This window comes from Oncorhynchus nerka, linkage group LG6 (assembly GCF_034236695.1).
Source record: "Oncorhynchus nerka isolate Pitt River linkage group LG6, Oner_Uvic_2.0, whole genome shotgun sequence".
NCBI classification, from domain to species: domain Eukaryota; kingdom Metazoa; phylum Chordata; class Actinopteri; order Salmoniformes; family Salmonidae; genus Oncorhynchus; species Oncorhynchus nerka.
Window position 1 is genome coordinate 58,362,574 of NC_088401.1, and position 58,442 is coordinate 58,421,015.

The following is a 58,442-nucleotide window of genomic DNA, read 5'->3' on the forward strand; positions in this document are numbered from 1 at the left end:
CCCTCGTATATTCAGGTTGAGAAAAAACGCATGGGTTTGTATAGCATTATGGAGCGCGCAACCAATGGATCTATTCAAATATTCAGCCTACTATCACCAATATTGAATATTTTATCTAAATATTTGTTCAATTATACATCAGGCATTTCATTCCTGGTTATACATTCAACATAGAAGTTACAGATACATACAACATAGAAGTTTTGAAATTTCCCAATCAATTATCCCCTATAGAGCTCTGTCTCTCTCCAACTAACTACCAACAATTTTAATGGAAACGGTTACAACAACATTACAATTTTAATGGAAACAGTTGCAAATACATGTGACCTCTGTTTTCCTGACCTCTCTGACCTCTATCAGACTGACCTCTACAATTTCTCCCCCAGAGGTTTAAGAATAAAATTTTACTTACTGAATGCAAACTTATCTCGAACCTCTATCAGACTGGCCTCAATTGATCTCTATCAGACTGGTCGTCACGGGACAAAATGACAATTTATCCCCTCGGCGCCAGGTTTAATGAACAAAATTTAATTTATTCCCTTACTGATCTCTCATCAATGATCTCTATCACCTCGGCCGTCGCCGGTTTGATACCACATATGTTCACTTCACTGTTCTTCAACTTGTCAATAGATTATAAATTTATACAATAATTCATACTCACTCTGTAATACTGATCAAAATTTGGACAGACTATACGACAATATGCAAAGTTTGATTTAACAGGTTTTGCTTACCTTGTTTATGGTGCACCTTGAGATCAGTTTCCCGAGTTGAGCAGAATTGTTGTCCTCCCCCGAAAGTCTTCACCCGTCCTCCGTGAATCGTCCTTTCACCAACTCGCCCTCTCACACCCAAATCAACTCACTTCGACTGGATCGTTAGTAAACCATCCTCTGCTACCAAGATTCTGTTGATAATGGGATATGTAGAAGGGTGAGTCGGTCAAGGATCGATTCAGACAAAGTGGTAAATTGTATGACAAGCGACAGTTTATTCAGAGTAAAGATATCTGGTACAACGTATACGGGCTCATTCATTTGGTCTCACAAAAGTACCATCAGAAAAAGCCCCGATAACAGATTGTAAGCATGTTAAGTACAGTACAAAAAGTGGGTTGAGTCTGAAAGTCTCTGGCTTTTGATTGGCCACAGTTGAGGTGTTGTCTTCTTGGATTGGTCCTGTTGAGCCGTCCGTCGTTCCTCCGGGTCTCGTCCTCAGTCACACAATGTTCGGCTAGAAAGGAGATTAGGTGTGTGCGCTGTCCTCAGTCACACAATGTTCGGCTAGAAAGGAGATTAGGTGTGTGCGCTGGTTCCTGTCTCTTCCTCCCAATGTGTGGGTGTATGTCTTAGCTGTGTGTCCTCGGCAGTTAGTGTGTGCTGTGTGTGTGGGTGTGGGAGCTATCCTGTATGGGACCTAACATGTTTTACTGTGAAAATACGTTGTCTCAGTTATAGCAAATGTAATAGCAGTAGGCTGGTCACCTGCATAAGAAATAGCACTTCCTTACACACCCGTCATATTCAACGGGTGTTGCGCGTTCGTAAATTCATGTTATTCTGCAATCTGGTACTCTCAGATGAGAGCACTCTGAAATAGGAGTAGATAGCCAGAGAAAATTTACTAATGCACCCTATATCTCTTGCACATCTGCCTACTAACAAGCTGGCGCCGTTATGCCAGCTGTAGCTCGTCACATAGAAACAGCAGCTTCACAGCAGCTTGATTTCAGTGTTAAAGAGCACAGAATAACTGAATTGTTGCACGCGCAACACCTGTTGAATATGACCGTGTCAGTAAATGTTGGCAAAAATTGTTGCCAGCAGCACAGTTACAGTCACTAATGCTCTATATAACCTGGGAGTGTGGTGCCAGGAAAATAACCTCTCACTCAACGTCAACAAAACAAAGGAGATGATAGTGGACTTCAGGAAACAGCAGAGGGAGCACCCCCCTATCCACATCGATAGGACTGCAGTGGAGAAGGTAGAAAGCTTCAAGTTCCTCTGCATACACATCACTGACAAGCTCAAATGGTCCACCCACACAGACCATGTGGTGAAGAAGGTGCAACACTGCCTCTTCAACCCCAGGAGGCTGAAGAAATGTGGCTTGGCACCTAAAACCCTCACAAACTTTTACAGATGCACAACTGAGAGCATCCTGTCAGGCTGTATCACCGACTGGTACGGCAACTGCACCGCCCACAATGGCAGGGATCTCCAGAGGGTGGTGTGGTCTTCCCAACAGATCACCGGTGGCAAACTACCTGTCCTCCAGGACACCTACAGCACTCGATGTCACAGGAAGGCCAAAAAGATCATCAAGGACAACAACCACCCGAGCCACTGCCTGTATCATCCAGAAGGTGAGGTCAGCAGCGAAGCTGGGACAGAGACCGAGAAAACAATCTATCTCAAGGCCATTCTACTTTTAAATAGCCATCACTACCACATTACAGGCTGCTGTCCTATATACATAGAATGGAAATCACTGGCCACTTTAATAATGGAACACTAGCCATTTTAATAATGTTTACATATTTTGCATTACTTATCTCATATGCATATACTGTATTCTCTCCTATTCTACTGTATATTAGTCTATGCCACTCTGACATTGCTCATCTAAATATGTATATGTTCTTAATTCCATTACTTTATATTTGTGTGTATTGATGTGAAATTGTTAGATATTACGTGTTAGATATTACTGCACGGTTAGAGCTAGAAACACAACCATTTCGCTACACCCGCAATAACATTGCTAAACACGTGTATGTGACAAATAAAACTTTGATTTGAAAACAGTTTAACCAACTCTTCTTGGGCGATTAAAATGTTCAGTGAGGTGTTCTCTCATTTGTGTCTGTAAGTAGCCAGCAAGCTAGACAACTTTAGCCAGTTAGCCTGGGTGCTTGATTGCCGTTGTGAGGTCAGAACTCTCGGATCAATCCCAATTCTCCGCAGAGCGTCCAGTGTGCTCTGAAAATACGAACAGACATTTTAACAGCGCACTGAATTTACGCCCTCTGACACACTGGAGACAATTTACGAACGCGCCCGAAATCGCCTCAATTGGGATGAACCTCATCATAGCTAGACAACAAGCCGAACAGGAGATAGCTACGGCAGGGGGTTCACAAAAACACCAGACGAACACCTAGCTAATGGGAATAGTACTGCTCTTGGTGACAGCCTTTCGTGTGTCTTTGTCACCCTGTGCCTTTCTGATAAAGGACAGTGCGACCAAGAGATGTCTGCGCCGGGTTTTACGAGCCTGAAAACCTCTCTCGGTCACAGCTTGAATTCAACGCCGAATGGTGGAGCAGCACCCCCCTATCAGAATGGTAAAACAGGCCGTGGAAATTAAACTAGCCAGTGGTTGAAATAACTAGATAACTAATGTGGCTGTGTGAAAGCCCTGTTGCTTGGATATTTGTTGCGTTTGGTAATTAGCTTAGCTAGCTAACGTTAGTTGCGTAAATTATGACGTTTTACTAAAACCGACAATTCCGTTTTTAAAAGAGAAATCGAGAATTTCTACCTAGCTAACGTTAGCTAGTATCAATTCAAGTTTGCCACACTAGCCAGCTATCTTAAACAAGCAAGTTTATTTGTGCTAATATTTGTTATGTTCACAAATTGATTTGGTATTCTTTGTCTATTTCACTAATGCAGCCAGGATCCACCACGGGGTCCATTGTGGGAGGAATCTTTGGCTAGTTAGCTACTGTAGCTAGATGGCTTACTTGGGCATTTTAAACCTGTCACTAGCTAGTAACGTTAGGGCGTCATCATTACACCGGCAGCTGGCCAGTCAGATCTAAAGTATTTTACTCTTGGGTTGCTGCTTAGATGACTTTGACATGTTTGATAATTTCTATAGAATATTTATTATGTAACGTTAGCTAGTAATATATATGTAGGTAATACTTTTGATAATAGTTGATCACACTATTTATGATAATTACATATCCTCCTTGTCAATAATCGGCATCAATGTTTAATTTACCCCAAACCCCTTTGTTCTAACATCAACTCTTATTCTCTTCAGGTCCAGGGGGCAGACTTACCCATCCACATATCCTTTGACGGGGTACTATGGAGCCGGGCCTCAACAGCAGGGCAACCCAACCATTCCAGGCCAGTGTGCCCCTGCCCCCCCAAAAGCTCAAATCACGAACAATGATCACAGTGCTTACTGCCACCAGCAGCCGCTGCAGCCCACTGCTGCACCTACTGTAGCCCCCTCTGTATACGGAGCAACCCAAGGCTCCCACCCTCCCTCTCTGCCCTATGGCACCCCCACCACTCTTCCCACCTCCGCTACCCCTCCAAACCCCCACCATACACCTTCATTCCAACAACCAGCCCCATATGCACAGCCTGGGGCCTACTATGGACAGCAGCAGTACCCTACCTCCCAAACGCAACACCACCCCCAGCAGCCAAACTTGGTTTTGGCACCCCCCACCAGCCCAGGTGCTCCCCTGTATCCCATTGTCTCGTACCCCTCTGTTCCGGGAAGCAGCCAGTACGGTACATTGCGTTCCTCCCAGGCTCCCACCGGCCCAGCAGCTGTTCCCAACCTGATGGGCGCTCCCCTCCACCAGTACGCCCCAGGAAATGACACCAGTCACCCAGCATCTACTGCAGCGGTTCCCCCTGGGTATAGCATGGCTCCACCCGGCCAACCAGCCACAGTCAACGGCCAGGGTAATGCAGGTACAGTCAACTCCTTAGCACTGTTGAGAATGTCCGTACAGAATACATTTTGAGACACTTGTCAATCCACTTTTCTTGTCAATTTGTGTATTTGATATATTTGCCTCTGCCTTAATTGGTTTCTTCTCCCCGGTCCAAGACCCAGTCCTCCAGCACTATGACCAAAGTCACCAGGCAGCCATGACACATGACCACTACAGAGGAGGAGTCAAACACAACACTGGGGGTGCTGACAGGGACATGCCACCTTTAGGAATCCCATCCACTTCAGTTAATTCCTCCCCAGGGCATCAGCAAGGTAAATGGAGAGGCTTTTAACCTATTGAATTAGCCTGGATCTCTCTATAGTATCTGTATAGGTCATCTGCATTGACGTCATCAATGGCAGGCCCATGTCGGCCATTTTAATGCAAGTTTTATAGGATCCTGCATCGTTACATTTGTGTGGTTCTCCGTCCTCACCTTGATTTAAATGATTGATGAAGGCATCTGTTTTTCATCTTCATACTCTTTTTCTAGGCCTAGTCTAAATAAGTGAATTGAAGAGGGGCATTTCCATCGAAAATAACCGATGAGCACCAACTTAAATTAATAGGTGCATAACAAATTGTGTGTCAAATGAAAGTTAAGAGTATGTTTTGCAGAAGTGAAGGCATAGATTCATTTTTTTCTTAATTGGGCATAAGCAAAGGCTTTGATTTCTGGATAAAAATATGTAAAATGTATCAGAAATGCATCAAAACACACTAATATTGATGTAAACACCCCTGCTAACTTACCGTAATTTCCTGACTATAAGCCGCTACTTTATTCCCACACTTTGAACCTCGCGGTTTATACAATGACGCGGCTAATTTATGGATTTTTCCCGCTTTCACAAGATTCATGCCTCCAAAAAACTGAGCACCGTCACATGATGTGACGTAAATCGAGCGCGCTCAAATTTCCCATCATTCTGATTATGGTAGTAATTTTGTCACCCTCATCATGGCAAAGACACAGAGAAATGCATATGATGCAGCTTTCAAGTTGAAGGCGATAAATCTGGCTGTTGGAAAAGGAAATAGAGCTGCTGCATGGGAGCTTGGCCTTAATGAGTCGATGATAAGACGTTGGAAACCGCAGCGTGAGGAACTGACTCAGTGCAGAAAGACAACAAAAGCTTTCAGAGGGAAGAAAAGCAGATGGCCCAAAGTATTTGCAGCCACTCGACATCAGTGTAAATCGTGCATTTAAGGTGGCGCTCCTTGTTCAGTGGGAGGCTTGGATGACAAGTGGGGAGAAATCCTTCACTAAAACGGGCCGCAGGCGAAGAGCATCTTATGGTCAAGTCTGCCAGTGGATCCTGACAGCGTGGAGCATTGTCAAAAAATCCACTATCAACGGGTTTCGAAAGGCTGGACTGCTGCGTGTTGAAGGGGCAGCATGAGCTCAGCGGGGTATTTGCCTCCGGATGAAAGTGACGAGAGCGACAATGAAAACGATCCAACATCGGATGAAGCAATTCTGAGGCTATTCAACTCCGACACCGAAGGAGATGACTTCAGTGGTTTCAGTGCACAGGAGGAGGAAGATAGTGACCAATGACTTTCTTGGTAGGCTACTGTTTTAATTTTTGTTACAAGCCGTGTTTCGTTTAAAGGCGGTGTAAAGTTCATTTGTTTCAATGTACCGGTAGGCATCTGCGGCTTATAGACATGTGCGGCTTATTTATGTACAAAATACATATTTTTAATAATTCAGTGGGTGCGGTTTATATTCAGGTGCGCTTAATAGTCCAGCAATTACGGTAATATCAGAAATTATTTGAAAGGCATGAGCTCCAATTTTTTATTTTGCACAGGCTATACACGCTCCAATAGTCTCTCATTCACAATTTGACAAGCACTTGATAATTCATCGAATTTCACGGCGGCATCCCCTTTGTGTCCGTAATGCACCCTAAACAATCCATGCCTTTTGCAGGCCGGAGTGCTACGTTGTGCCCTTGTCCCTGAGTGTGCTGCGCAATCCGAAGCGCCTCTCACTCACATGGCTCTCCGTCACTTGATCAGGTCTTTCTCACAGGCTACAAGTGAAGACAGACACATCACACGTCCTTATCCAATTCCGAGGTGCTTATTGAAGATATTGGAAGAACTGTCCACATTTACTTTTCGTCAACCAACAAGATGAGTAGGCCTAACAAACAGTAAAAGCACTAGCCTATGTCAATCTACTATCCCCCATAGTACAAAGTTAACCTATTCTGTGCGAGAGAGAAATATTCCAAACATAGTCTGGGACAGTTGTGGGATGTGATAGATCCCAAACTAATACATCCACTAGCATCCCCAAACTTTTTTTTAATGCATTATGGCTAACGCAACAGATCAGAACGTTTAGCTTAAAATGTTTATAAACTATTTGGCTATTTCTCCACATTATAAGCACAGAAATGTGCACATAGTAGTAGGCTATAGATGCAAATGTTCCAATAGTGGAATACACTGTTATCAAAAGTGACCGCAAATGCAATTTATTATAAAGGTGCATTTTTATGGTGGAAATGATCTTCCCCAAACTTGAAAGTCAACGCGCTGATTATATATGCCAGTTAAGCTCAACATCCTTTGTAAAGTGGATTAATGTGTATAACTTGAAGAAGTTCTTTGGCCACTTTGTTGTGATCCAAACCTTATTAAAACACATAGGCCTATGGGCTAGGCTACATGAGATGTGCGACTGTGATTAGAAAAAGTAGCATGACGGGCATCATTCACAACTGATAAGTGACAGGCTATTATTATCAGACTATTCTTGATTTTAATATTGTCTTTACATTTACTAAATAATGTGTGAAATTTGTTTTGATTTAGATTGGACCATTATCATGCACCTGTGTCAATTATCATGCACGTGGGCAGCGGGAAAAATGCATACCTAATACACATGCACTTAAATAGCGAATGGAAGACCCTTTTCCCCGTGGATTATTTTCATGCCAACCAGATTGGCTATACTGCTGTTGTAAATATAAGCAATGTGCTTAATATTCGGAAAGTTGAGAATTTAACATAGTAGGTCTAGCCTATAGAACGCTGATGGATCCTCGTCTTTTTATTAGCGGCCATCACTCCGTTTTCTCCCGCAATTGCATAGCCTATATAAATGTTGCGCAACATGAGCTCATGGGCTCTCATTAAGTGTTTGATTAGATTTTCGAATATATTTGCATTGGCTTCAGAGTGATTAGTGACAATAGAGTGCTGAGTACCAGACAGTTAGCAAGTTTGGTAGGCTACTAATGACCATCAGCAGCATCAGAGCTTGGAAAAGCCTAATTAGCGACTAAACAGTCATGTGGAATTTGACTGCTTTATGACTCGTGACTAGAGGTCGACCGATTAATCGGACGGGCCGATTTCAAACAACCTATTTGGCCGTTTAAAAAAAATATATATATATTTTATTTTTTACAGACCTTTATTTAACTAGGCAAGTCAGTTAAGAACACATTCTTATTTTCAATGACGGCCTAGGAATGGTGGGTTAACTGCCTCGTTCAGGGGCAGAATGACAGATTTTCACCTTGTCAGCTTGGGGGATCCAATCTTGCAACCATACAGTTAACTAGTCCAAAGCAATAACGACCCACCTCTCTCGTTGCACTCCACAAGGAGACTGCCTGTTACGCAAATGCAGTAAGCCAAGGTAAGTTGCTAGCTAGCATTAAACTTATCTTATAAAAAACAATCAATCAATCATAATCACTAGTTAACTACACGTGGTTGATGATATTACTAGTTTATCTAGCGTGTCCTGCGTTGCATATAATCTGACTGAGCATACAAGCATACAAGTATCTGACTGAGCGGTGGTAGGCAGTAGCAGGCTCGTAAGCATTCATTCAAACAGCACTTTTGTGCGTTTTGCCAGCAGCTCTTCATTGTACTTCAAGCATTGCGCTGTTTATGACTTCAAGCCTATCAACTCCCGAGATGAGGCTGGTGTAACCAATGTGAAATGGCTAGCTAGTTAGCGGGGTGCGCACTAATAGCGTTTCAAACGTCACTCGCTCTGAGACTTGGAGTGGTTGTTCCCCTTGCTCTGCATGGGTAACGCTGCTTCGAGGGTGGCTGCCTTTGTGTTCCTGGTTCGAGCCCAGGGAGGAGCGAGGAGAGGGACAGAAGCTATACTGTTACACTGGCAATACATTTACATTTACATTTAAGTCATTTAGCAGACGCTCTTATCCAGAGCGACTTACAAATTGGTGCATTCACCTTATGACATCCAGTGGAACAGTAGTGCATCTAAATCTTTTAAGGGGGGGTGAGAGGGATTACTTTATCCTATCCTAGGTATTCCTTAAAGAGGTGGGGTTTCAGGTGTCTCGGGAAGGTGGTGATTGACTCCGCTGTCCTGGCGTCGTGAGGGAGTTTGTTCCACCATTGGGGGCCAGAGCAGCGAACAGTTTTGACTGGGCTGAGCGGGAACTGTATTTCCTCAGTGGTAGGGAGGCGAGCAGGCCAGAGGTGGATGAACGCAGTGCCCTTGTTTGGGTGTAGGGCCTGATCAGAGCCTGGAGGTACTGAGGTGCCGTTCCCCTCACAGCTCCGTGAGGCAAGCACCATGGTCTTGTAGCGGATGCGAGCTTCAACTGGAAGCCAGTGGAGAGAGCGGAGGAGCGGGGTGACGTGAGAGAACTTGGGAAGGTTGAACACCAGACGGGCTGCGGCGTTCTGGATGAGTTGTAGGGGTTTAATGGCACAGGCAGGGAGCCCAGCCAACATCGAGTTGCAGTAATCCAGACGGGAGAGGACAAGTGCCTGGATTAGGACCTGCGCCGCTTCCTGTGTGAGGCAGGGTCGTACTCTGCGGATGTTGTAGAGCATGAACCTACAGGAACGGGCCACCGCCTTGATGTTAGTTGAGAACGACAGGGTGTTGTCCAGGATCACGCCAAGGTTCTTAGCGCTCTGGGAGGAGGACACAATGGAGTTGTCAACCGTGATGGCGAGATCATGGAACGGGCAGTCCTTCCCCGGGAGGAAGAGCAGCTCCGTCTTGCCGAGGTTCAGCTTGAGGTGGTGATCCGTCATCCACACTGATATGTCTGCCAGACATGCAGAGATGCGATTCGCCACCTGGTCATCAGAAGGGGGAAAGGAGAAGACTAAATTGCCTATAAGAACATCCAATAGTCAAAGGTTAAATAAATACAAATGGTATAGAGGGAAATAGTCCTATAATTCCTATAATAACTACAACCTAAAACTTCTTACCTGGGAATATTGAAGACTCATGTTAAAAGGAACCACCAGCTTTCATATGTTCTCATGATCTGAGCAAGGAACTTTAAACGTTAGCTTTCTTACATGGTACATATTGCACTTTTACTTTCTTCTCAAACTTTGTTTTTGCATTATTTAAACCAAATTGAACATGTTTCATTATTTATTTGAGGCTAAATTTATTTTATTGATGTATTATATTAAGTTAAAATAAGTCTTCATTCAGTATTGTTGTAATTGTCATTATTACAAATACATTTTTAAAAATCGTCCGATTAATCGGTATCAGCTTTTTTGGTACTCCAATAATCGGTACCGGCGTTGAAAAATCATAATCGGTCGACCTCTACTCGTGACCGGTGGTAATATGGTGACCGCAACAGTCCTAGGTCCAACTCATCCCAAACTGTCTCAGTTGGGTCAAATCAAATACAATTTTATTGGTCACATACACATGGTTAGCAGATGTTAATGCGAGTGTAGCGAAGTGCTTGTGCTTCTAGTTCTGACTGTGCAGCAATATCTAACAAGTAATCTAACAATTCCACAACAACTACCTAATACACAAGTGTAAAGGAATGAATAAGAATATGTACATATCTAATATTTGGATGAGCGATGGCTGAATGGCATAGCCAACATGTAGTAGATGGTATAGAGTACAGTATATACATATGAGATGAGTAATTTAGGGTATGTAAACATTATAAAGTGGCATTGTTTGAAGTGACTATTGATACATTTATTACATCCAAATTTTAATTATTAAAGTGGGTAGAGATTTGAGTCAGTATGTTGGCAGTAGCAACTCAATGTTAGTGATGGCTGTTTAACAGTCTGATGGCCTTGAAATAGAAGCTGTTTTTCAGTCTCTCGGTCCCAGCTTTGATGCACCTGTACTGATCTCGCCTTTCGGATGATAGCGGGGTGAACAGGCAGTGGCTCGGTGGTTGTTGTCCTTGATGATCTTTTTGGCCTTCCTGTGACATTGGGTGGTGTAGGTGTCCTGGAGGGCAGGTAGTTTGCCCCCGGTGATGTGTTGTGCAGACCTCACTGCCTTCTGGAGAGCCTTACGGTTGTGGGCAGAGAAGTTGCCGTACCAGGCGGTGTTAGAGCTCTCGATTGTGCGTCTGTTAAAGTTTGAGTGTTTTTGGTGACGAGCCACATTTCTTCAGCCTCCTGAGGTTGAAGAGGTGCTGTTGCACCTTCTTCACCACGCTGTCTGTGTGGGTGGACCATTTCAGTTTGTCTGTGATGTGTACGCCGAGGAACTTAAAACTAACTACCCTCTCCACTACTGTTCCGTCGATGTGGATAGGGGGGTGTTCCCTCTGCTGTTTCCTGAAGTCCACGATCATCTCCTTTGTTTAGTTGACTTTGAGTGTGAGGTTATTTTCCTGATACCACCCTCCGAGGACCCTCACCTCCTCCCTGTAGGCCGTCTCGTCGGTGTTGGTAATCAAGCCTAACACTGTAGTGCCGTCTGCAAACTTGATGATTGAGTTGGAGGGGTGCATGGCCACGCAGTCATGGGTGAACAAGGAGTACAGGAGAGGGCTGAGAGCGCACCCTTGTGGGGCCCCAGTGTTGAGGATCAGCGGGGTGGAGATGTTGTTTCCTACCCTCTCCACCTGGGGGCAGCCCGTCAGAAAGTCCAGGACCCAGTTGCACAGGGCGGGGTTGAGACCCAGGGTCTCGAGCTTAATGGCTAGTTTGGAGGTTACTGTGGTGGTAAATTCTGAGCTTTAGCGATGAACAGTATTCTTACATAGGTATTCCTCTTGTCTAGATGGGTTAGGGCAGTGTGATTGCGTTTGCGTCGTCTGTGGACCTATTGGGGCGGTAATTAAATTGGAGTAGGTCTAGGGTGTCAGGTAGGGTGGAGGTGATATGGTCCTTGACTAGTCTCTCAAAGCACTTCGTGATGACGGAAGTGATTGCTACGGGGCGATAGTCATTTAGCTCAGTTACCTTAGCGTTCTTGGGAACAGGAACAATGGTGGCCCTCTTGAAGCATGTGGGAACAGCAGACTGGGATAGGGATTGATTGAATATGTCCATGAACACACCAGCCATCTGGTCTGCACATGCTCTGAGGACGTGGCTAGAGATGCTGTCTGGCCCGGCAGTCTTGCGAGGGTTAGCATGTTTAAATTTTTTACTCACGTTGGCTGCGGTGAAGGAGAGCCCGCAGGTTTTGGTAGCGGGCCGTGTCAGTAGCCTAGTGGTTAGAGCGTTGGACTAGTAACCGAAAGGTTGCAAGTTCGAATCCCTGAGCCGACAAGGTACAAATCTGTCGTTCTGCCCCTGAACAGGCAGTTAACCCACTGTTCCTAGGCCGTCATTGAAAATAAGAATTTTTCTTAACTGAGTTGCCTAGTAAAATAAAGGTTAAAAAAGCAAGTTGAGGTCGGGTGATTGTGGAGGCCAGGTCATCTGATGCAGTACCATCACTCTCCTTCAGCCCTTACATAACCTGGAGTTGTTTTGGGTCATTGTCCTGTTGAAAAACAAATGATAGTCCCACTAAGCGCAAACCAGATGGGATGGCATATCGCTGCAGAATGCTGCTGTAGCCATGCTGGTTAAGAGTGCCTTGAATTATAAATAAATCAGTGTCAGCAGCAAAGCACCATCACACCTCCTCCATGCTTCACGGTGGGAACCACACATGCAGAGGTCATCCGTTCACCAACTCTGCATCTCACAAAGACACAGCGGTTGGAACCAAAAATCAAAGAACAGATTTCCACCGGTCTAATGTCCATTGCTCGTGTTTCTTGGCCCAAGCAAGCCTTTTCTTATCGGTGTCCTTTAGTAATGGTTTCTTTGCAGCAATTCGACCATGAAGGACTGAGTCATGCAGTCTCCACTGAACACTTGATGTTGAGATGTGTCTGTTACTTGAACTCTGTGAAGCATTTATCTGTTCTGCAATTTCTGAGGCTCTTAACTAATAATTAACTTATCCTCTTCAGCAGAGGTAACTCTGGGACTTCCTTTCCTGTGGTGGTCCTCATGAGAGCTAGTTTCATCATAGCGCTTGATGGTTTTTGCGACTGGACTTGAAGAAGCATTCAAAGTTCGTGAAATGTTCCATATTGACGGAACTTCATGTCTTAAATTAATGATGGACTGTTTCTCTTTGCTTATTTGAGCTGTTCTTGCCATAATATGGACTTTGTCTTTTACCAAATATGGCTATCTTCTGTATTCCAACCCTACCTTGTCACAACACAACTGATTGGCTCAAACGCATTAAGATGGAAAGAAATTCCACAAATGAACTTTTAACAAGGCACACCTGTTAATTGAAATGCATTCCAGGTGACTACCTCATGAAGCTGGTTGAGAGAATGCCAGTAGTGTTCAAAGCTGTCATCAAGGCAAAGGGTGGCTACTTTGAAAAATATAAAATATATTTTGATTTGTTTAACACTTTTGGTTACTACATGATTTCATATGTGTTATTTCATCAGTATTATTCTACAATGTAGTCAGTAGTAAAAAATAAATAAAAAGCCTTGAATCAGTAGGTGTGTCCAAACTTTTGACAGGTACTGTATGTTTCACAAATTTGGATAGTGCAATACATACAGTAGAGTACAGTATATCGTACTGTAATCTGCTGTGCTGCGCAGTGCTGAAACCTGAGGAGAATGACATTCATATCCATAATTATACGTTTTTGTAAAGTACAGATCAAGTACACATGATGGAATTTTGTTACCGTAATTCTGTTACCGGGCGTAAACCTTCAGTTACTGTAGTTTAATACCACCCCATTCTTTCTGCAGACGTGTTTGAATCTTAATTCGGAGCAAATATTTTTTTGAAAATAGTGGAAAATAAGTTTTTACATGGTCGCATTAAAACCTGTGGGAGATTTTACAGTTATTCTGCACAGTTCTTCCACTAAACTAGTTTTGGTAAAATGTTCAGTGGAAATTGTTAAAAGTTGTCTTTGTGTATATAGTTTGTTCAACTTTGAAATAAATGTTGATTTTTTTTTTTAAATTCTATAGTGAACGTGCCTACACTGGTATTGTGTGCTCAAGCCAACAGCTGGCAGATAGTGTTGGTATAGCCTACATGATGAGATTATTCTGGACAAAATAGCCATTTATCAAATGGCAGCCAAGCATCGATCATTATGTCACCAGAATAAGACCCTCAATATTTATTGAAAAGGAACATCAAGCCTGTCACAGTGCACTTTCACCACCCTGTGAAGTTCATAATTTTTTTAATCTGTAGCCTATTAAACTGCATGTTTTCCAGAGTTGTGTTGTCCTCCCACTACCACATGTCATCGCGGGACTCCAAGTTTAAATCTGATATGATGGTTGTATCAATATTTGTTCATAAGCGCTTCCATCACCATTTCTTGCATGATTAATTTTACTGACACAAAAAGATCCCGTCTTGTGTTTTGTCGACGTTTGGAAAGTTTACTGCCAAATTTGCTGTTTCCATCAGGCCTGTCGTGACACTTTTTTTAACTTGTACTTTACTCGCATAAAAAGTTTGTATGAAAACCTGGTTTGTGTGGTAGAAGCTAGTGAGTAGGGATGTTTTTGCAGGAGAATCGCAACCATCCTCAACAACGTGCCCACCACATAGACACAGATTTCCTGGACTCAGTCCTTTGGTTCTGTCCTCGCCCCCTCCTCCCCCCCACATAGTTGATGGTTGTTCTGTTTTGTACCCTCTCCCACCCCCCCACAGGCATGCACTACGGATATTTAGCCAATAGTGGCACTAGCTCTGCCAACACCGCCGCCAACGTTGCCCCCTCGTCATCCAGCTCTGATGAGGAGGAGGAGGAGGAGGATGAGGAAGCAGGTCTGCTTATAGCTTTTATTCCCAACCCAACTCCAATAACCATCAACTAACCTGACCCTCACATCAACCCATGCAGCACTTACTTTCCTTTCAACCCCAGGCACTTTGCATTCATACTCATGTCTCAAAGCCACCTCCGCCCATCTCTAGCAGCCTCTCTGCCCCCCTCTACTGCCCACCTGACGGCCTCCACGCATTCAACAGCTATGCCACATCTTCTCCCAGCATTATCACTGTGTTCCCAATAGATAATGGATGTTAGTGATGAGAGCTCATTGTAACTGAAACATGTCAGTCAGAAAGGTGCTGATCAATTAACCTCTTCTTGATCAAGATAAGCCTTGATTAAGCTTAATTCGATTCATCAGTGAATTCATGTGAGTAGGGTGTAGTGTTTGAGAGCAAATGAGTTGTTTTAGGATCGGCTTAGTCTTCTTGACATGCAGGCTACGCACTCGTTTTTGTGCTGTCCAATCATGTCCTCTCAGCTCTCGCCCACTAACCATTTAGGAATGATTGCATTTCAATTACAGGCACTGATCCAACTGGTTTCTGAATTAAGAAGCGCATTTTTCTTCCCGTTGCAATTTCAGAATTTCATCCTCCTGAAAAACAATTGGTTTTGCATTTAGATAAGGGGAAAAAAACACTTTTCTGTAGCTCCCTATCTGGGCCAGTTACTAGCCAACACTTTGTTTGTAAGCTCTAATCTTAGCACCTAACATAGTTATGCTATGCTGATAACGATGTTATTATACTACATTTCCCATTTTGGTTATCAGCATGCACTGTACATGCGGTGTTTCAACAAGAAGGTGTTGATGAGTGTCCTAGGGGTGCTGGTGGGTCCCACCCTTGGGTTTTGTGTAATTGGCTAGAGGTTAACAGCTTTTTAAATATAGCAGGTCCCTTGTTGCTGTGGGCCAGCAGGCACCGGCCTCCGCCGGGAGAAGGGTAGAGGCCTAGGCATGTCAGCACTAGCTCTCGCTAGCACCTCCTGCTAAAGGTGTGCTCCTCCTTCCCATCTTACACTCCAAACGCTCTCTATCATTCCATCATTTTCATTGTCATTTTCAAGTTGCAGATGTTTGTCCTGTTTGATCAGGTCCTTATCATTCTTTCTGTTGCTTGGCCAACATTTTTTGTTTATGCCTACCCTTTTGCTGTTTTGTGTTATGACATGAATTCATACAAGAACAAGGGCATGTCAATCATATCATCCTTGTGTCCCCAGCCAGCCAGTTTCACTAATATCCAGATCACTTAATCCAGTGGGGTGGCAGTCAGATTTAGCTGCCTGGGATAATTGGAGCTCATCCAATGAGCTCTTGGCCTGCGCAGGCAGTGCTATCTTGGTTCACTGTCACAGCCTTCCATTTGGCCCAATTTGATTAATCAACTCTGATGTGCGTGTGGCTGAGACTTAAAAGCACCATCTCATAGTGTCCCATAGCCCCTCTACCCAATTACTCAAGAGATGGAAGGAAGGCTGTATGTGCACGGCCTAGGGAGATGATGATGATAACTGCTGTCTGTTTCTCTATAAGTAAGTAGCCTTGGCTTGTGCGAGCCGGAATGGCTCATAGGAGCCGGAGCCTATCTCCTGTTTCTGTAGCGTAAGTAAACATGATGTACAAGTACACCCCCTGACAGGAGGCTAATCTATCTCCTTAATGCTGAGTGCCATGCAAAGACTCATTGAGTTCCATTTTTACAGTTTTTGGTATGACTAGGCCGGAGATCCAACTCCCAATCTCAGTGCGGACACTCTACCCATTTCAGCAGCTTTCATGTGTTATTTTTCTCCCGCCAGCATGTCCAAGGCCCTGCAGAGTTGTACTAAACCGTTGAAAGACAACAGCTCCTCACAACTCTGTTTCGTTCTTCAACTCCCTCCTTTCTCAGGCGGGGATAGTTCCTCAACCACCACCGGCAGTGCGTCCCCGGTGCCCAACAGCTACGACTCCCTGGAAGGCGGCAGCTACCCAGGTACATACTTTACTCAGCTCTTAACATCCAATGCTACGTGTACTCTGCATTGTGGAGGCATTTGAAAAATTTGACCCAACCCATCTTGAGGCCAGATCCGTCATCCAATTTAACATTTCTTCTGCCACATATCAACCACTCAACCACAGTCCCAAATGTGCTCAGCGGGCAGCTATCCATTGGTACATGCAACTTTAATGTTTCTCTCTTTATTTCCAGAGTTCTCCAATCCACCGTCTACCGACATGCCCAATCAGCCAGTCTATCAGCAGAGGCCGGTCTCCAGGACAGACTCCTCCCCCTCACACGGCGGGTACAACCAAACTGGCTATCAGCATTTGCCACAGGTAAGATGTTCTGGTGCAACCCACGTGGTTGTGTATGACTAAAATGATCAAAATACTATATATTCCTCATTCTAATATGGTCCCTCATGAAATACATGAAAAGGAGTTAGCCTACTAAGTCAATACCAGTGGTGTAAATTACTTAAGTAAAAATGCTTTAAAGTACTACTTAAGTGGTGTTTTGGGCTATCTGTACTTTACTATTTATATTTTTGTCAACTTTTTCTTTTACTTCACTACATTCCTAAATAATATATTTTTTTAAACAATCTTAAGAAATTTGTGCCATCTGGTTTTTATATTTAAAACCAAATATTTTTAAACTTACTCAAGTAGTATTTTACTGGGTCACTTTTACTTGAGAAATGTTCTAGTCAGGTGTCTACTTTTCTTTAAGTATGACAATTGAATACTTTTTACCCCACTGGTCAATACATTTCTCATCCGTTCCTTTCTATCATGTTCATCTCTGTTCCACACCGGACCCTTGTGGTAATGATCTACCTGTCTCATTTTACTGTGTGACTAACTGCATCCCATTTGTCCGCGCAGCCCTTCCCTAACATGTCCCAGCTGTCTGCGGCCCTCGGGGGACTGAGCGGTGTACCAGAGCTGGAGGTGGAGGCGCTGCGGCCGGTCAACCTGCTGCAGGAGAGGAACCTGCTGCCCCACCAGCCCCTGGATGCCCCAGAACCCAACCTCAGCGCTGACCTAAAGAAGGCCAACTGCAGCCCGGAGTAAGAGGGAGGGAGAGTTTGTGGGTTTGAGAATATGCTGGTATCTGAGCACAAAACTCACTGACAATATGCAGCATAAACTGAAACACTTTGAATGACAGGTCTCCCAAGCTTATTGATAGGATCAAGCAAAACACATATTGGAAACATTGTTGATTTCAAACGTACTTCTCTATCTCCACACTGCATTGTTCATCCATAGTCTCCGCTATGTCAATGAAATATATTAGCTCATGTCTGGCAAAGCAGTGCTAAACGCTCTTCTCTCTGGCCTCCACAGCACGTTCAGGTGTACCCTGACCAACATCCCCCAGACCCAGGCCCTGCTGAATAAAGCCCGGCTTCCCCTAGGCCTGCTCCTGCACCCCTTCAGAGACCTCGCAGTAAGACATTCAACCCGAACACAACCAGGGCCCTGCCCACAAACATCCCTTGGCTCCTAACTCCTGGTGTAGATCTGAGAGGATTGGATAGGTGTAAGGAACTGACATTTCAGGGAGCTATGAACTCGAAAGGGCAATTTGCTACATAACATAACACAGAACAAATGTAGTGGAATTGAGTGAATATCCTAGAAAACTTGTCAGTGGCTATTTATATTGACTGGTTATCAGTGTTGATCTATACTATGCCCCCTAAATAAAACTGTCATTCTGTCATAGGAAGTTAAACTGAGTACAGAAACAGAACAGTAGAAGGCAATGCAGGTTGAGATGGAGGATGAGGAGGTGCAATAATACATTGTTTTAGGGTCAGTCGAAGTGACCCCTGAGTTTACAGAAAGGATTCCACTCTTACAGATGCATATTGCAGGTGCAGGTTAGATCAAATATAGAGTTTAGACCAAATTTTCAGAAATAACTTTGTAACAAACCACAGATGAACAAAAAGTAATCTTCATCACAGAATCTCTCTCTATCCATAGCAACTCCCAGTGATCACGTCCAACACCATAGTGAGATGCCGCTCCTGTCGCACCTACATTAACCCCTTCGTCTCCTTCCTGGACCAGAGGAGATGGAAATGCAATCTCTGTTACAGGGTCAACGATGGTACGGATCCCTCTATTCAATAGGTGTACAAGGGCAGCACTGTCCAAATGCTGATGTTCAATAACATCTGCTAAATCACCTGAATGTAAATATTCTCCTCCTCAGTTCCTGATGAGTTCATGTATAACCCAGTGACCCGCTCATATGGAGAGCCCCACAAGAGGCCAGAGGTACAGAACTCCACTGTGGAGTTCATAGCCTCTTCAGATTACATGGTTAGTATTCATCCATCCAGAAGCAGTTTGCCCTCAGGTCTCCATCAGACACACGTCAGACTGCAGATGTGAACTGGTTGAATGTTTTGAGTAAAGCATGTGTTCTCCCCAGCTGCGTCCCCCTCAGCCTGCAGTATACCTGTTTGTGTTGGATGTGTCTCACAACGCGGTGGAGGGAGGCTACCTGAACGTCTTCTGTCACACCTTACTGGAAAACCTGGACAAGTGAGTCGCTTTGCCATAGAGTCCATACATAGTATTTGGTAACCTTTTAGTTCTCTAAATAAGACTCTCTTTTTGTAGTTTAGGCTCCATTTCAAAGAGGGTGGGAAAAAATAAAATGAGAAATGTAAAACATGGCCGCTTGCATTGGCCTGCTTGCAAGTGCGTAAGAACTGGAGGAATATTGAAATGAATCTCTCTGGTGCATTCTGTTTTAGCAGTTAAGTCCATCAGCATGCATACATATAAAAGACCCCTTCAGCCCCCAGCTGTGCCCTGGACACCATATGTGAATTGATTGCCCCCCATCTATCTTCAGAGTTCATACTGTTAGGTGACCTAAACTGGGAAATGCTTAACACCCCGGCCGTCCTACAATCTAAGCTAGATGCCCTCAATCTCACACAAATTATCAAGGAATCTACCAGGTACAACCCTAAATCTGTAACCATGGGCATGCTTGTAGATATCGTCCTGACCAACATGCCCTCTAAATACACCTCTGCTGTCTTCAACCAGAGTCTCAGCGATCACTGCCTCATTGCTTGCGTAATGGGTCTGCGGTCAAACGACCACCCCTCATCACTGTCAAACGCTCCCTTAAACACTTCAGCGAGCAGGCCTTTCTAATCGACCTGGCCCGGGTGTCCTGGAATGATCTTGACCTCATCCCGTCAGTAGAGGATGCCTGGTTGCTCTTCAAAAGTGTTTTCCTAACCATCTTAATAAGCATGCCCCATTCCAAAAAAATGTACACAGTCATTTAGGAAAGCTAAGGCTAGCTTTTTCAAACAGAAATTTGCTTCCTGTAGCACTAATTCTAAAAAGTTTTGGGACACTGTAAAGTCCATGGAGAATAAGAGCACCTCCTCCCAGCTGCCCACTGCACTGAGGATAGGAAACACTGTCACCACCAATAATCTACGATAATTTCAATAAGCATTTTTCTATGGCTGGCCATGCTTTCCGCCTGGCTACCCCAACCCCGGCCAACATCACAGCACCCCCTTCAGCAACTTGCCCTAGAGACTTATATCTCCCTCTCTAATTTTAAGCATCAGCTGTCAGAGCACCTTACCAATCACTGTACCTGTACACAGCCAATCTGCAAATAGCACACCCAACTACCTCATCCCCATATTATTACTTTGTTGCTCTTTTGCACCCCAGTATCTCTACTTGCACATCATCATCTGCACATCTGTCACTCCAGTGTTAATGCTAAATTGTAATTATTTCGCCTATTTATTGCCTACCTCCCTACTCTTCAACATTTGACAACACTATACAATAATTTTCCTTTTTTTTCCTATTGTGTTATTGACTGTACGTTTATTTGTTTGTTACTGTGTTATTGTTTTTGTCGCACTGCTTTGCATTATCTTGACCAGGTCGTAGTTCTAAATGAGAACTTGTTCTCAACTGGCCTACCTGGTTAAATAAAGGTGAAATAAAAATAGAGTAAGATATGGGGAGCAATAGGATTTTGGCAACCCTGAGGCAAAATCTGGAACAGTTCCACAGGGAGTAGCCCGTTTGAAGTTGATACGCTTCAACTGTGAAGTAAAGAGAGATGTATACATGCATACATTTGAAGTCGGAAGTTTACATACACTTAGGTTGGAGTCATTAAAACTCGTTTTTCAACCACTCCACACATTTCTTGTTAACAAACTATAGTTTTGGCAAGTTGGTTAGGGCATCTACTTTGCATGACACAAGTAATTTTTCCAACAATTGTTTAGAGACAGATTATTTCACTTAGAATTAATACAATTTACACTTTAGTTGACTGTGCCTTTTAAACAGCTTGGAAAATTCCAGAAAATAATGTCATGGCTTCTGATTGGCTAATTCACATCATTTGAATCAATTGGAGGGGTACCTGTGGATGTATTTCAAGGCCTATCTTGAAACTCCGTGCCTCTGCTTGACATCATGGGAAAATCAAAAGAAATCAGCCAAGACCTCAGAAAAAATAATTGTAGACCTTCACAAGTCTGGTTAATCTTTGGGAGCAATTTTCAAACTCCTGAAGGTACCACGTTCATCTGTACAAACAATAGTACGCAAGTATAAACAGCACGGGACCACGCAGCCGTCATACCGCTCAGGAAGGAGACGCGTTCTGTCTCCTGGAGATGAACGTACTTTGGTGCGAAAAGTGCAAATCAATCCCAGATCAAAAGCAAAGGACCCTGTGAAGATGCTGGAGGAAACGGGTACAAAAGTATCTACAGTAAAACGAGTCCGATATCGACATAACCTGAAAGGCAGCTCAGCAAGGAAGAAGCCACTGCTCCAAAACTGCCATAAAAAAGCCGGACTACGGTTTGCAACTGCACATGGGGACAAAGATTGTACTTTTTTAGAGAAATGTCCTCTAGTCTGATGAAACAAAAATAGAAATGTTTGGCCATAATGACCATAGATATGTTTGGAGGAAAAAGGGGGAGGCTTCCAAGCTGAAGAACACCATCCCAACCATGAAGCACGGGGTGGCAGCATCATATTGTGGTGGTGCTTTGCTGCAGTAGGGACTGGTGCACTTCATCAAAATAGATAGCATCATGAGGTAGAAAAATGATGTGGATATATTGAAGCAAAATCTCAAGACATCTGTCAGGAAATTAAAGCTTGGTCGCAAATGGGTCTTCCAAATGGACAGTGACCGCAAGCAACCTTCCAAAGTTGTGGCAAATTGTCAAGGTATTGGAGTGGCCATCACAAAGCCCTGACCTCAATTCTATAGAATTGTTTTGGGCAGAACTGAAAAAGCGTGTGTGAGCAAGGAGGCCTACAAACCTGACACAGTTACACCTGCTCTGTCAGGAGGAATGGGCCAAAATTCACCCAACTTATTGTGTGAAGCTTGTGCAAGGCTACCCGAAACATTTCAAGAGGTTAAACAATTTAAAGGCAATGCTACCAAATACTAATTGAGTATACAGTGGGGCAAAAAAGTGCATGAAAACCTTGTGAAGACTTACAGAAAACATTTGACCTCTGTCATTGCCAACAAAGGGTATATAACAAAGTATTGAGAAACTTTTGTTATTGACCAAATACTTATTTTCCACCATAATTTGCAAATAAATTCATTAAAAATCCTACAATGTGATTTTCTGGATATTTTTCTTCTCATTTTGTCTCATAGTTGAAGTGTACCTATGATGAACAGGCCTCTCTCATCCTTTTAAGTGGGAGAACTTGCACAATTGGTGGCTGACTATACTTTTTTGCCCCACTGTATGTAAACTTCTGACCCATTGGGAATGTGATGAAAGAAATAAAAACTGAAATAAATAATTATCTCTATTCTGACATTTCACATTCTTGAAATAAAGTGGCGATCTTAACTGACCTAAGACGGGGCATTTTTACTTGGATTATATGTCAGGAATTGTGAAAAACTGAGTTTAAATGTATTTGGCTAAGGTGTATGTAAACTTCCGACTTCATCTGTATATCTAGTTTTTCTCGCCAGGAAAAGAGACATGGAATACTTGAACAGGACTGTTATTCCAGATTTTCCCAGGAAATTCAATTGTTCTTTGTCGTAACCAAACAAAACTAGCTCTGACAACTGTTCCCTGCTGGTTTCAATGTCTGGAAGATCTGTCACGTCAACTCCATAATGCCAAATCGATAATCCCACTTTTTGACGTGGAAATGAGTTCACCAGAATTCCATTGTCAAAGCCGAGAGAGATTCTGCCATTTCCATTGTCCAGTACTGTTATACGCTGGAGGCTAGGGTGACTCTCTGGGGGTTCTGTCTGTGTTTCAGGATGCCTGGGGACACGCGCACCCGAGTTGGCTTCATCACCTTCAACAGCACCATCCACTTCTACAACCTCCACGAGAGCCTCTCACAGCCCCAGATGTTGGTGGTCTCCGACATCGACGGTGTGTGTTCTTTCAGTCAGCTCCCCTTATCCATCTTCAGGTCCACTCCCTAGAAATGTCAGTCGGTTTGTGCTCTAGCCAACATGTTGTTATCTTGCTAAACAACTCTTGGCAAGGCAACAGTGTAGTGTTGATGACTGCATCCCCCCTCCCTCAAACTGACCTGTCACTTATTTACTGATGGTTGAAATAATGACGTTTTTTGTTGTTGGTTTTCTCCAAGTTAAATATCTAAGGAAATTGAATTGGAGCTGTGATACATTAAATGATTCCGTCTTGGTTCTATTTTTGTAGATATCTTCATTCCGACCCACGACAGTCTCCTGGTGAACCTGAAGGAAAGCAGAGCGGTAAAGGTTTTTATTTGACTGAGAATGTGTGCAACTATTTGCGTTTACCGGTGTCATCACAGGCTGGTTTTCTTGACTGGCGTGTGAAGGTGAGAGTCTTCGTGTGTTTTTGACCATGTATGGTTGCTTTAGTGTGATAGTATTTTTTTGATTGTGTGTGCCTTTTTTTAGTGATTTGGACTGCTCTCTTTCCTTCCCTCTCTCTCCTTTCTCCCTCTCCTCCTCTCCCAGCTGGTGAGGGTACTGTTGACCTCCCTACACAGCATGTTTAGCCAGACCAGGGAGACCCACAGTGCCCTGGGCCCGGCACTGCAGGCTGCCTACAAACTCATGTCCCCCACGGGGGGCCGCGTCTCCGTGTTCCAGACCCAGCTACCCACGCTGGGCCCAGGTCTGTTGCAGTCCCGGGAGGACCCCAACCAGAGGTCCAGTACCAAGGTATGAGTGCTGAGTCACACAGGCATGACACACACAAACATAGTACCAGTCAAAAGTTTGGACACCTACTCATTCAAGGGTTTTTCTTTATTTATACTATTTTCTACATTGTAGAATAATAGTGAAGACATCAAAACTATGAAATAACACGTATGGAATCATGTAGTAACCAAAAAAGTATTCAAATCAAAATATATTTGAGATTCTTCAAAGTAGACACGCTTGGCATTCTCTCAGCCAGCTTCACCTGGAATGCTTTTCCAACAGCCTTGAAGTAGTTCCCACATATGCTGAGCACTTGTTGGCTGCTTTTCCTTCACTCTGATCCAACTCATCCCAGACCATCTCAATGGTGTTGAGGTCGGGTGATTGTGGATACCGCGTCATCTGATGCAGCACTCATCACTCTCTTCTTGGTCAAATAGCCTTTACATAGCCTGTAGGTGTGTTGGGTCATTGTCCTGTTGGAAAACGAATGATAGTTCCACTAAGTGCAAACCAGATTGGATGGTGTATCGCTGCAGAATGCTGTGGTAGCCATGCTGGTTAAGTGTGCCTTGAATTCTAAATAAATCACTGACTGTGGTGATTTCCTTTCCTGTGGTGGTCCTCATGAGCCAGTTTCATATTAGCGCTTGATGGTTTTCTTGACATTTTCCGGATTGACTGACCTTTATGTCTTAATGTAATGATGGGCTGTCGTTTCTCTTAGCCCTATTTGGTAAAAAACCAAGGCCAAATTATGCGAAGGATGCTCAAATACTAGAAACAACGAAGATATGAAGGTCAGTCAATCCCGAGAATTTTGCGCTAGGATGAAACTGGCTGTCATGAGGACTGCCACAGGAAAGGAAGACCTCTTCCTCAGAGGCTACATTCATTAGAGTTATCAGCCTCAGATTGCAGCCAAAACAATTCTTCACTGAGTTCAAGTAAGGCACATCTCAACATCAACTGTAAAGAGGAGACTGCGTCAATAAGGCCTCCATGGTCGAATTGCTGCAAAGAAACCACTACTAAAGAACACCAATAAGAGGAAGAGACTTGCTTGGGCCAAGAAACATGAGCAATGGACAATAAACTAGTGGAAATCTGTCCTTTGGTCTGATGAGTCCAAATTGGAGATTTTTGGTTCCAACCGCCGTGTCTTTGTGAGACGCGGAGTAGGTGAACAGATGATCTCCGCATGTGTGGTTCCCACCATGAAACATGGAGGAGGTGGTGTGGGTGTGCTTTGCTAGTGACACTGTTGGTGATTTATTTAGAATTCAAGAAACATTTAACCAGCATGGCTACCACAGCATTCTGCAGCGATACGCCATCCCATCTGGTATTGGCTTAGTGGCACTATCATTAATGCGAGTGTAGCGAAGTGCTTGTACTTCTAGTTCTGACCGTGTAGCAATATCTAACAAGTAATCTAACAATTCCACAACAACTACCTAATACACACAAATCTAAAGGGAGGGCATAGGAATATGTACATATAAATATATGGATGACCGAGCGGCATAGGCAAGATGCAATAGATGGTATAAAATACAGTATATACATTTGAGATGAGTAATATAAGATTTGTAAACATTATTAAAGTGACTAGTGTTCCATTTATTAAAGTGACCAATGAATCGAGTCTGTATGTAGGCTGCATCCTCTCCATGTTAGTGGTGGCTGTTTAACAGTCTGATGGCCTTGAGATAGAAGCTGCTTTTCAGTCTCTCGGTCCCAGCTTTGATGCACCTGTACTGACCTCGCCTTCTGGATGATAGCGGGTGAACAGGCAGTGGCTCAGGTGGTTGTTGTCCTTGATGATATTTTTGGCCTTCCTGTGACATCGGGTGCTGTAGGTGTCCTGGAGGGCAGGTAGGTTGCTCACGGTGATGCCTCTGGAGAGACTTGCGGTTGAGGGAGGTGCAGTTGCCTTACCAGGCGGTGATTCAGCCCGACAGGATGCTCTCAATTATGCATCTGTAAAAGTTTGAGTGTTTTTGGTGACAAGCCAAATTTCTTCAGCCTCCTGAGGTTGAGGAGGCGCTATTGCGCCGCCTTCACCACGCTGTCTGTGTGGGTGGACCATTTCAGTTTGTCCGTGATGTGTACGCCGAGGAAATTGAAGCTTTCTACATTTTCCACTGCTGTCCCATCGATGTGGATAGGGGGGTGTGCCCTCTGCTGTTACAGCCAAATGCCTGAGTATGGTTCTGTGACGTAAGGTTCCAGTTGTCTAAGAAGTCTATTGTGCATATTATGTTGTGACAGGGGGTCCAACACCTGGGCCCAGCCACAGACTTCTACAAGAAGCTGGCCCTGGACTGTTCTGGCCAACAGATAGGAGTGGACCTGTTCCTCCTCAGCTCCCAGTACTCTGACCTGGCCTCACTAGGTAAGATGTGACCGCCCATTCTTTAGCTGGAAAAAAAACAGACAAAATCTCATGATAAAATAGAATATAGCAGTCTTTAGGGTAAACATTGAACATCAGGCTGACCACAGCATCCTCTGTCCCTCTCCTCGGTCCAGCCTGTATATCTAAGTTCTCAGCGGGCAGTATCTTTACTACCCCTCGTTGCACCACGTTCACAACCCGGCCCAGCTGGACAAGTTCCAGAAGGATCTGGAGCGCTACCTCACCAGGAAGATCGGCTTCGAGGCCGTTATGAGGATACGCTGCACCAAAGGTAGGTCTCAAAGATGTAGGCAAGTATGTAGTTGTTACGATTTGCAACCGTAAACTACTTCTAGATTTTTTGTTGTTGTGTGTCTTGTCTTTTAGCGGTTTTATTTCCTTTCTGAAAGTTACTGTTGTCACTCGCCAAAATGAACATTGCCGTAATTTCTGGACTATTAAGCGCACCTGAATATAAACCGCACCCACTGAATTATTAAAAAGTATGTATTTTGTACATAAATAAGCCGCATATGTCTATAAGCCGCAGGTGCCTACCGGTACATTGAAACAAATGAATATTTACACAGCCTTTAAACGAAACACGGCTTGTAACAAAAATAAATAGGCTTTAACGAAACAGGGCTTGTAACAAAAATTAAACGGTAGCCTACCAAGAAAGTCATTGGTCACTATCTTCCTCCTCCTGTGCACTGAAACCACTGAAGTCATCTCCTTCGGTGTCGGAGTTGAATAGCCTCAGAATTGCTTCATTCGATGTTGGATCGTTTTCATTGTCGCTCTCGTCACTTTCATCCGGAGGCAAATACCCCGCTGAGCTCATGCTGCCCCTTCAACACGCAGCAGTCCAGCCTTTCGAAACCCGTTGACGATAGTGGATTTTTTGACAATGCTCCACACTGTCAGGACCCACTGGCAGACTTGACCATATGTGGCTCTTCGCATGCGGCCCGTTTTAGTGAAGGATTTCTCCCCACTTGTCATCCAAGCCTCCCACTGAACACGGAGCCCCACCTTAAATGCACGATTTACACTGATGTCGAGTGGCTGCAAATACTTTGTTGTGCCCCCAGGAATCACAGCTGGAATTGAGTTTGTCCTCTTGATGGCTTCTTTCACAGAATCTGTTATGTGGGCCCTCATGCTGTCCAACACGAGCAATGCCTTGTTCTTGTGAAAGAATCCTCCCGGTCGCTTGCCGTAACACTGCGTATGCCATTCATGCATTAGGCCTTCCGTCATCCATCCTTTCTTGTTGACTTTCATAACAATTCCTCTCTGGAATTTTTCTTTTGGCATCGTTATGCATTTAAAAATCAACATCGGTGGAAGCTTTTCTCCCGATGCCGTGCAGCTCAGAACACAGGTGAAGTGCCTTTTCTCCCGATGCCGTGCAGCTCAGAACACAGGTGAAGTGCGTTTTTTTTCATGCCCAGTTGTTTTCAGCGTGACGGATGATTCACCTTTCCTGTTGACAGTCCGAGTGAGAGGCAGGTCAAACGTCAGAGGAACCTAATCCATATTTATGATGTCGTGCGGGCCGATGGAATGCTCCTCTATCTTTGCATCAGTGAATTTGCAGAAGTTTGAAACTTTTTCCTCGTAGTCGGGAGGGAGCTGCTGACACAGACTCGTCCGTAACCTGATGGACAGGCCTTTACGTCTCATAAATCTTAGACACTACGATGGTCCACCTCTAAAATCCTCAAACTTCATTGCGGTGGCGATTGTTTTGGCTTTCAGTCGGATCTGCACAGTTGAAACACCTCGGCCGTCTGCTATCTGTGTGTTGACCCAGTCTTCAAGCTCATTTTCTAGTTCGGGCCATCTGCTTTTCTTCCCTCTGAAAGCTTTTGTTGTCAGTTCCTCACGCTGCTGTTTCCAACGTCTTATCATCGACTCATTAAGGCCAAGCTCCCGTGCAACAGCTCTTATTTCCTTTTCCAACAGCCAGATCGATCGCCTTCAACTTGAAAGCTGCATCATATGCATTTCTCTGTGTCTTTGCCATGATGAGGGTGACAAAATGAGTACCGTAATCAGAATGATGGGAAGTTTGAGCGCGCTCGATTTACGTCACATTATGTGACGGTGCTCAGTTTGTTTGGCGGCATGGATCTTGTGAAAGCGGGAAAAATCCATAAATTAGCCGCGTCATTGTATAAACCGCGAGGTTCAAAGCGTGGGAAAAAAGTAGCGGCTTATAGTCCGGAAATTACGGTAATACATTTATTGACCATTTCCATATCTATTTAGTGGTTATCATTAGTAAATATGTCGGTCTCCTCTCTCCTTGGTTGACAGGCTTGTCCATCCACACGTTCCACGGGAACTTCTTTGTGCGCTCGACGGACCTGCTGTCCCTGGCCAACATCAACCCAGACTCGGGCTTCGCCGTGCAGATGTCTATAGAGGAGAGCCTGGCCGACACCTCACTGGCCTGCTTCCAGTCTGCGCTGCTGTACACCTCCAGCAAAGGTACACACATTCGCGCACACACAGTTTAATCTCTTCAACCTTCTCACATTTTAATTAATTGTGGAAATAGTTTTAGTCATATTTGAAATGCTCGTAGAGAAGTCATTCCACTTTTTTACTTTTACCAAAATTAATAATTTGTTTCTAGACAGTTGTTTCAGTATCATCTAACAAAGACTAATGAGTCTACGCCCTTCTCTAATTCTTTCTGTGACCCTCTCTACGTCCTCTTAGGGAAGAGGCGGATCAGGGTCCATACTCTGTGTCTGCCAGTGGTGAGCCAGCTTAGTGATGTATATGCCGGGGCTGACGTTCAGGCCATCACCTGCCTTCTAGCCAACATGGGTGAGTGTGTGTATATCTCTCTCTCTCTCTCTCTCGCTCTCTCACACACACGCTGTATTTGTTCATGGGACCTGATTTTTCAATTTCTATGAACAGCCATTGACCGGTCGATATCGTCAAGCCTGTCGGATGCCCGGGATGCCCTGGTGAATGCGGTGGTGGACTCTCTGAGTGCATACAAGAACACTGTATCTAATATCCAGCAGTCTGGTCTTATCGCCCCTGCAGCCCTGTGTCTCTTCCCCCTCTACGTGCTGGCACTACTCAAACAGGTCAGTCTATGCGCTACACACACAAACACAGTCTGCAGACAGGACTGTACACATAAAAACATCTCGGGTATGTGTACATATGCCCCAACACACATACATCTAAGGTCGTCCCAGGGACAATAAAAAATTGTCTGGATGATAGATCCAACATTCATACAAACACCAAAAAATGATTTAACCAATGAGGCTGATGCAACAGATCTGAACGTTTAGCTTAACATGTTGGTAAACTATTGTTTATTTGCATAACAGGGCTCCACTGACTTTTTCAGTTGGTGACACCAGCCCATTATTTGGTCACACCCTAAAATAATTTATTCAATAAATAAGTTATAAAAAAAACAAGTTATTACATTTTAAACAAGTTTATGGTTAAATATTTTTTTAAATTGCGGACTGCCTCTGCTCAAATTGCAAGGTGGGTGATGTGCCGTGTGCAACAGGCACTGGCCTTTCTCTTTTGACCTTTTGATCTGAACGAACCGCGTCGACAGTCAAGCCTTGAGCCATTAATGTTAATTATCTTACATTGTATTTGTCAAACATGACTGGCGTTTTAACCTATATTTCCAGTGCATTCGGAAAGTATTCAGACCCCTTCCCTTTTTCCACATTTTGTTACGTCAGACTTATTCTAAAATGGATTAAAAAAAGAATAATCCCCTTATCAATCTACACACAATATCCCATATTGACAAAGCAAAAAACAGGTTTGGAGAAAGTTTGGCAAATTAGTATTCAGACCCTTTGCTATGAGACAACATTGTGCTCAGGTGCATCCTGTTTCCTTTGATTATCCTTGATGTTTCTACAACTTGATTAGAGTCAGTCTGTGTAAAATTCAATTGATTGGACATGATTTGGAAAGGCACACACCTGTCTATATAAAGTCCAACAATTGACAGTGCATGTCATTGCAAAAACTAAGCCATGAGGTCGAAGGAATTGTCCGTAGAGCTCAGAGACAGAATGGTGTCGAGGCACAGTTCTGGGGATTGGTACCCAAACATGTCTGCAGCGTTGAAGGTCCCCAAGAACACAGAGGCCTCCATCATTCTTAAATGAAAGAAGTTTGGAACAACCAAGACTCTTCCTTATAGCTGGCCAAACTGAGCGATCGGAGGAGAATGGTCTTGGTCAGGGAGGTGACCAACAATCCGATTCCTCTGGAGATGGGAGAACCTTCCAGAAAGACAACCATCTTTGCAGCACTCCCCCAATCCGGCCTTTATGGTAAAGTGGGCAGACGGAAGCCACTCCTCAGTAGAAGGCACATGACAGCCCTCTTGGAGTTTGCCAAAAGGCACCTAAAGACTCTCAGATCATGAGAAACAAGGTTCTCTGGTCTGATGACACCAGGATTGAACTCATAGGCCTGAATGCCAAGCATCACTTCTGGAGGAAACCTGGCACCTTCCCTACGGTGAAGCATTCATGCTGGCAGCGGCATGCTGTGGAGATTTTATTTCAATGGCAGGGACGGGAGGACTAGTCAGGATCGAGGGAAAGATGAACGGAGCAAAGTACAGAGAGATCCTTGATGAATACCTGCTCCAGAGTGCTCAGGACCTCAGACTGGGACGAAGGTTCACCTTCTAACAGGACAATGATCCTATGCACACAGCCAAGACAACGCAGGAGTGGCTTCGGGACAAGTCTCTGAATGTCTTTGAGTGGCCCAGCCAGAGCCCGCACTTGAACCTGATCGAACATCCTCTGGAGAGACATGAAAATAGCTGTGCAGCGACACTCCCCATCCAACCTGACAGCTTGAGAGGATCTGCAGAGAAGAATGGGAGAAACTCCCCAAATACAGGTGTGCCAAGCTTGTTGCGTCATACCCAAGAAGACTTGAGGCTGTAATCGCTGCCAAAGGGGCTTCAACAAAGTATTGAGTAAAGGGTCTGAATACTTATTATGATTTAATATTTCTGTTTTTTTTATTTGTAATACATTTGCAAACATTTCTAAACCTGTTTTTTGCATTCTCATTATTGTGTTTAAATTGATGAGGGGGGGGAAACTATTTAATACATTTTAGGATAAGGCTGTCATACATTTTCTGGGAAAACAGTCCAGTTGACTTTATTATGTAAACGTATGCAAAATAGATTTGAATATTATTCAAATGTTGTTTTTTAGAGGCAAATATTTGAATGTGAATTTATGGCTGAGTTGATCTATTTCAGTAGTCCACATATTAGCCTTTCAAATCACTGTGAATGACCTAGGTCCTAGAGTAGAGCCATGTTGGAATATTACTTTATTTTGTATAACTTTGTATATATTTTTTTACAAGTGGGCCTATTTTCGTTTGTATGTACTGTTTATCTCAGTCACTAGTTAAGTTAGAAGGAAGCTGTCAATGCCACCCCTTCTCATGAGTCTGTGTTCCCTCTTCTCCTATTTCTTCTTCTCCACCGAACAGAAAGCACTGCGCATGGGGACCAGCACCAAGCTTGACGAGCGTGTCTTCGCCATGTGTGAGTTCAAGAGCCAGCCGCTGCAACAGATCATGCGTGCGGTCCACCCCAACCTCTACCGCCTAGACACCATGTCAGACCAGGTGAGAGATCACACAGACACTCTGCTTTTAACAACTGATCCAAAATCAGCTCTCCACTGACCCCTAGTGTTATGATCTACACAGGTGGGAAATAACTTTTTGGTTCACCTTTAGATGAGGTAAAACCTACCAGCCACTCAGATTTTTTTTTACCAGCCAAAATACTTACTCATTCAAGGGTTTTTCTTTGTTTTTACTATTGTCTACATTGTAGAATAATAGTGAAGACATCAAAACTATGAAATAACACATGGAATCATGTAGTAACCAAAAATGTGTTCCAACAAATCAAAATATATATATTGTTTGAGATTCTTCAAAGTAGCCACCCTTTGCCTTGATGACAGCTGCACACTCTTGGCATTCTCTCAACCAGATTCATGAGGTAGTCACCTGGAATGCATTTCAATTAACAGGTGTGCCTTGTTAAAAGTTCATTTGTGGAACTTCTTTCCTTCTTAATGCGTTTCAGCAAGTCCGTTGTGTTGTGACAGGGTAGGGGGGTATACAGAAGATAGCCCTATTTGGTAAAATGCCAAGTCCATATTAAAGCAAGAACAGCTCAAATAAGTATAGAGAAACAACAGTCTTATCATTACTTTAAGACATGAAGGTCCATCAATACAGAACATTTCAAGAACTTTGAAAGTTCATGTGCAGTCGCAAAAACCATCAAGCGCTATGATGCAACTGGCTGTCATGAGGACCGCCACAGGGAAGGAAAACCCAGAGTTACCTCTGCTGCAGAGGATAAGATTATTAGCTACCAGCCTCAGAAATTGCAGCCCAAATAAATGCTTCAGAGTTAAAGTAACAGACACATCTCAGGACTGCGTGAATCAGGCCTTCATGGTCGAATTGCTGCAAAGAAACCACTACTAAAGGACACCAATAAGAAGAGACTTGCTTGGGCCAAGAATCACGAGCAATGGACATTAGACCTGTGGAAATTTGTCCCAACCGCTGTGTCTTTGTGAGAGGCGGTGTGGGTGAACGGATGATCTCCGCATGTGTGGTTCCCACCATAAAGCATGGAGGAGGTGGGGGTACTTTGCTGGTGACACTGTCTGTGATTTATTTACAATTCAAGGCACACTTAATCAGCATGGCTACCACAGCCTTCTGCAGCGATATGCCATCCCATCTGATTTTGGCTCAGTGGGACTATCATTTGTTTTTCAACAGGACAATGACCTAACACACCTCTAGGCTGTGTAAGGGCTATTTTACCAAGAAGGAGAGTGCTGGAGTGCTGCATCAGATGACCTGGCCTCCACAATCCCCCCGACCTCAACCAAATTGAGATGGTTTGGGATGAGTCTGACTGCGGAGTAAAGGAAAAGCAGCCAACAAGTGCTCAGCATATGTAGGAACTCCAAGACTGTTGGAAAAGCATTCCAGGTGAAGCTGGTTGAGAGAATGCCAAGAGGGTGCAAAGCTGTCAAGGCAAAGGGTTGCTATTTGAATCTGTTTTGTTTAACAGATTTGTTTAACACTCTTTTGGTTACTACATGATTCCATATGTGTTATTTCATAGTTTTGATGTCTTCGCTATAATTCTACAATATAGTAAAACTAAAGAAAAACCCTTGAATGAGTAGGTGTTCTAAATCTTTTGATCGGAAGTGTATTTTTCGCCATTATTACACAAAAAAAAATCACAAATAATGAATGTGCGTTCTTTGTAATGTTTCTAAAACAGGAAATGTATTACTAGTTAGAAGTAATGTGGTAGTGATGTTGTAATAATTTAGATACAATTGTATGAACAGTTCCACAACTGAACATCAACAAAGTGCCTACCCCGCCACAAAATGCTGTGATACGGCTAATTTATTATTCGAGTTCAGGCCTCTACGCTGACATTTTTTACAAGGAGCACATAAGTTGAAATTTAGGAGCACACTGAGCACAAGTTGACCTACACACTGAAGCAGGCTGCCAAGCCGAAACATCTGTGTACACTATACCTGCTGCAGTGAAAATAATGAAGAAAACATTTGAAGTAAGCCTTATGCGACATCTTTTGGGGTGCGGACCAATCACACTTGCCTATCTAAATTTACAGTTTTTACGAGCAACAAAACTTCTGGTTCCCTTTTTGATAGTCATTTCTTATCATTAAAACACCTAAGTTCATTAATTAAATTTTTTTGGGGAGCGCTTCATGCTCAAACAAGCACTATGTACCCGCAAATATTTGAGTCATTAGATACACTTTTTTTCAGTTACCTCTAAGGGGCGGGCCGTTAACATAAGGGGACACTCCATGTCTGTCAGAGAGGAGAGTCTCTGCTCTCCGCTAGCAGCAGACAGTTGCAGCAAACTCAAACTAATATTGAAAAGCAATCTAGCGTCTGAATAAAACTATGTAACTAGCCAAGAAGCACAAGGACAAAGTCACACTTCAGTAGCCTTTCGGTCAATTCGACCAACTTCTACATTTTGAGCTTTGGATTGAAAGCATACTTTTCTCAAATGTTCTGTGGCCAACGTGGCTGGTGAAATAGTCATTCTTACCTGCCAATGCCAAAATCGACCCGCGGGTGGCAGGTGTTCATTTCCCATCCTGCATATAGCAAATGAGTGAAAACAGTTCTTGGTTCAGTTCTTAGACACAGTGATTCTATAATGGTGGACTGATACTGATTTGTTATATATTTGCAGCCTTAGACTGGTTCACAGCTGGAAACATTGGTTTTGTTTACCTGGGATGGTGACGAGTATACTAATTACGGATACTGCATTACCCTTTCTGTCCACAGGGGGCTCTCCACCTGAACGACTGCATAGTGCCCCAGCCTCATCTGCTGCACCTCACGGCTGAGAAGCTGACCAGAGAAGGAGCGTTCCTCATGGACTGTGGCAGCGTGAGTCCTGCTGTGCTCTCACTCATATGACCAAAGTCCCTGTAAAACGTACCTGTCTCTGTTTGAAGACTTTAGCAATGCACTCCTCCATCCGTTCTTCCATGATAATAACAGATCTGACGAGGTTGGATAGGTGAAGGCAGTACTGGTTGTAATTCCACTTTCACGTATCCAGTCACGTATAGATCAGTGATTACGTCAGAGAAGGGACTGGAGGAAAGAATCTTGTATTTGTGACGAAAGATCCTGTTCTGATGTGCACTACATTGGCTGCCTTTGTTCTCTTCTCCAGGTCTTTTACTTGTGGATTGGGAAATGCTGTAATGATGTGTTCATTCGGGACGTGTTGGGATGCCCAAACCATGCTTCTATACCCCCTAGCATGGTTAGTGAGGCACAGACCTTCATTAGACACAATGTGACATATCTACCGCTGTGTGTAACTCAGTGTTTTATCTCAACGAGTGAGTACTGTACTCAGTTAGTTCAGCTAGGGAGTCATTAACTATTCAATCATTTGTTTATATTTGGTTCTACTTTTTGACGAATGGCCGTGGCTACCTCAAATAATGTGTCATACCACACAACTGGGGTGTTGCAACAACCAACCACGTACGAACTTCACATTCCAAACCACACGTACCTATTTCACTAAACCACACACACATGAGACATGAAGATCTGGCATTGAAACCAACCACTAGGTCTCTGGAGTCTGTACGCACACAGTCTTTCTTGAGGGTGCAGCAGTAGTAAAAACAATGATGTGGCTCTTTTTTTCCCCTGCTTCTCTTTTATGAATACCAGACCCAAATTCCTGAGCTGGAAACCCCTCTGTCTGAACGACTGCGTGCACTCCTCGCCTGGCTACAGGACTCGAGACCCTTCAGCTCAACTCTTCACGTCGTGAAGTAAGTCAAGTGCCCCTGGTCTGATTAATTGGTGTGTGCGTTGCAAATGAAGTGCCTTGGTCCATGTCGTGTAGCAAACCATCAGTTTTTTCATGTGGTAAAAAAGGTACTGTATGTTCAATGTGAACGTGCAGCAACTGCGAGGGTCATTGATGGACGGCTAGGATGGAGGCCCCCTTTAGTGAGCTTTGTTTTAGTTCATTCTAACGTCATGCCGGTGTGTTGTTGCACTATGACAGGCTGCTGTGAGGATCTGTTTCCTACCAATGTCTAAGGACCATAGGACATTTCTTTACACCAAAAGGAAATCTTATGAACTCGAAGAGGCTGTTTTTGAGAATTGTTTTATTCCCGAAAGAAAGTCTTACAAATTCAAAGAAGCTTTTAGAGCATCAAAGGAATTTCCATAGACTGTACATTTATTCAGACTATGCTCTCATTCCTATTTCACATGCTCATCCATTTCATTACTTCTCCCTATAGGGATGATGCTACAGCGAAGACCAGCTTTTTCCAGCACTTGGTAGAGGACCGGTCGGAGTCGGCCCTCTCCTACTACGAGTTCCTGCTCCACATTCAGCAACAGATGTCCAAGTAGGACACATTGAGCAGAAGGTCCCTTGAATGTGGCACATGACAAACTGAAAGCTCCCTCAGACTGACTGTAGTGAGGTAGTAGGACCACCGATGGACAACGCCACCACCCCAACCCCACCGAACCCCTAGCTCTCTGGTCAACCGTGGCCTATGACTGTGGGAGGGGGAGGCTGGTGGAATGACCAAAGTGAAGATGACTTCCGGAGTTGAAGTGAAGGACTTGGCGTTTTGGACTCACAGAGCAAGTTGTCCACTCTGAACAGGCTGCTGCTTCAACCAGCTCGATGGCTTGAACCCTTCCCCCTATCGTCTCTCAGCCGCTTTCGTAGCTCCACGTGGCATCTCTCCCCAAGAGAAAGCAAGGAGAGGCTGCTACTTCATCTGATTTAGTTGACTCTTCTCCGACACTCCCCCGCACGTTTTGGTATCATAGTTTATCATACATCCTCCCCATCCTTGTTCCATTTTCTCTTATTTTCAAACACATTGACATAATAGTACAGCATCCCCTCTGGTGGTTTGGAGCCGCATCTTTCACCATTGTGTTTGCTGCTGCTAGTCGGGTGATTGGCTACCCTCTGCTTAACAGGATGCTAGTCAAGTGTTTGAAGATCCTGCCCCCTCCCCCTGCCGTTCAAACCCTGTGTTGTCTAGATTAAACTGAAACCCCTGAACTTCCCCCTTCTTGTTTTTTGAGCCGCTACCAGAAGTTGCTGTCCACTTTGTAACTATTGAAAATAATATTTTATGTGCGATAATTTATGACAAGCTTATTAAATAATATGAAACAGTATTTGGCTTGATGATTATTTTTACCTCTTATAACAGTAGGCTATTTACATGTTTTGCAGATGTTGTCTGTTCTGGTATTGCACTACAGGATTTCTCAAACTCCGTCCTAGGTACCCCAGGGGGTGCATGTTTAGTTTTTTCCCCCTAGCACTACACAGCCGATTCATATACTCAACTAAACATCAAGTTTTGATCATTTGAATCCGCTGTAGTTTTAGGGCAAAAACCAAAACGTGCACCAATTGGGGTCCCCGGGACCGAGTTTGGGGAAACGTTGGACTAAAGGATGTTCATCTGCTAAAATATATTTAATTCATGGTGTGCGTGGAGAATATTAATAGTTGTATCATGTGACCAAAACGGTTTTGCTTTGGTTGAGGGGACACGACTATGGTCAAGTGATTGGCAGGAACTTTGCATTTCTTTTCATCTTGGCTAAACACATCTACGTTTTCTACTGATTTCTTTAAGATGCCTATCACAGAGAACTGAAAGGCATATCAAAGTTATGTTTTATAAAGGAAATGGAAGGACTGTTTCCTAAATGAAAAGGATAGGAATACAAGATCTTTTACATACTCAATGAACCACTTTGCTAATGACTATAATCATCTGCACTGTATACTTAAAAAAGCACTTAGTATAGCTGGGAACTTGCTAACATGTCTCAATGTCAATAGTATAAAACTCGAGGAATCATTTAGCTTCATCCCTGAAAAGGAAACTGAATTAACATCCATCACTTTCTGTTCTCTGTAATTAGACCAATGTTTTGGAAGACATTCTGCCATTTTACTCACCATATCTCCTCTAGTAAACACATTTTCTAAGATTTGGTTGACTAACTTGAAAAGGGGGCATACCTCACATGTACTCATTTAAAAATATTCTGTAGATATATGGATAATAAATTAACCGTCCTGACTCCCTGCTCCATTTGCAAACATCTGTGGTTCCCACATGGTGAACTTGTTATTTACAAGGGAAATTGCTTTGAACCTCAAATATTCCATCCAATCATGCTTTTAATGTCCGCCAAGAAGGACTATGTCAAGTAGGGAATATGTTGTAGACTACTCAGAGATTTTCATTTACTCTTTCTTTCTACTTTTGGGTTAGATACATACTTTGATACAGTCTGGACTAGCAAGCCATAACAGTGCAAGGTATACTGTTTCTTTATCCCCATCCAACTGGAAATAAACGTGTTTTCTTTTCACTTTTGAGACGAGCCACAAATCATTTCACATAGAACCTACTTGTTACTTTTCACACAATGGAAATATGGCCAAAAGTAATTAGATCATTGACTCAGTACACAAATGTTTCTTCCCTGCAGTGTTACACACACACACACACACACACACATGCAGGACTTGAAACAGCAATTCAAGTCGAAGGGTATTTCCTTTACTTTTAAACTCTACCCTGACTGTACGCAGTGGGGTGTTGCAGCACAACTCATGTGCCCCTCACCAACAAACAAAATTATATTTAAACACCCATTTTACTGGCCAGCCCCCATGCACACTTCAACATCCCCTTTCACTTACCAGCACCCCCCTTTGTGTGTGTGTGTGTGATATCTTCATGGGGCATGATGTCAGTTTCCCATTCAGCCTTGCAACATGACTTAGTTTTCCAATCTTGAAAACCAGAAAAAGAAGGGTTTATAATTGTATATACCTGTTGTGTCTACTGCTGCAAATGTACATCTTATTTGAGACAGAAGTTTAAAGGTTTTCTCCACTCTTCAACTGAACTTATTACACACACACAGGCCTCTTGTCTCATGTGGTAGGACTATCTTCTAGTGATATGCTGCTTGTAGTTTTTGGGTGTAGTCTTCAACAAAAGGTATTTTCTGTGCTTGTCTTGTAAGCATACAATGAAGTTTTGTTTGACAGGATGCACTGCAGATAGTAGCGGTAGTCAAAATAAAGATGTTTTTCTTTGTAATCCAGTGAAAAACAGTGTGGTTGTACAGTGGAAAATATCCAGAAGTCTCCTTTTTATCCCTATGGTAAAATAAACCTTTCCTCTTCTGCAGCTAAAAGTATCTAACGAGCCATATTTATTTTAACATGGTAGCATATGATTTTTTTTATTTTTTTACGATAGTAATAGTTGCATGGTAGGAAACATTCTGCTTCCACATCTGCTGTTAGCTATACACAAACAAACAGTGGTGTAAAGTACTTCAGTAAAAATGATTTAAAGTACTAGTTAAGTCGTTTTTGTTGGGGTATCTGTACCTACTATTTATATATTTGCCAACTTTTAAACTTTTACTTCACTACATTCCTAAAGAACAAAATGTCATTTTTACTCCATACATTTTCCCTGACATCCAAAAGTACTTACATTTTGACAGGAAAATGGTCCAATTCACACACTCATCCCTACTGCCTCTGATCCGGCGGATTCACTGACCACAAATGCTTTGTTTGTAAATGATGTCTGAGTGTTGGAGTGTGCCCCTGGCTATCTGTCAAACTGTCTGGTTTGCTTAATATAAGGAATTTAAAATGATTTTACACTACTGTTCAAAAGTTTGGGGTCACTTAATCATTTTTTTGTTTTTGAAAGAAAAGCACATTTTTGTCCATTAAAATAACATAGAATTGATCAGCAATACAGTGTAGACATTGTTAATGTTGTAAATGACTACTGTAGGTGGAAACGGCTGATTTGTATTTTTATGGAATGTCTACATAGAGGTACTGAGGCCCATTATCAGCAATCATCACTCTTGTGTTCAAATTGCACGTTGTTTGCTAATCCAAGTTTATAATTTTAAAAGGCTAATTGATTGTTAGAAAACCCTTTTGCAATTGTTAGCACAGCTGAAAACTGTTGTTCTGATTAAAGAAGCAATAAAACTAGCCTTTTTTAGACTAGTTGAGTAACTGAGCAAGAGGACAAGTACATTAGAAGGTCTAGTTTGATAAACAGACGCCTCACAAGTCCTCAAATGGCAGCTTCATTAAATCGTACCCGCAAAACACCAGTCTCAACGTCAACAGTGAAGAGGCGACTCTGGGATGCTGGCCTTCTAGGCAGAGTTGCAATGAAAAGTCATATCTGACTGGCCAATAAAAATAAAAGATTAAGATGGTCAAAAGAACACAGACACTGTACAGAGGAACTCTGTTTTGCAGGTTTGATTTAATGAAGCTGCCATTTGAGGACTTGTGAGGCGTCTGTTTCTCAAACTAGACCTTCTAATGTACTTGTCCTCTTGCTCAGTTGTGCACCGGAGCCTCCCACTCCTCTTAATATTCTGGTTAGAGCCAGTTTGCGCTGTTCTGTGAAGGGAGTAGTACACAGCGTTGTACGAGATATTCAGTTTAGCTAACACAACATGCCATTGGAACACAGGAGTAATGGTTGCTGATAATGGGCCTCTGTACGCCTATGTAGATATTCCATACAAAATCTGCTGTTTCCAGCTACAATAGTCATTTACAACATTACCAATGTCTACACTGTATTTCTGATCAATTTGATGTTATTTTAATTGACAGAAAATGTGCCTTTCTTTGATAAACAAGGACATTTCTAAGTGACCCCAAACTTTTGAACGGTAGTGTATATTTTTACTTTTGACACTTAAGTGTATTTTAGAAATTCCATTTATTTGTGATACTTAAGTATATTTAAAACCAAATACTTTTTTACTTTTACTCAAGTAATATTTTACTGGGTGACTTTCACTTTTACTCGAGTCATTTTCTATGATCATATCTTTACTTTTACTCAAGTATGGCAATTTAGTTATTTTTCCACCGCTGCAAACAAACTTCTTTACAACACTCTTTTAATTCAGAAATGTATCTTTGCAACACTCAATGTTTGCATTACCGTGAACAAAGGAAATGGTGTTCTCTTATAGAGGTCATCAGACGCACATTTTGCAAGTCATATCTGCTCCATCTCTATGGTTTTATGGGCAGAATTAACAGCAGTGTTTGTTCAGCTTTCCAATAGCTTGACAGAACACACAAACGAACTAGCTAACAACTAGCCCCCCCCCCCCCCAAACTCTCCAACTGTCAGAGAGAGAAAGAGAGAGTCGGCTGCGAGTTTATTTTGATGAGAATTCCTTCTTGAACAGGCCTGACATATGAACTTGAATCATATGCAGAACGACTTGTGAGAGACTCCCATAGAGACATGGGGCCCCACAGTTTATGAAGTCTGTTGCTTACTCAGTCAATACAATATTTCCCTCACGAAAGGCAGCTTGGGTAAATCAAATTGGGTTTAATTTTTGGAATAGATAGCCCATCAAGAATATTTGAATTTCAAAGCCATTTCATTGTGCTAAAACACTACATTGTTTCTTTGTTTCGGAAATACAGCAAAGGAATGATAGTGGTTCCATCTGTGTGACTGTTGCTATTGTTGTACTTGGCCAGCAAAGTTAGTAATAGTAAAAGACTCAACTCGGTCCCTTCCCGTAGCCCATAGTGGCCCCAGCTTGATGTCACAATGAATAAATCTGCCCAATTACGTAAGACATCCTGACTTCGCACTGTGTATATATATATTTTTTTTAAAGCTACTCTACCCTTTTCCACATCCTCTTCATTGGCCAGCGTACTGAGCTCACAGGAAGTTGCTTCCTGCCATTTGCACAAAGTCTTGGCTTCCCACCTTGCCGATTTATTAGAGCCTTCTTTAGTGCTTCCTCTATGAGGGAGCTGAGTGTGACACCGCCGGGAGCCGGCCAAACGGGCAAGCTCCGATGCTTCTCTCTCTGTCCCCAACCCAACACTAATCCATAACCCAGCAGCTTCATTTCCTCCTCCAGGTAAAGGCGAATTTGATTCTTAATTTCCAGATGTTTCTGTAGGGGGGCGGTAGGAGGGGAGTTGGAGGGGAGGACCAGACTGTCATGTAACGCCCATGTGATATGGTCCGGCCTCCTTAAATAACTGACTTGTGCAGGAGCTCCTTTCACGGCGACTCCGAGGCCGTTATAGGTGCTCTCTAATGGAAACAAGACGTTTGGATCCTGTGGAAATCAGCGAGTTAAAGCCAGGGGGAGACAAGCAGGAATCTGTTTTTTCAACCTCCCAGAGGACTTAGAGATTTAGTAGTGGTATGGCCTACTACATATCAGTTCATATATAGATTTATTTTGCATACTGTACAACCACATTTCCTTTTCTGGAAATGGATTTGGGTGTTTGTTTTAGGTTTCCTTTTATTCTATTAAAAACACGGGGGGAAAAATACTTAGGTGACTCAAGAGACCTGTCAAAACCATTGGGCTGTCATAACAGTAGAATAATGCAAAACATCTCTGGAGTGGATTGTGACAGGCCTACTATAACTGTCATAAAACTGTTATGAGAATAAATCATTGAATCATGCACTCATTAACAGGAACTCTTGGAACAGGAACTCAGCTGGTAGTAATTGTCATGGAATGTTATGACACAAGCATTGTTTTTCTAACCACAGCATATTGTGTACATCATGTCAGAGTCAAACCGTATAGCGTGTTCCAAACATGGTGACTTAGTTGTGTCTTGTGACATCACCCTCTCATTCATTCACTAGTAAATACCCATATCCTCTATATATACAAAGTATGTGGACACCCCTTCAAATTTGTGGATTCGGCTATTTCAGCCACACCCTTTCCTGACAGGTGTATAAAATCGGGCACACAGGCATGCACTCTCCATAGACAAACATTGGTAGTAGAATGGCCTCACTGAAGAGCTCAGTGCCACCTTTCCAACAAGTCAGTTCGTAAAATTACTGCCCTGCTAGAGCTGCCCTGGTCAACTGTAACTGCTGTTATTGTGATGTGGAAACGTCTAGGAGCAACAACGTCTCAGCCGCAAAGTGGTAGGCCACACAAGCTCACAGAACAGAACCTCCTCGGATGCAACACTCACTCCCGAGTTCCAAACTGCCTCTGGAAGCAACATCAGCACAAGAACTGTTTGTCGGGAGCTTCATGACATGGGTTTCCATGGCCAAGCAGCTGCACACAAGCCTAAGATCACCATGAGCAATGCTAAGCGTTGGCTCGAGTGGTGTAAAGCTCAACGCCATTGGACTCTGGAGGAGTGGAAATGCAGTTGGATCGCAGTGGAAATGCGTTCTCTGGCATCTGGCAGTCCGACGAACAAATCTGGGTTTGGCGGGTGCCAGGAGGACACTACTTGCCCCAATGTATAGTGACAACCTTAATTTTTGGTGGAGGAGGAATAATGGTCTGGCGACGTTTTTCATGGTTTGGGCTAGGTCCCTTAGTTCCAGTGAATGGAAATATTGACGCTACAGCATATAATGACATTCTAGACGATTCTGTGCTAACAACTTTGTGGCAACAGTTTGGGGAAGGCCCTTTCCTATTTATGTATGACAATGCCCCCATGCACAAAGCAAGGTCCACACAGGAATGGTTTGTCAAGATTGATGTGGAAGAACTTGACTGGCCTGCACAGAGCCCTGACCTCAACCTCATCAAACACCTTTGGGATGAATTGGAACACCGACTGCGAGCCAGGTCTAAATGCCCAACATCAGTGCCAGACCTCACTAATGCTCTTGTGCCTGAATGGAAGCAAGTCCCTGCAGCAATGTTCCAACATCTAGTGGATAGCCTTCCCAGAATAGTGGAAGCTGTTATAGCAGCGAAGGGGGGACCAACTCCATATTAATGCCTATGATTTTGGAATTAGATTTTCGACGAGCAAGTGTCCAAATTCTTTTGGTCATGTAGTGTATATACTAAAGCATTCTCCTGTCTGTCATAATTCCATGGTCCCAGTGATCTTAGGAATTTGCCACCCAATATATAATGATGATGTGTCAACACAACACCTTACCTCTGACCTACATGTAGCAATAGTCTCATTCCGAGCCATAAATATATGGCTCTGGTCCCAGTAAAAGTATTTTTGTATTTCATTAGTTGCTGCTAAAGCAGCAACTAATCTTCCTGGGGTCGACACAAAACATGACATAATACAGAACATTAATAGACAAGAACAGGACAGAACTACATACATTTAAAATATGACATACACTTTCACTGCTTAGTTCCCCTGACGTGAACAGAGCCGCATACAGTGAGTGTACAAAACATTAAGAACACCTTCCTAATATTGAGGTTTACTCAGCCTTTTTTTCCTCAGAATATCCTCAATTCATCAGGGCTTGGACTCTACAAGGTGTCCAAAGTGTTCCACAGGGATGCTGGCCCATGTTGACATCAATGCTTCCCACAGTTGTATCAAGTTGGCTGGATGTCCTTTGGGTGTTGGACCATTCTTGATACACAAGGGAAACTGTTGAGCATGAAAAACCCAGCAACAGTGCAGTTCTAGACACAAATCGGTGCGGCTGGCACCTACTACCATACCCTGTTCAAAGGCATTTAAATATTTTGTCTTGCCCATTCACCCTTTGAAGGGCACACATACACAATCCATGTCTCAATTGTCCCTAGGCTTAAAAATCCTTCTTTAACCTGTCTCCTCCCCCTTCATCTAAACTTATTGAAGTGGATTTAACAGGTGACATCAATAAGGGATCATAGCTTTTACCTCGATTGGGGCGGCAGGGTAGCCTAGTGGTTAGAGCGTTGGACTAGTAACCGCCCCCGAGCTGACAAGGTACAAATCTGTCGTTCTACCCCTGAACAGGCAGTTAACCCACTGTTTCTAGGCCGTCATTGAAAATAAGAATTGGTTCTTAACTGACTTGCCTAGTTAAATAAAGGTTACAAAAAAAAAATATATATATATATATATATCTCATGGAAAGAGTAGGTTTTCGTCATTTTTTGTCCACTCAGTGTAGGTCCTAAATTCCTATAGCTGTCATATCTATAGGGGGCACAGGGGCATGTGCCCCATCAGATTTGTACTGGAAATCTGTTTTTGTTTCTCTGTAATACTACTAGCCATTTAGCTAGACCAGATAGGCTCCCAATCTCCCAACCTCATAACCAGCTACCAAGAAGCCATTTCAGGCTATCAATTGCTTGCATTTCTAAAGTCTACCAACCTTGTCGCGGCATGCCAACTAAGACAATTAGACAAGCTAGGTACTCTAACTTGATTGATAGCCTGAAATGGCTTATTGGTAGCTGGTTATGATGTTGGGAGATTGGGAACCTATCTGGGCTAGCTAAAGCCAACCTCATAAAACTCAATGTACGGAATAAGACACATTCCTTTAAATGTTTTACCAAAATGTTAGTAGAGATGCATACTTGTTTAATTAAAAAAATAACTACCAGTCAGGAGGATAGAGAGATCAGAGGTATGCTTAGATTTGCAGGCAAATAGACATATCTTTTATTTTACATAGAATTAAGCATAATGATAATGGCTCTATATTGCAAGAAAAATCATACGGTAAGTTCTGCCGACGAACGAGTAATTACACATGTAAAAGACGGTAATGAGTGGTGATGGTCAGGAAATGATATGCTGAGTAGTCACATGCACACAACTCATTCTCCTGGCTGGGTGGGGTCCTGACCAAAGATACATTTAGGCAGGCCTCACGTTCATTTTGAACTCAAAAGCACTCACCACATCTTTGCATATCTACAGTAGGCCTGCCGCCTATATGAGGCAAGGCTGAAGTGGACATACTGCTTGTTCGGCTGGGTACATTGGTGTTCCTGAATTCAACAATGCTGCATTTAATACGGTTGCCTTTCAAAACACATAGTGGTTATTTCTATTTGAATTGTTCATATTGTTAATAAACAAAAAGTATATTCATAATGAGTGCACAATGTTTTAGACACCTGGAAAGAGATGAATCTGTTATCAGTTGCTATTAGCTGAACTTTGGATTGACCGATAAGGTTACTACAAATTTGATCAGGGATTGTGGTTTGTACAACCTGTCAAACAGGCTTTTATGTAATACAAATCCCATTCAACTCTATTTTGTATTACTTGTGGTATAATGATCATAAATTGACAGGTTGATGTCTTTATAACATTTATCAGTAATAAAATATGTCTGTTAACCAATCAAAAATGCTGCTCATAGGTTTATCAGTAATAACTTTATAATGCATTTTACTTACACTATAGAATAAGGTTTAACAGGTGCAGAGTATTGCAGACACTAAAGTCATGGGCAACATAATGCATAAATGTAATACCTAAACAGAAGCAAGGCTGGGGTTTTGACCATCTTATCCAGCTGTTCAGTGAGAGTAACATATAATTGTGGGCCAAATCTGAGTTTGTGTGCAAGTATTTGCTGTTTATCCCAGAGAAGATCAACACCATAAGGGCATTTCCATTGTAATAGCAAGTATAGCCAAGTCACCACTACTAAGGGAAACATGGGAAAGAATAAATAAATCCTCCAGTGTCAACCTTTTGGGGGACCCAACCAAATTCACATAGAAATGTGAGTTATAGATCTGTCATTATCATTGAACGCAAGTCTAAGCAGTGGTATATCTGTTCTATATGCACTATTTAGATGTTTCCCGTCTTAAGTTTAGGTTATGCTCTTTTACTCTTGGTTTTGTACATCAGCTTCAAACAGCTGAAAATACAATATGTTTGGCTATGGGGAAAATATTTTACAGAGGTTTAGATGGTGCAATGGTTCTCTACACCATACTTGCTTGTTTTGTCACATAAACTGAAATTTGGTGAACTATTAGAATTTTAGCAACCAGGAAATGGCAGAGACATTTCTGCATAGTGCACCTTTAATGGTTTGTTACAATTTCCTCTTGGTTTATGGCATCCTAAGACTCTAGGGTAGTACCTCCCTGAATGGCAATGAATGATCGATCCCATTACATGTTCCAAGTAAGTAAATTACAAGTAATTACATGTTTATTACAGTTGTAGAAATAAGTTGAGGGGGAAAACTCCAAAACGGAACGATACTATTTGGTTGAAATAGAATAACCTGATCTGGCAGGTTGCAGGTACAGCTGGGGCAGGGGCTGGAGCACACAGTCTCGTGCATTCCTGACGTCACCAGGCATATGTTACATACTGGGAAGAGACCAGAATTGTCAGCAGTTGAGTGGAAGAAGCTGAAGCACTATAGGTATGTTATGGAAATATTTAAATTTTTCTAGTAGACCTACTGTATTCATATATTACTGTGTATGTCACTTTAAAACGTGCTTATATTTTGTTGCTTCAAACTTCAATTAAATTTCACATAAAAGGGGAGTGTTCGGTGAAACTTGCTCTGGGATAACCACTGTTGACAGTAGTAGCGTTTACACGGTCCACATTCTCAGTCAGTGTGACATGCTTTTAGGTTGTTAGTTTCGCAGGGGCTGTACTTGTAAAACGATTTGTGTTTGTTCTTATCTCCAGCATTTCCTAGTTGCCACTGGTGTTTACTGGCAAACGGACGTCATTTGCATTGGAACTTCAAACACGGAGTGTTCTAATTTAGTGCCTAGGCTACGTTATAAAAACGACTTCTGTGGCCGAGAGCTCTTTTTGGAGGGAACATGGCTTCAAATGGGATAGAAAGTATGCAGTTAGGGGAGGATCAGATCAAAATTCTGGAGGAGAATTTCAACAGAGTCAGCAAGCATCCGGATGAGTCGACACTCATGTTAATCGCAGCTGAAAGCGGACTAACCGAGGAAGAGACAGCGGTGAGTGTTCACTGTTCAATTATGTTCTCGATGTTGTTTTAGGCCTAATGATATGGTTACGCTCTCTAGGAACATATACTTTTTCTATGAAGGATACAATGTTGCGAGGAAATAAACTTTGCTGAGGATGGATAGGCTGGAAACGCTCTATAATGATTGACACCACACACAATTGCCAATACTCTAAATTCAGTTAATATTGCAAATTGAAAATCAACAACAATGTCGACAATCAAATGGCTACCTTATTTATCTTGAACAGAAAAAGCAATTCAGAGAGTTACACATATTTGAGAACCTATAGGCTATAATGTTGTTGCAGTGTGCTTTCCAATTAGTTTTTTCTTATTTTTTTCCGCGCACCATTGAACAAATAGGCTGCTATGTAGCAAGCCAATTTTCCAGAGACAATTGGTATTTCACTGAATAGGCGTAATGGGCCGCAGATGAGAGTGGTCAGCAGAATGATCGTTGTTTTGATGAGATATTATCGACCTCTATTATGCTACCGAAATATCTAGCCTTTATTTTTGTATTCAGTGGGAACAATGTAAACAGAGAATAGCGTGATACGGACAGCGCTGACTCTGCGCGCGTCCACGCCTCTTTGCGCGCCTCATTCGGCTCGTATGCCATGCCAGTGCCACTGTCCCCGAAATAACACGATGATGACATTTTTAAATAGAGCATTTACCCATCATCACAGGAATTCCAAACATTCTAATAATAAATACGAACACCAGTGGTCCTAATAAAATTGGGTTACGTAACAATGTTGCCAGTTGGATCAGCTTTGGATTCAGTCAAAACATAAATTGTATTAAGTCAATATTTGTTGTTTGACCTTACTCTTGATCATGTAATAACCAAGCCATTAAGTAATTCTACGGCATGACAGAAACGGATATGAAGTGTCATGGTGGGGCCTATCCTTTGTTTGAAGTTATACAGACATCTCTATCTAATAGAATTCCTCTTATGTAGAGGATAGTTATTCTAATTCAGTATTTACGCTGTTTTATATCCTTGTTGTAATGCACAGTGTTGTTTATTGTCATTTTTACATAGCCTACTGTAGTTGATGGAGAAACAATATGTTCCGTTTCAGGATTCACAATACTGCCCTACCAAGCAAAAATGCAGTAACTGCTCATAGCGTGGAACTGACAAAAAGGCTTTTATTTACCTTGGTCTCACAGTAACTTTATGCAATTACTGCTAGCATAACCCACATGTTCTCCAGAACACAATACAATAGAGGCAGGGTACTTGTCCACATGATTAAGTATGTATTTATTGTAGCAAAAATGACATAACTAATTTTCAACCAAATGAGCAGTTACTGCCTTTTTGCTTGGTAGGGCAGAATACACCTTTGGTGTTGTTTTGGAGGAAGATATGTGAGCTGGGTTCATTTTATAGGGAAATTGTGTGTAGGTACTGTGAGCAGATTTTGTCCCACATATTATTTGCATTAACAAATTGAGGATGATCAAGTACAGGTCATGGCAGCCAGTATGACACATGTTTCTCAAAAGGTTCTCCCTCTCTCCTCCGCAAACCGTTTTGGCATGCTCACCCTACGGCTGTTGTGACTGCATGTTTCCATTGTGAGTGCACAAAGATGGGAGATGCCCAGTCAACTTGACTGGACAAATGTGGTTCTGGGTGTACTTGGCCCTCTGACTTCATTTACAGCGGATGTTTTTAACCACCTACTGTTGGAACATGAATTGGAACATGGCGCTGGCTGTTTAATAGTCATTACAGTACCTTAAGGGAAGGGCACACCCTGTTACCACTCCCTCACCTGCATAAAGAGCATTTACAACATGTTTCTACCTCTTTACAAAGTGTTTTATACCAGTGGTTCCCGTCCCAACCTTTGTTGAACCGTGGCACATCTTGATGGGACATACTATTCTGCAGCACACCTAAAATATCCCTGTTCATTTATTAAGTGGTATAATGACCTTTATCTCATCTGGTCCATACTGCAAATCATCTATTTTCTGTAACAAATGTTTTTTTTAATAGATTAAATAGGGTTCATTTGAAATATTTTCCTTACTCATGATGGCTAATTTGTAGGTACCCCTTTACGAGCATCCTGCGAATCTGTGCCAGAAAGTAGTTCCAAAATAGTTATTTAGTTTTGAACGGTTTGGGCTATAGTCCAGCGGTTTTCTGCATTGTAAAGGTGTAAACACAGACACAAAGCCATGCTCCGTTTGTTTCTTCAGCAGAGGTTGTGGTATAGCTAGGCCCAAAACCATATATTAATAAATAAAAGTATCTGGCTAAACCTAATCAGACTTGCCTGTGCTAATAGTTTTCACAGAACAAATCAAATGCTACAAATGATTTTGGTCATGATGCGCGCCCATCAAATGATACAAATGTATCAACAGCCTGAGTGCACTGGACTTCAAACAAAGATACAGATGTAACCATGGATGCAACTTTTACTAGGGATGGGGACGAGACGGGACGGACATGCGCCCACATTCTGAAATTGCATTTTTGTCCTCCCAAAGTTTTATTATTGGAATGTGATACAGAATCTGTTACGGTGTGTGCTTTAGGATCATGTAGAGCGGTTGGGTAGGCTGTTTGGAGTGTTTATACGTCTCAATAAAAAATAGAAATAATAATAATAATAATATATATATATATATACAGTGGGGCAAAAAAGTATTTAGTCAGCCACCAATTGTGCAAGTTTCCCACTTAAAAAGATGAGAGAGGCCTGTAATTTTCATCATAAGTACACTTCAACTATGACAGACAAAAATAGAAAAGTAAAATCCAGAAAATCACATTGTAGGATTTTTAAATTAATTTATTTGCAAATTATGGTGGAAAATAAGTATTGTGGGAGAACTTGCACAATTGGTGGCTGACTAAATACTTTTTGCCCCACTGTATATAAAATAATAATTAGGACCCCCCCCACTGCTAAAACAAAAGTGGCGCCCCTGGATGTAACCATGTGCCATTTAATGTATTATCTGACCGGCACAAGTGCTCCCAAGTCAAAATGCTATGTGCACTCCACAGGTCACGTTTATAAATTAGTGTCCCAAAAAATGATCAAGATTAGGAAAAGTTCCGCGGCACACCTGACGGGTTTCCACCACTTCCGAATTTGCCCCCATTCATTTTCAACAGGAGCATGCGGAGCAATGCACAGGGGATTGTGGGAAGATGTGCAGAGCGAACCCTGCTAGTGGAGAGATAGAAAAAGTTTAGCTCTGGTCTACTTTATGCAACTTGCACACTGCCATTAACCAATCAGGTGAGGAGCAAAAGTTTGCTTGAAAATCTTCCATTCGTGAAACATAGTTCCACCTGTCATTAGTTCCGGGCAACACAACCAAAAAACATGGAGCTAACAGCAATTGAAGAGGGTGAAAGGATTTCCTACTCCAGCTGTCAGAAAAGGGAGTAGGTGTACTAGTTAGATAGGACAGGTTGTCGGATGACATTATGAAAATATTCCCCCTAAAGAGGAAAACTATCAAGACAGACCGAGAGATAATAGCGATCTAATTAATAAAATGTTTCTTTGTGATGTCTGGGGAGCTGCGAATGCCTGTCTGCAGATGAAGAGGTCCCAGTGAATGTCCCAAGGGAGACTGCTGGCACATCCTTGTATGCCACGGGTTGTATGTGTACTTATGTTAGCAAATGTTGTATCCAACAATACAGTTAAAAATCACACACAATGTAGGCTACAAACTCATTACAACTGGAGCAGGTCAATCCTTCTCCTGAAGGTGTGCTGTGTGTTCAGGCTTCTGTCCCAGCCCAGCACTAACACATCTGATTCAACTTATAAAACCTAATAAGTTGACAATAATGAGTATTATTGCTGGGCTGGAATAGACGTCTGCTCATCCAGTAGAGTAGGGAGTGGAGCAAGGTTGGCCACCTCTGGTATGTTTATTCACCCGAAATGATGCTTTAGTAATAATAGCCTACTTACTAAAATGTCTAACATTTACAAACAAGTTAGATTATGTTGATTCATTGAAGTGAAGTGTTAAAAACATTATACAAGATGAACTAGGGTCGATGTTCATTCATCACAGATCACAATTCTGAAATAAAAAGGTGTGAAAGGAATCTGTCTCTAATTTGTCTCAGGATATAAGGCCATGTGAACCCATTTTGCAGCTTATTATAGTGGCATGCATCACCAATGCAGCCATAGGCCTTCAGTATGATGGCATAACTGGCCTAATGGGCATGTGCAATTAATGTGCCCCTTGTCAATGTACATATGAAGCAGAGAATAGCTAAACTCACACATCATTTGCATATCGATGAGTTAGCTATATATTCTCAATTTAAAATGATAGACGTACAGTTGAAGTCGGACGTTTACATACACTTTAGCCAAATACATTTAAACTCGGTTTTTCACAATTCCTGACATTTAATCCTAGTAAAAAATTCCCTTTTATTTCTTTCATCACATTCCCAGTGGGAATGTTTACATACACTCAATTAGTATTTGTTAGCATTGATTTTAAATTGTTTAACTTGATCAAACGTTTCGGGTAGCCTTCCACAAGCTTCCCACAAAAAATGGAGTGAATTTTGGCCCATTTCTTCTGACAGAGCTGGTGTAACTGAGTCAGGTTTGTAGGCCTCCTTGCTCGCACAAGCTTTTTCAGTTCTGCCCACAAATATCGGATTGAGGTCAGGGCTTTGTGATGGCCACTCCAATACCTTGACTTTGTTGTCCTTAAGCCATTTTGCCACAACTTTGGAAGTATGTTTGGGGTCACTGTCCATTTGGAAGACCCATTTGCAACCAAGCTTTATCTTCCTGACTGATGTCTTGAGATGTTGCTTCAATATAACCACATCATTTTCCTGCCTCATGGTGCCATCTATTTTGTGAAGTGCACCAGTCCCTCCTGCAGCAAAGCACCCGCACAACATGATGCTGCCACCTCCGTGCTTCACGGTTAGGATGGTGTTCTTCGGCTTGCAAGCGTCCCCTTTAACCTTCAAACATAACGATGGTTAGTATGGCCAAACAGTTTTATTTTTGTTTCATTAGACCAGAGGACATTTCTCCAAAAGTACGATCTTTGTCACCATGTGCAGTTGCAAACCGTAGTCTGGCTTTTTTATGGCGATTTTGGAGCTATGGCTTCTTCCTTCCCCGTTTTACTGTGGATATAGATACCGTAATTGCTGGACTATAAGCCGCTACTTTATTACCACACTTTGAACCTCGCGGTTTATACAATGACGCGGCTAATTTATGGATTTTTCCCGTTTTCGAAAGATTCATGCCGCCGCCAAAAAACTGAGCACCGTCACATAATGTGACGTAAATCGAGCGCGCTCAAACTTCCCATCATTCTGATTACGGTAGTAATTTTGTCACCCTCATCATGGCAAAGACACGGAGAAATGCATATGATGCAGCTTTCAAGTTGAAGGCGATCGATCTGGCTGTTGGAAAAATAAATAGAGCTGCTGCATGGGAGCTTGGCCTTAATGAGTCGATGATAAGACGTTGGAAACAGCAGCGTGAGGAACTGACTCAGTGCAGAAAGACAACAAAAGCTTTCAGAGGGAAGAAAACAGATGGCCCAAAGTATTTGCAGCCACTCGACATCAGTGTAAATCGTGCATTTAAGGTGGCGCTCCTTGTTCAGTGGGAGGCTTGGATGACAAGTGGGGAGAAATCCTTCACTAAAACGGGCCGCATGCGAAGAGCAACTTATGTTCAAGTCTGCCAGTGGGTCCTGACAGCGTGGAGCATTGTCAAAAAATCCACTATCATCAACGGGTTTCGAACCTTTGTTTCAAACAAACAGATAAAGCAACATCTCGTGGCACAATGCCTCTCCCCTATTTGACCTAGATAGTTTGTGTGCATGCATTGATATGTATCAATTTATTATGTTTCATGTTTTGTGTGGACCCCAGGAAGAGTAGCTGCTGCTTTTGCTTCAGCTAATGGGGATCCTAATAAAATAACAAAATCCAAATACTGTGAGACGACTATTTTGTGTAAAAAAAGCAACAAATGATTTATGCACATCAACTATTGATATTGTTTACATTTATTTGACTCTTTATCTCAACAGATGCCTTAAATATTTGTAAATGATTCAAAATGTTCTATGTGTAATACATAGCATAATAAAGTCTGGGTGTGAGACAAGGCAAAACAGTCAAATCCAGACATGAAATGCTTTAGAAAATAAACAAAAGAACAAAATTGAAAGCTGAAACAAAAGGTGTGTTTTAATGTCTACTGAAAGGTAGAAATGACGTTGCCTCGAGCAGCACCACAGCTATTGTGAGATGCAAGACTATGCTCGCACACATGGCACGGGTTGGATCCACGCTGTTACAACGTGGCAGCAGTGGGACCTTCGCTCTTCAACTCTCCTAGTTGTTGCGGAAATTGACCCACTATGCTGTTTACTTTGTGCGTCTACATCATATTGCTGAGTCTAACTTTAAGGTTGGGGTTGGGTTTAAAATCAGATTGTATGACTTTCTGGGCTGTGCCAGCTAGTGACTATCCTGCAGATCTTTTTTCCTGTACATGAGTAATCTCAATAAATGCCAATCTGCCCTGCATAATGGAAAACACTTAGGGGAAATTGCTTAGGAATCTTAATGTCATTATGAGTTTGTTCAGTGTATAACCTACCATTACCTCTCCCAGGTCAGTTTACAGATTCTGTGACTAACGCTCCAATAATAATGCTATTTGGAACTAATACCTGGTGGAGCAATAGCAACAATGCCGTGGTGTGACGTCACCTGTCTCTGACACCTATCTTGGGCTCTTTTTGTTTGTTCCAGAAATGGTTCAGGCTACGCAATGCACGGTGGAGACAGGCGGAGGGCCTTCCAGCTCAACTGGGATCAGTGAAAGACTGAGATTGGAGTGGTGAAGGAAACCTCCCCCTCACCCCGTTGCTTCTGACTGATTTGCCACGCCCTTACTGACCAACTCCCAGGACACATCAACCACTCATACCTTCCTTCCATCATTCTCTCTCCTTTGTATCTAAGCTATTTTCATTTAGTGAATGTGTGAAGTGTAATGCGAGTCAATGTTTTTTTGCCAATATAATTGGCATGTTTACATATAATAAAAAATAAACAAACATATATTATAAATGACGTAGACTGCTTTCATGCTGCATGTTATCAGTATGAGGGGCCTCCTACAATGGCGGAAAAGTTTGGAGGGGGGGGACTTTGTTGTAAGCCTTTGTTTTGTGCATCTCTCAGCAGGGAGCGGGATAACATTGGGCTTTCATGGGACTATAAAACATGTGAGGCAGCGCTCATGTTATGACACATTCAACAGGAATCAGCTGGCCCTGTAACAGGGACTTGGGGTCGATGGCTAATTTGAAGGGAAAGGCTTTAGACGTAAGCTGGGATCAGAGCAACTAACTGCCAGCAGGTGATGCCACCTACCTGTCGGTTCAGTTGTCCCTGTTTCTAGGATGTCAGACATCCTTTCTAAATATCTGTCTCGGGAAAACAACAGGCAAAGGGAAGAGAGGGAGACAGAAACCACTGGGCACACACTGGCTGAATCAACGTTGTTTCAACGTCATGTCAATGAAATGACGTTGAATTGACGTCTGTGCCCAGTGGGAAGGGAGTGATATCCTGCCAAAGAACCTCGGGTAATGGTGGACTAATCGTGGGAACTGCCTACATAACAGGCCTGATACCAACTCATCAGGTACCTACTTCTGGTCCTAATACAACTTATCCCTATCTGACAGTCTGTCTGTTTTACTGTGTGTCGTGACAGATAGCTATTTGGCCTGGCTGGCACACACTGCACACATACACACTGTTTTTGTTCAGCTGACTGTGAAAAAAAAAAGAGTCCCACCCACAGAGGAAAAACAAGTGTGTTTATTTAGAGTTGAACACACCAAATGCAGAACATCATCAATATGTATTAGTTTTATGTACGGGTTACACATGGTACACACCGTCCAACTAAATGTTTACTTGTAGGTTCCTTCTCGACAATGCAACAACAATAAGAAATCATCAAATATAAAAATACGAACATAAAGTAAGTTGCTCAGTAGAGTAAGTATAATACAGTATAAGTATAATACAGGAAGCACAATTTATAGTCCAATATTTACACATGTTTTGTGGAAGGGGGGATTGGGGGGGCAAATTGTTTAAATTGTGCAGTATTTAGGAATCATAATTAGAATCTGGTAGCAGCAGTTGTAATGTATGAATGTATACTGACCAAAAATATAAACACATGCAACAATTTCAAAGATTCTATTGAGTTGCAGTTCATATAAGACGTGGATGTCGATTAAGGCAGCCCCCCGCACCTCTCTGATTCAGAGGGGTTGGGTTAAATGCGGAAGACACATTTCAGTTGAATGCATTCAGTTGTACAACTTACCAGGTATCCCCCTTTATAAGGAAATCAGTAATTAGACTCTAATCTCTGGATTTCACATGAATGGGCATACAGATATGCATCTGTTGGTCACAAATACCTTTATAAAAAAGGTAGGGGCGTGGATCAGAAAATTAGTCAGTATCTGGTTTTACCACCACTTGCCTCATGCAGCGCTATATATTTCCTTCGCATAGAGTTGATCAGGCTGTTGATTGTGGTCAGTGGAATGTTGTCCCACTCCTCAATGGCTGTGTGAAGTTGCTGGATATTGGCGGGAACTGAAACAGGCTTACACGTTGTACATGTCGATCCAGAGCATCCCAAACATACTCAATGGGTGACGTTTCTGGTGAGTATGCAGGCCATGGAAGAACTGGTACATTTTCCAGGAATTGTGTACAGATCCTTGTGACATGGGGCCAGTGCATTATCATGCTGAAACATGAGGTGATGGCGGCAGATGAATGGCATGACAATGAGCCTCAGGATCTCGTCACAGTATATCTGTGCATTCAAATTGCCGTCAATAAAATGCAATTGTGTTCGTTGTCAATAGCTTATGCCTGCCCATACCATAAACCCACCATGTGGCACTCTGTTCACAACGTTGAGATCAGCAACCTGCTCGCCCACATCACTCCATACACTTGGTCTGCGGTTGTGAGGCCGGTTGGAGGTACTGCCAAATTCTCTAAAACAACATTGGAGGCGGCTTATGGTAGAGAAATTAACATTAAATTCCCTGGCAACAGCTCTGGTGGACATTCCTGCAGTCAGCATACCAATTGCACGCTCCCTCAAAACTTGAGGCATCTGTGGCATTGTGTTGTGTGACAAAACTGCACATTTTAGAGTGACATTTTATTGTCCCCAGCACAAGGTGCACCTGTGTAATTATCATGCTGTTTAATCAGTTTCTTGATATGCCATACCTATCAGGTGGATGGATTATCTTGGCAAAGGAGAAATGCTCACTAACAGGGATGTAAACACATTTCTGCACAACATTTAAGATAAATAAACTTTTTGTGTGTATGGAACATTTCTGGGATTTTTTATTTCAGCTCATGAAACATGGGACCAACACTTTACATGTTGCATTTATATTTTTGTTCAGTGTATATGTGTGTGTGTGTGTGCGTGAGTGAGTGCATGTGTGATAAGGTGTGGTGAATCAGAGCAGGTCTCAGTCCAGTTCAAGTGTTCAGCAGTCCAATGGCTTGTAGATAGAAACTGTTTCTGAGCCTGTTGGTATCAGACCTCATGCTCCGATACCGTTTGCCCAACGATAAGGGAGTGAACAGCTCGTAGATGGGGTGTGTGGTCTCCTTGATGATGCTGCGGGTCTTCCTCAGGCACCGTTTCGAGTAGATGTCCTGGAGGGCCTTGGGGTCGTGGATGGGGTAATTCCCGTACCAGGCCGTGATACAACCGGTCAGGATGCTCTCAATGGTGCAGTGGTAGTATTTGGAGAGGACCCGGCATTGCATGCCTAATTTATTCAGTCGCCTTAGGAAATATAAATGCTGCGCCCTCTTGACAAGAGTGGTGATGTTTTTGGTCCATGTCAAGTCCTCGTGATGTGGCTGCCAAGGAACTTAAAACTGCTGACACTCTCTACTGCAGTCTCGTTGATGTGGATTGGGGCATGTTCCTTCCTTTGCTTCCTGAATTCAACAATCAACTCCTTTGTTTTGCTGATGTTAAGGGAGAGGTTGATGTCCTGGTGTATCGGAACATAAGTTGGTCATAGTCATGTGATGAGGTAGCCACGCCTGTTTCTGCCCTCGGCCCAAGAGGGAATTTCCTCTTGTTCTCATGGTCTAAGAAGTTGGTTGCTGCCGTAGGAGACCCGGGTTCACAATGCCAGTTCACTGTACCTCCTCCCTATAGGCTGACTCGTTATTGTTGAACCACACCAGCAAACATGATGGAGTTGTTGTCATGCAAAGCCACGCAGTTGTGGGAGTACAGCATAGGGCTGACGACACACCCCTGGGGAGC

At 42.8% G+C, this 58,442-nt stretch overlaps 1 long non-coding RNA gene and 1 pseudogene across 1 annotated transcript; both read left to right on the plus strand.

The window, feature by feature from the left end:
• Positions 1-2,903: 2,903 nt before the first annotated feature.
• LOC115130756 (protein transport protein Sec24B-like) lies at positions 2,904-37,354 on the plus strand (annotated as a pseudogene).
• Positions 37,355-42,066: 4,712 nt separating this feature from the next.
• On the plus strand, positions 42,067-47,842 carry LOC115130757 (uncharacterized). Its single transcript, XR_003863835.2, has 3 exons — positions 42,067-42,169; positions 47,293-47,424; positions 47,703-47,842. It is a non-coding gene; the product is annotated as an uncharacterized LOC115130757 (long non-coding RNA).
• Positions 47,843-58,442: the final 10,600 nt, after the last annotated feature.